Raw genomic sequence first — 69,391 nt, forward strand, 5'->3', positions numbered from 1 at the left:
AGTCTGTTGGTTCCATGTCCAGTTCTAACTGTTGCTTCCTGACCTGCATATAGGTTTCTCAAGAGGCAGGTCAGATGGTCTGGTATTCCCATCTCTTTCAGAATTTTCCACAGTTTATTGTGATCCACACAGTCAAAGGCTTTGGCATAGTCAATAAAGCAGAAATAGATGTTTTTCTGGAACTCTCTTGCTTTTTCGATGATCTAGCAGATGTTGGCAATTTGATCTCTAGAGAAACCCAAATCAAAACTACAATGAGGTACCATCTCATACTAGTCAGAATAACTATCATGGAAATGTCTACAAATAACAAATGATGAAAAGGGTGTGGGAACCCACCCACACTGTTTCTGGGAATGCACATTGGTGCAGCCACTGTGGAGAGCAGTATTGAAGTTTCTTAAAAAGAGAACTTCCCTGGCTGTCTAGTGGTTGGGAATCTACACACCAGTGCAGGGGACGCTGGTTCGATCCCTGGGAGGATCGAACATGCCAAGGGGCAGCTAAGCCCAAGCACCACAAGTACCGAGTTCAAGCTCGAGAGCCCATGCTCTACAACCAGAGAATCCACCACACCACAACCAGAGAGCAGCTCCCACTCCCACAACTAGAGAAAGCATGCACAGCCCAATACATAATTAATTAAAAAAAACTAAAACAAGAGCTGCCATTAGATCCACTGCTGGGCATACATCCAGACAAAACTCCAATTTGAAATGGTATATGTACCCCAATGATCATAGCAGCACTATATAATAGCCAAGCCATGGAAGCAACCTAAATATCCACTGAGAGAGCAACGGATAAATAAGATGTGGTACAACTGGCTATACCTGAATACAAAAAAAGTTTTTGGTGTTAAAAAAAATAAAGATGCTATAAAAATAAAGATATGGTACATACATATAGTGGAATACTACTCAGCCATAAAAAGGAATGAAATAATGCCATTTGCAGCAATATGGGTAGACCTAGAGATTATCATAATAATTGAAATAAGTCAGAGAAAGACAAATACCATAAGATATCACATATCTAAAATATGACACTGATGAACTTATGTATAAAACAGAAATAGACTCAGAAAACAAACTATGGTCATCAAAGGGCATGGAGACTGATGGAGAAATAAATTAGCAATTTAGGATTAACAGACACACAGTGGTATATATGAAACAGATAACAAGGACCTACAGTATAACACAGGCAACTATATTCAGTATCTTGTAATAAACTATAATGGAAAAGAATCTGAAAAAGAATACTCAGGTTTATATATATATATACATAGACACACATACATATAACTGAATCACTTTGCTGTACATCTGAAACTAACACTAAATCAACTATTCTTTAATAAAAATAAAACAACAAACCTCACATCTGAATCAAATAAATTTAAAACTAAGATAAAACACACAAAGGACAAGAAAGGACATATTCCTTTGAAGGAGACAGCGCCCACTCAACTCTCATTGGGAACGATGGAGCAGTATCTTCAAAACGCTGAGGCAACAAAGTCACACCCAAGCGACCTGCCGACCCAAAGTTCCATTCCCACCAAAAATACCTTCTGCTGATGCAGGTGAAATAAAGGTATTATCAGGCCACCAAAAAGTGGGAGAATTTGCTGCCAGTGAACTCACACCATGGGCGTTTTATAGGAAGCTCTTCAGGATCTCAGAGAGAACCTCTGATAGATCTGCAGGAAAACTGACCATGTGGGTAAACACACAAAACTCTTTAAAAAATGTGACTGAAAGACTTGACCATATAAAGCAAGTATGACAACAGGGGAATCATGGGCTTATATGTCAGAAGTACAGTAAATGGCAAACAGCACAAAGTGGGTGTAAGTGGGAATGGGCCAGCAGCATACAGGTGGTCCTCTGTTCTGTACTTGTTCCCTGTTTATAACAAAAATTGCCCTGTGAACCAATGCCTCTAGGGCTCCACCACCACAGGGCTGGGCTGGCCTCCTCTGCCTGCCCTCCCGACAGCACCATTTCCACTTCCCCATGACACAGATGGCCTCCATCACCCCACTCCCCCATGCCCAGTTGGGCAGAGCTGACCTTCTGAGGCCTCAGGGCTGAAGAGACACCTAGGACACATGTGGAAGCCTCGGCTCAGCGTTGTTTCACCAGCTTCCAAAAAGGCTGCAATGCCAGATCTTCCGGCCTGGACAATGCTACCACTTTGCCCTCAGGCATGACTAGTCGTCACCTTTAAAACCCAGCTGTCTTGCGAGGACATGTCTTGTGGGTGAGTGTCCTCTAACTCACCGTGGAGACTCCAGGCTCTATCTGGAAAAGTTCCCTTCAGCAGCAGTTTTTTAATTCATTTTTATTTTCGGCGGTCCTGGGTCTTCACTGCCTTGCGAGGGCTTTCTATAGCTGCGGTGCGTGGGTGCTTTGCACCGCAGTGCCTTCTCTTCTGTTGCGGAGCGTGAGCTCCAGGGCGCATAGGCTTCAGCAGTCCTGGCTCCTGGGCTCTAGAGCGCAGGCTTAGAAAGCAGGCTTAGTTTGCAGCACACAGGCTTAGTTGCTCCAGGGCATGTGGGATCTTCCTGGAGCAGGGATGGAACCAGAGTCCCCTGCATTGGCAGGCAGTTTCCTAACCTCTGGACAGCCAGGGAAGTGCCAGCAGCAGCTTTAAGTTCCTGCTCTGACATTTTTCCCACTGACTCTGGTCCAACACTGCCCCCACCACCATCTCCTGTGTCCGTCTCTGGCTGCTCACCACCAGCGTTGCCTCTTCACGCCCTTGTTCTCCTCCCCAAGCCTTTTCTCTGATCTTCCTTGGAGCCTCACGCATCTTAACAGTTTACTCTTCGTTTCTAAATAAAAATTTCACTTATTTTTACCTTTGCTTCCCAAATCTGACTGGCTGGTTCTGGGTCCGATTTTTGAGTCTGTCCTTCATGTTTGAATTTCTGATCCTAGGTGGTTTCACATCTTCCACTGCTGGGAGAGTCTTGTCTGTCTCAGGGCCCATGTTACATTCTGAGGAGCCTAGGGCTCCTCCTGGCTGTGAGGGTGGGGGACCTCTACCACTTTGGCTGGCTGCCCCCAAGGCTCAGCAGGGTGGGCAGGAGGCCAGGCTCCTGGAGGAGCTGGGCACATTATTTCATGGGCAGGACACTGCATGCTGCAGGCCTTCCTCTTGCTGTCAGTGACTTGGGGTCCCTGTGAAGCTGCTCCAGGAGCCACTACGATCTTGGTCAGGCCAGAGTCAGAGGGCAGCATGGCTGGATCCTAGTGAGGGCCAACCTCCTGGCCTGCAGACGGCCGCCTTCCTGTTGCATCCTGCAGAGCAGTGGTCACTCTTCCTCTCTGTATAGGGACCCTGGCCCCATCCTGGGGGGCCAATCTCCTAAGACCGACCCAACTGAGGCTTTGGCGCAAACTTTAGGCCCCCAAGAAGGCATTTCCTCAGCCATTCCAGGGCTCCTTGCTTTGCTGCGGGGTTCACTCGAGACCCAGCCATCCAGACACAGCTGAGGCCCTTCTGCTCCTGGAAGGGAATCCGTCTGAGTGGGGGTTTCAAGTGAACTTGTGTAAAGTGGGGCAAAGTTCCCCATCCTTGACGTTTGTATTTGTGGCTCTTCTGTTCTCACTGTGATGTAATTAACTGATTTTCCACTTGCCCCCAATAAACCAACCCGGTTATCTCACTGCAGTTCTCTTACCTTCTTTCCCACCTCCATTTCTCCTGAGCAGGGGGTTGCTACTCCCTAGCTCCCTCCCCAAAGCGTGTGCCTCCTTTCCAGACACCCAGTCGTTCGTGTCCCTTCCCAGACACACCCCTTTGACAGACTGGACACCACGCTGGGAATTGGTTTCATTTTCGTTTATTTTTTTTAAAAAAGCCCCTAAGTTCTATGGCTTCCAGGAAGCATCAGAGAAACGGAAGTGCCATTTCTGTACACTTTGTAAAGCCAGACCTAGACGCACGCACCGCGAAGACACCCCAGCTGCTCTGCCCGCAGCTCGCAGCCCCAGGGGACCACTGGGACCGCACTGACGGGGCTGCCCGCTCCACACACACCTGCGGGGCTCGGACGGGCTTTAAGGCGCTTGTCTCCAGGCTCGGCCGGCAGCGCGGAGCGACACAAAAAGCCCGCACACGCGCCGCCCACGGGCCTCGAGGTGGCTGCCCCCAGCCCAAGGTCAGGCCAGCGGCTCCACCGACAGGTGCCAGGACACCTGAGGGCCGCGCCTGCTGGCCCAGGCTTTGGTGCAGCATTTTGGTTGGGGGCCGCCCCCACCCCGCCTTCCCCTCCAGTCTGGGGAGGCCCAGGGTGGGTTCACCCCCGGCAGCAACGCCCCGCAGCGCCCCCTCGAGAAAACGGCCTTTGGATCGAGGGAGACAAGCTGGACTTTATCACACTAACGGGCGGGCGGTGGTGCCGGCGGCCGCTCTACTCACTCAGCAGACGCGGGCGGGGGCGCAGGGCAGGGCAGCCGCTGTGGTTTCTCTTTTCCTTGTTTTAAATAGTTAATGCTCTCGGAGGGGAGGACTAGACACAGGTGTAGAAATCTCGGCCCAAGTCTTATGTGAGGGTCGTGACCCTGCACGGGGGGCGGCAGCGCTGCCGGCCTGCAGTCTGCGTCCGGCTGTGGCCAATGCGGCCGTGGACAAGCTGGCCCCGGGAGGCTGCAGCGGGAGGATTCGGGGGTCACTGCCCTGGAGTCACTTGTGTCGCTGTAGCGATTTTCTCTTTCTCCTTTTGAAGAAACAGCAGCACCTAGAAGGGGGACGCAGGCTGAAAGGGGGCACAAGCTGTGGAAGGGGTGAGGGTGGAGGAGGAGGAGCAAGGGCGCGAGGGGGCGGACCCAGGACATCCCTGCTTCCCAACCCAGCTGCTGGCCTTACTTTGTGTCGTCAGCCACCTCCACCTCTGCAGGGGCTGTGATGGGGGCGTTGGAGTGCCCGGCGGTGGGGTCGTCGGCATTCAGTTCCCCGTTGGTGGAGTTAAGTGCCTGGGGGGGGGGCGGGGGTGGGGAGTCAGGTGGGCCCCGCCTGACCCCACCCCCACCCCCCCCACACACACTTTGGTGCGGTCCTTGGCCTGGCACTCACCTGGTTTTTGCTATAGAGCAAGGCTTTCTCTCGAACCTGAGGCTGCGCGGGCAGGTCAGAGTGAGCCGTGCCAATGGGCGTGGGCTGCAAGGGAGCGAGAGGAAGCTGAGGCTCAGCTGGGGGCCCCTGCCAGCAACCCTCACCTGCTAGGGGCCCCTCCCGTGCCAGTCCCCTCCCTCCACGTACCAGGGGCTTCCCGGCCCAGTCGTACTCGTAGTCAAACACGAAGCCGCTGCGGTCAAAGAGATCGGTGAAGAGCTTGCGCAGGTAGTCGTAGTCTGGCTTCTCGAAGAAGTCTAGGCGCCGCACGTAGCGCAGATAGGTGGCCATCTCCTCTGCAGACACCAAGAGGGCTAGTGGAGGCCTGGGGCGGGGGCACTGGGCAGGGGTATGCAGAGCAAGGGGGCGGGGGTACATGGGGAGACGACTCTCACCTGGGAAGCTCTCACAAAGCACCTCGATGGGCGTGGCCCGCTTGGTGTCCCCGATCTTCTGGTAGCGTTCCTTGAGTGTGTCGGCCTGCAGGGGAGTGCAGTCAGCACTTTGGCCGGCCCGTCCACCCGCGGGAGACCTCCGGCCTGCCCACTCGGCCTGGCCCACCCACCTTGAGCCCCTGCCAGGGCAGGCTGCCGCGCAGAAAGTACATGAACATGTGGCCCAGCGCCTCCAGGTCATCACGGCGACTCTGCTCTGCGGGGGACAGCAGGTCAGCGCGGCCCTCCCAACCACCATCCCCTGCCCGGCCCACACACCACTCACTCACCCTTGCCCAGGTGCGTGTTGATGCTCATGTAGCGTGCCGTGCCTGTCAGGCTCTTGTGCTCGCGGTACGGGATGTGCTTCTTGGTCTCGGGGTCGATGTATTCCTTGGCCAAGCCAAAGTCGATGATGTGGATGGCGTGCTGCCGCTTCGTGCCCGGCCGCCCCACCAGGAAGTTCTCCGGCTTCACATCGCGATAGATGAGGCTCTTGGTGTGCACATACTCCATGCGCGTGATCTGCCGGTGCGCAGGTGGTAGGTAGGCCTCAGCCTGCTCTCTGCGCCTCCCACTTCCGCCCCACCCCGCCCCTTCCGCCCCAGCCCGGCCCGCACCAGCTGGATGGCTATCATGAGCACCGTCTTGAGCGTGAACGTGCGGTCGCACAAGTCGAACAGGTCCTCTAAGCTAGGCCCGAGCAGCTCCAGCACCATGGCGTTGTACTTCCCACAGGGGCCGAAGTAGTAGACCTGAGGGACGCCCTCTGCAGATGGAGGACACACAGACTAGCGCGGCGCCCAGGCGGGCTCCCCCACCTCCCCCTCGCCCTGCCCTGGGGTACCTGCGGCGCTGAGCTGCTTGTAGAAGCGGTACTCCAGGTGCAGCTGCGGCGCCCGGGACTTGATGGGCTCCTGGGAGGGACGAGAGGACGCGTGGGCGGCACGCAGGGTGCAGTCCTGCCCTCCTCCCGCCCCGACCCTGGCCAGGCCCATCGGGACAGCTGCTGCTTGGGGCTAGGGACAGGTTTTGGACTCACCAATTTGATAGCTACGTATTCATTTGTATAGAGATTCTTTCCTGTGGGAGAAGAAGCACTTCAGGCCTGCGGGACTTCTAGCCCATGAGACCGCGCACCACCCACCCCTCCAAGGCGTATCTCCTATTCCCCTCACAGACCCCCTTGCGCTGGTCCCCTCCTTCCCAGTCTGGGATGGAAAAGGATGCCCGCAAGGGGCTCCCCCCGGCTGTAAGCACCCTCACCCATCCCTGCCTCCGCCCACTGGGGGCTGCTCCCTTGTCCTCAGCGGGATCCTTCCCGCCAGCACGCCCATGCACTCCAATTTCTCCCATCTAGAAGAGTGAACACAGAACAGAGTCCTGGTGACCCCAAGGCCCTTCTTCAGCTCCAGAGACCTGGAGGAGACATCCACACCACCCCACACCCCGTCTCTGTCCCCAGATGCTCTCTGAGCCCCCATCCACCAAGCCATTTGACCAGCACTCTCCCCTCTCAGTTCTAGGGACCCTCGAGGGAGTCCCCCAACCCGCGCCCTGCCTGTAAGTCCAGACAGTTAAGTTGTGAACGTCTGCTGGACAAGGCCCCCCACGCCAAGAGCCCCTTCCCCAGCCTGAGGCTTCCCGCTTAAGGCCCATCGGGAGGAAAGTAAACCTGCATCCTAGGCTTAGAAACTGACATGCCTGGGGCAAGAGGTCTCCCCTAGCCCCTCACCAGCCACCTGGACCTTCAGGTGTGCATTGAGAACCAGCTATTGTGCTCAACCTCATAAAACTGCAAACACAAAAGCTCTAGAACCCCTGCCCAGGCCAGCTTTTCACCTGCTACTTCCCACCCTTGGCTGAACCCCAGACAGCACCCAGGGGTGGTGGCCTGTGTGCATACCCAGCAAGCTGCTGCACCCTCTCTGCCCCTCCCAGCACCAGCCGGCCACCCTCTGGGGCCTGAGTGCCAGCAGGCCCCATGGAGTGCTGTGCTCCCAGGAGACTTCATGCTGAATCACCCCGCTGCTCCATCTTGCTTCTGAGAGGGTCCAGCATGGGAAGAGGCCTCAGCTAACCCTCTATCCCCCTGCAGTGGGACAGTATGAATGCCCAAGGTGCTGGGCCCACCTGCCCCACCCATGGGGTGGCTGAGACACCAGCGTGTAGGACCACACAGGCGGAGGCCAGGGCCCACATGCCTGTCAGTCAGCTCCCTCCTCCCCCAATCCTGGGTCTCTTATCACTGTGGCCCCCGCCTGGGGTCTTCAGCTCAGCCCCTGCTCCTCCAGGGCCTCGGTTTCCACTGTGGTGCACAGTCAGCTGGTCAATTTCCCCAGAGACCTGACAACATGGCCCCCAGTTCTGCAGAGGAATCGCGTCTTGGGAATTAACTTCACAATGCATTTAGTGCTCAGCGTAGTGCACATACCACCTTCATTAGGTTTAACCTGGAGGCACCTGGAGGGTAGATTTTTAAATGTTTCTTTTCCAACTGTTGCTCCAATGGAGAAATACAGCTGATTCATGCTGGCACACCCAGCAGCCTTACTAAACTCACTCCCTCCTGTTTACCGAGCGGCTACTCTGGCCTCCGCACATGGACAGTCAGGCTGTCTGGACGGGTCACGGAGTGTTTCTTCCTGTCCCATCTTTCCACATTTGGTCCGTTCACTGCCACTGTCAGGAAAGGGTACCCTCTGGGACCCCTCCTGCAGCCTCTATTCTTCCATTCCGATAAGTAAAAGACACCCGTGGGCAAGGAGAGAAAGCCTCCATCTAGTCCTGGTTGTCAGGTTTTGAGTAAAAAACAGGCATGCCTCATGTCCCCCAACATTTTATTATGAAAGCTTCAGATACAGCAAACGGGAGAGCTGGGTGCACAAACCCTGCGCCCTCGCGGCCAGCCGCGTCAGCTCGCGGTCTGCTCCGCTCTGCCACACAGATGCACGGTTGTCACCTGTTCTCTCAGATTCATCTCAAAGTTGTAGACCTCAGTCCCCTGTTCCCTAAGTACTCCAGCCTGCAGACCACCTTTAGTCTGTACTTAGTCCCTGTCTTTCCCTTGGGAAGCGATTCATCATTGAAGAGCCCTACATCTGATGAGCTCTGGGCCACCCCACCCCATCAGGACAGAGCACATCCCACTCACCTCCCAGAAGAGGCCTTCCTTCAGCAGTGCATCACTTCCTGGCCAGGTCTGCTGGCTTGCCCTGCCCTCCACACCCCCAGTCGCCTGGCCGCTGGCTCCTGCAAGGTGTCTGGATCTCTCGCCCGGTTTTAATTGTACCGCCTGTCTTCTGACTGAGCTATACCCTTTTCCTGTGCTGCGGACACTGGCATCTTGTCTAGGGGTGCTCTGCAAACATTACCTCCCAGTATGCAGCTCACCTGCTCCTGCTCTTAATAACACTTCTGGATGTTTAAACTTCGATGATGTCTAACTGGTCCCTTCCAGTAAATGGTGATCTTACTCTATGTCTTGTGGTAGAAACCTCATGTTTTGCCATTTGCGAGCTCTGGGGTTCAGCCGAGTTGAAGGTGAATATGTGGTCTGTGCACACGCACATGTGCATGCGGGCATCTGAAGTCCGTGGTTACAGTCTCCTCGTGGACCTCAGGTGTTCTGGGCTCGGCAGAGGGTGTGAAGAGCAACAGTCTGTGAGGCATGGTGAAGAACAACTCAGGGGGGACACTGTGAGCAGAAGGGAGATGCCAGGGGCTGCCCAGGGCAGGAACAGGGTGCAGGCACTGCATCCAGGGAATGGAGACTCCCCGAGCTCCCCTGCATTGGGCGGAAAACCCAGAGCGCCCATATTGGGAGGGGGTGACTCCAGTCCTTAAATAATATCTGCTCTTGGGCCAGCCTATCAAAGCTGCAAGGCAGCCCTCATGGGTTCAAGATGAGTCCCCAGGATGAAGCGTAATCCAGACCTCACAGGAGCTACCCACATTGCCCAACACATGATCAAACATCAGCACACATGTGAAAAACGGAACAGAACCGTAAGGAGGAGAAACAGAATCAAAGCGACCACAGACCCTGGCGTTTAAAACAGACACTGCAGACGGGAACCTCCTACACTGCTGGTGGAAATGGAAGGTCACACGGCTACTGTGGAGAGCAGTATGCAGGTTCTTCAGAAATCTAAAAACAGAGCTGCCATATGATCCTCCATTTGGGCATGTATCTGGTGAAAACTCTAAATTCAAAAAGACACATGCACCCCAATGTTCACAGTGGCACTGTTCACAGTAGCCGTGACAGGACATGGAAGCAACCTAAGTGTCCATAGACAGACGAGTGGACACAGAAGATGTGGTCCATGTATACAGAGGAATACTACTCAGCCACAGAAAAGAATGAAAGAATGCCATTTCCTGGTGGTACAGTCAATAACAATCCACCTGCCAAGGCAGGGAACACAAGGTCCATCCCTGAGCCACAGCTACTGAAACCATCTGCAACGAGACGCCACCACAATGAGAAGCTAGTGCACCGCAAAGAAGAGCCCCTGCTAGCCTCAACCAGAGACAGCCTGAGCATAGCAAGCAGACCCCACAGAGCCATAAATAAATTTTTTAAAAAGATGAAAAAAAAAAAGTCTATGTATGTGTAACTAAATCACTCTGCTGTATGGTAGAAATTAACACAACATTATAAATCAACTATACGCCAATTTAAAAATGGCTACTTTGAGTATATTCAAGAATTAAAGGAAAAGATGGGCAAAATTAACAAACAGATGGAAAAATCTCAACAGGAAAAATAAAAGGAATCAAATGGAAGTGAAAAATACCATGTATGAAATGAAAATTTCAGTGGATGTGCCCATTATAGATGCTGCAGAAGGGGAAAAAAGGGTGAACATACAATAAAGAAATCCAAGCTCTCCAGATTGAAGAGAGAAAACAGGCTGGGAGAAAACTCGAACTCGAGGGACCTGTGGGCTAGCATCAAACACTCCTGACAGGCTTCTCAGGTGGCTCAGTGGTAAAGAATCTGCCTGCCGATGCAGACCCCTGGTCCAGGAAGGTCCCACATGCCACAGAACAACTGAGCCCATGGGCCACAACTGCTGAAAAGCGCGCACCCTGGAGCCCGTGCTCTGCAATAGGAGAAGCCGCTCAAAGAGAAGCTCACACACCGCAACCAGAGTGTACGCGGAGACTAAACAAAGGTAGAAAAAATATTTGCGGAAATAATGGCAATCCTTTCTCAAATTTAATGAAGAAGTGTGCAGATCCTACAAACTCAATGAACCCCAAGCAGGATTAAACAGAAAACCATACCCAAACAAGGCAGAATCAAAACCTGAAGCCAAAGATAAAAAGAAATCTTTGGGGGCCTTCCCTGGTGGTCCACTGGTTTGGACTCCACTCTGCAATGCCAGGGATACCAGTTGATCCCTGGTCAGGGAAGATCCCACAGGCCATGGAGCGACTAAACCTATGTGCCACAACCACTGAACCCATGATCTCAAGCCTGAGAGTTGCAAATTCTGAACCCTGCACACCCTAGAGCTTGTGCTCTGCAGCAAGAAGTCACTGCAACGGGATGCCCATGCACTGCAACTAGAGTAGCCCCTGGTGCAAGAAGAGACAGCCTGTGTCCAGCTTTCTGAAGACCCAGCGCAGCCCCCCCAAAAAAGAAAAGAAATCTTTGAAAACAACCAGAAAACAAGACAAACGATACACAGAACAAGGCTCGACATTAGTCATTGGGGAAAAGCAAATGAATTCCATATTAGGCACCATTTCACACCCACCGACACGCTCAGAATGGAAAGCCGGCAACCCGAAGTGCAGAGGCGGCTGCAGGACATCCAGTGCCCTCCTGCGCAGCCTGCAGGGTTTAAAGAGGTTCCCTGGCTCCGGAAACCAGTCTGGTGGTCCCTCATAAGCACTTACACTCTAGAAGAGCGCCCCGGGGCAGTTTTAGTCACAATAGGAGGAAAGAAGAGAGGAACCCAGAGTCACTTAGGCAGGCGCATGCAACGGTGACTGAGCAGCAGGGGCAGGCGGGGGTGGGCCCGGGAGCAGCGTCGACAGGGGTGGTGCTCCAGTCCCAGGGGTGGTGCTCCAGTCCCGACCAACCTTTACACACGAAGGGCGCAGCACCCAACACAGCGGTGTTCTGTATCTGGGTTTCGGAGCAACAACCGAACCTGGATTCTTAAAAGGCATTTTCTGCTGAAATTACCCAGACCTGTGCAATTCAGGCGCCGCCTCAAATGCCAAGGGTAGGAGCCGGGGGTGGGGGTGGGGGTGCGAGTGCGTGCGCGTGTCCGTGAGAGCAGGAGCAGACACTTAACTGGGCAACAGGGCTGGGTTTCAGCCCCTGACGGGCAGTGGGTGGTGCAGGCCAGGCTGGAGGGAACCCATGGGAAGTGGGGGGGTCTGTGTCTCCCCCGCCCACACCCCTGCCATCAGCAGCCTGGCCCCGCCCCTGAACCTGGAGCCCTAGAGCCTGGTGGCAAGGCGCCGGCCCCACTCCAGCGCCCTCGAAATCTACCAAGGTGCAGACTCTGGCTGGGCCTCTCCACCCAGCCCCATGGGCCGTCGAACACATTTGACACTGGCAACAGCCACGAGCTGGGCAATGACCACCAGACAGGGACTCGGGATCGCCCAGAGCTCAACCACCAAGGGCTGTGTAGGATACGCCCCTTGTCCTCTGCTCTGCCCCGTCGGTACCATCGGCCAGGAGCCCCCAGCACAACTGCTCCTTCCCGGGGCGGGGCGCGGCGCGGGGGGGTGGGGGTGGGGTGGGCAGAAGCCCCACGCACTTACCTGTGTCCCGTCCCCACGACTCCCACCGCCCCCAGGGCCCCAGAAGTGATCACGCGGGGCTCACCTAGCCGGAGCTCCCCGAAGTTGCCACAGCCTATCTTCTTCCCGACCCGGAAGTTGGGGCCCACCATCAGGACCCCCGAGCTGGTCCCCGAGCTGCGGACGCTGTGGCTGGCCCGACCGGCGGCCTTGGACATTCTCCGGCCCTCCTCCGACTCCCCTTTCCCTCCTTTCTTGTCAAAATCCATAAGTTTGTGGTACCCTGGCCTCTCCACGGTGACTCAGCTGCCGTGCAAATCCGGCTCCACGGAGACCTGCGGTCGCGGTGGCTCTTCGGGGCTAACACCCCATGGCGCCCGGCGCGCTCCGGCTAGTGGGACGCGGGCGCGCGCGAGGGCCCGGCCGCAGCGCTCATCTCGGTGGCCTCCGGGTCGCACACGGGGGGAGGACTCATGCTGCTGACGGGTGCCGGGGGCTCAAATCTCGTGGCTCTCGGCTGGAGGAGAAACAGAGGCCCGGGTTAGGAGGACACGCGCCTCCCCGCCATGCGTCCCGAGGTCCAGAGCACAGCTTGGCCGGACCTGGGACTGGGTGTTCACTGCTGGTGGAACCTCCTTCTGGAAAGATCTCTGAGGCACTGGTGCAACCTGGAGCCTTCTGGGGGCTGAGGGGTGGGAGGTTCAGGCCTCTTGAGAAAACCACGTGTTGCCTGCTGCCTGCCCCCTCCCCCCCAAGGGCTGCAGGATGGCTGTACGGGCAGGGGAGATGCCCAATCTAGTGACCGAGGCACCGCCCCCCGCACGCGGCACTGAGCCCTAAGAAGAGGACAGACGCAGAGCAGTACATGCAGAGGCCTTGGAGACAGGCCCCACCACTGACATGGGGACTCTGGAGACACCCCTCCCTCCCCCACCCAATGTCCAGGGGACATCGAGGTCCCTGGGTCTCATTCCAGAAGCTCGTGACCCTGTGGTTAGGTGGGTGACCCACTGCTGCGGGACGGAAAGCAGGCAAGGAGGGGCTGCAGAAGCCAACACCAGCCTGGCTTCATTTGGCCCAGCAGCCCCCTGCCTTGACAAGGCTGGCTGGGCACAAAGCTGGGGTTGTGGACGGGATGGCAGGCACCCCCAAAGTCCCCCAGGTTGCAGGAGAAGCAGCCCAAGCCAGGGGGTGCGGACACACGGGGCAGGTGCCCTGAAGCAACCCAGGCTGTGTCTGTGGTGTGGGCTCCTCCCTCCCCCACCCCTCCCTACACCCTGTGCAGACCAGTCACCCTATGTCTCAAGAGAGAGGAGGGTCTCCCCTGCCAGCCATCCCCTTTTCTCAGCCACAGTCACTGCACCCTCCAATAGGCCCTCACTGCCTCCTGTTCTCTCACACCAAAGTCACAAGAATCTCTCCAGAAAGAAAACACTAGCATCCTCTTCTAATACCTCCCTAGCCCCCCGCGGGCCCAGACTGGCCACTGTGAGGCTCACACCTGTGCCCCTCCCTACCAGGCACTCAAGGGCTGGCACCTGGTGAAGGCCATGCCCACTTAACAGCCAAGGTGAGGGGAGGTGAGGCCAAAGCGTACCAACACCAGGGCCCTAAGGCTTCAGCAGGATCAGCTCTGTAGAGCCTGGTGCCCCAGCCCCTAAATGGGCGTTCACACAGCCTCCAGCACTGATGGACAGAAGGGCCAGGCAGCCCTCTTGTGTCACTGACGGCACAGGTGCCAAGAACATGCCCCAAAGAGGGACCCCCTGGCCATATGCCCAAAGGCAGGACCACAAGCTGGTAGGACTAAAGCTGGGGTGCTCACACACACGTGTACACGCCAGTCCCCACTCAGGCACAGCCCAGGAGAGTCCCAGACAGGCAGGAGCCCGGGCTTCAGGCCAAACCTCACTGCTTACAGACAGCAGCGCCCACGCTTCCCAAACACATGAACAGCGTGTACAGACAATCCGACCCCAGCCAAGACCCGCGTACCCAGCTCCACCGCTGCTGGGGTTCCTGGTGGCCACATCCACCCCCGTGCTAGGGCCCAGCCTGGGGCCATGTGAATGCGGCTCTTTCCACCAGCAGCAAGTGCCCCCGCCTGAGACCAGCGCCCTGGCACCTGTGGACGACACACCCATCACTGGGCTCAGGGGTGCTGGCTTGGCCGAGCAGCTGCTGCTCTGCCTTGACCTCCCATCTCCATTGGTTGCCCTTGTGGGAGACCGGCCGGAACCACTGCGAAGCCAAGGGGGCACCAGACAGCCCAGCAGGAGTGACCGGAGGAAGGGAGGAGCCTGACCGGGGAGTTGGGGGCTCAGGACAGAGCAGGCTGCCTACCCCCCTGCTCCATGGGCTGGCCTCCACCTCCAGGGGCCATGCTGAGCCCCATCTGCCCACAGTTCCCTGCCGGGGGAGGCTGTTCAACCTCAAGGATTTGGGAGTTAACTGTGAACAGCTGCTACAAATTTACAAGGAAATAACTATATTAAAAACATTAATATGTAGTAGAGAGCAAATGACTAATAGGGACCTACAGTAGAGCACAGAGAACTCTACTCAACACTCTTCAATGACCTATATGGGAAAAGAATCTAAAGAAAAGTGGATATGTGTAAACCTATAAGCGGTTCACTTTACCATATACCTAAAACTAACAACATTGTCAACCAACTCCAGTAAAACTTAACAGCAGACAAAAAGGCCAGCAAGCCTAGCGGGGTGGAGACTGCATGCTTGGTTCTGAGCCCCTGCAACATCTTTATTCACATCTGGAGACATGACCACAGGGCTCACAACCCCTTCCAGAGAGGAAGATCAAAAGCTCCTGCTAGACCTTGGTTTATGCTTGCAGAGTTGTGCTACAATCACCTCTGGTTCCAGAATGTTCCATCCCCCAAAAGCGAAGCCTGTTCCCATCAGCAGTCACCCGCCTCAGCCCGACAACCAGGAACCCACTCTCTGTGTCCGTGGATCAGCCTGTTCTGGACGTTTCCCACCAGTGGAATCACACCCCGCGTGTCCTTCTGTGTCTGCTTCTCTCCTGAGCATCGTGTTCTCAGGGTCTGGCCCCGTGGTAGCGAGTGTCAGGGCTTCTCTTCTTTCTGTGGCTGAGGGATGCTCCTGGGTGTGGAGGGACACACTCACCCACGGAAGGACACACAGCTGTGTCCACTCTTGGGCCCCGGTGAACAGAGTGGCTACAGTGCTTCTGCACTGTCCCCCTCCTGGGCACTACCCACGGCTAGAATGGCAGGGCTGGGGGAGGCTCTGGCTTAACTGCTGGAGGAACTGGAAGCTGCCTCCCGTCAACTGGCCCGCTCCTGGAGCCCTCCACTGCCTTGGGGTGGTTCTGACCTGCATTTCCCCAATGGTCTCGCTCCACCTCCAGACACACGCCTTCCCTAGCACTCCCTCCCTGCACCCAGGACCAGACACACTCCTGTGAATCACTCACTGCCCGTGGGAACAACCCACAGGGGATGCGCTGAAGGGCTGAGAGTCTTCACAGCGAGGCAGGACAAGGGCCTTCCCACCTTGGGAGGAGGTGAGCCTGGAGCCAGAGTGCAGCCTGGCTCAGAGCAGCTGGACACCTGACTTCATGGGAGTTTGTGCCCATGACTCAGTAACACGCCAGTGTGGGATTCCTGCAGAGCAAGCCCATGCCCTGCAAACACCTGGGTACCTCCTGCTCCCAGACAACACACCTGTACAGGTGACCCTCCTTTCTCTGAAATCCTGCCAGATTCTACAACAAGTGGATACCGAAAGCCCCTTACCCCCGGATGGACACTCATGGTTTCCTGCCAGATTTTCTTTCCTGTCAGAAATTAACTAAAACACAGGTCCGTGCATGCACTCCCACCCACAAAAGTGCACCAGAGGGGGCCGTAGAGCCCACGGGAAGCTCAAAGACAGCAAGGAGACACCGGCATTCTCCTGTCTCCTTGCCCGAGGGCACTGCCGCCAGGTGCCCCTGCCCACGAGCGGCAGAGGGAGAGCCGGGGAGCGTACGGCTGGGGCAGGACACTGCAGGGCCCTCACCCAGGGGACGGAGGAGCCATGCGTGGAGGTCTGGAGGGACAGCGGCCCAAGCAGGAAGACCAAACATGGGAACAAAGTAGGGAAAGGGACGGCTGGAGATTGGGCTTGACTTCCTGGCCAACAAGATGTGGGTGCGTCCGCGTCGATGGAGGAATGGTGGGCAGGGGCCTTGCAGTTCCCCATGCCGCTGCTGTGACCCACTCATCCCACACAGGCAGGGACTGAGGTCTGGGTCCCATTTTGTGCAGACAGCTTTTATGGGGCAGCATCACCAAACATCACTCTGCCCCAACAACACACACAAGGAACCCTCCAGGAGACCTCACTTCCCTGTACTCCAACCCCCAACTCTCCCAGAGGCCCTCCCCAGTCAGCAGCACAGGGCGCGCACCCCCGGAGTCCTGCCCTGACTCCATTCTGAGCCACGACTCCTGCTCTCAGCCCCACCCCGAGATCCACAGCGGCGTCGTCACCTCTGTCTGGCCTCCAGCTGCAAAACTTTCTGAGCCCGCAGAGCTGCCTTCTGAAAGCTGCAAAGCCAGGAGACTTGCGCCCTCGGGCTGGCTGGGAGGTTGCCAGGTGCAGGACGTGAGGCCCAGGGTGGGGACTCTGCCCCCGCAGCCCCTCCTCCAGCGCTGCCTCTGGGTAATGCCCAGTGCCTACTGTAAGTGAGCCTTTGCACCAGGAGCGCCGTGCTGGCCCCCATGCCGTGTCCCTGGGGTCCTGGTGTGCAGCACAGGGACAGCAACCAGGCCTGAATCAGAAGCTGTGGCGGGTGTGCTGCCCCTGCCCCTGCCCCACCCCCTAGCCCACGTGGCCCTGACGAAACACCAGAGGCCCGCCCCATCCGTCAGCCCCTGGACAACAAGGCAAGCGTGTGGCCACCATGAGGTCACCGCCTACAGGGGACAGTGGACACCAGGAGACAGGTGAGGAGTCCAGACCCTGACCCTCCAGCGATAGGACACCAGTGCCTACTCACCCCACGAATAGCAGCTACCACCCGCCATGCCATAGGGGTCTTCCTGGGTCCTCTCTTGGGACCTCAGGGGGGGCGGCCAGAGCGAGTCACCCACTGGCCTGAGGGGCGCAGGAACAAGAGAGTGGACACAAGACTAAAAGCAGAGCAAACGCTGCCAGGAGCTGGAAGCCGGCAGGTGCCCCGGCCCACCTGGTGAACCAGGGAGCGGGTATGTGTGATGTCAGCACAGGTGCTAAAACTCATGGGGGATGGAAGGACCCAGCGCTACACCTGACCCGAAAGCAAGCCAGTCTCACCCCACCAGCATGGCTCCCAGTTCCTCCCAAGGGTACCCGGACTCACTCCTCACTCAGGGAAGGCCCCCCAGGGACACCTGATTGCTCAGGCCTTCGTGGTCAACTTAAGCCCCAGGCAGGCAGGGCTCCCAGCCCACCCCCAACCCCCCGAGTGACCCCTGACCTGCCTTCCAGCTCAGGGGGCTTACCTGCTGCGTTCTCCTGGGGGTCCTCCATCTTGTCAGGGCCAGGGCCAGGCCCCCTGCCAGGGGCCCCAGGAATCCCCTTCTCTGACCGTCTCCACCCAGTGATGTCACAGTCCCCGCTGACATCATGGGCACAGCCCTGGGTCAGAGTCAGGATGCATCTGGAGCAGTGGCAGCAGCTTCCCTCCTGGGGGTGGCCCCACCACACACTGCAGGCTCTGCCGTGGAAGCCACCTGGGAAGCGTAGGGCTCCAGGGCAATCCTGGCCACAGCCCCCCTCAGGCACCTCCAGACACACACGTCCCCCTCCTCAGGCTGAGTCTACTGACTTGTGTAGGCAGGGCCGCCCTCCAGGAGTCACCCAGGTCCTAGGCCCCAGCAGCCACGGGCACCCCAAGTGCCAGGTCGTGGCATCTACACACCACTCCCTGAAAGGGACCCAGGCTCTGGAGATGCGCCAGCCCAGGGGGCCGCAGCCTGGAAGCCTGAGGTCACTGACAGGTAGTGTTACAGCAGAGAGAGGGGAGTGGGCCGAGAACAGGAACCAGACCCCAGGACGAGGCCAGCGTCCAAACGATATCAAGCAGAAACAGTTCATGACACAGGGATTTACAGACAGCGGAACACAGCCCTGGATAAATGGGAAAGGAGGGGGCATGGCTGGGCAGGGGATGCAGCAACCTTGAGGGAAAGGCCCTGTGTGAGGACATGCAGGGTTCATTGAGAAAGGCAAGGAAGACGGTCAGAGCTCACACTCGGGGTCATGAAGAGCAGGTGTGGGCAGATGCGCAGGTTCAGCCAAGTTACAGATGAGCCCAGAAGGATGCGGGATTCAGCACTTTCCCTGCAGCTTTCCATGAACTTAAACATATGCATGACAAACCCCTCGGCCCCAGCCCAGCATGCAGCAGGCGCTTCCATGGGGGGTGGTTTGCTGGATATCAGGAATGGGTGGGGCCAGGCCATGGGCTTGCTGGAGTGACCACCAGCTCACTCCCTGGGCACACTTGAAAACCCCCACGACTGAGAGCTAAGAGAGATGCAGAGAAGAGGGATCGGGGAGGGATACAAAAGGTGCTCAAACCCCACATGACACCTGGTGAGAAGGGACAACTGAAAGCACGGAGCCGGGGCTAGGCGGCCACACTGGCCACAGGTGAGAAGAAAGGTACACATACAGAAATGGCTGTACCCCCACAGGAGAGCCGGGACTGGCAGAGCCCGGGGGCCTGGGGCAAAGAGGATGGGGGAAGCGCGGGCCCTGGCTGAGGACGATGCACCAGCACTGGCCCATCAGCTGCGACACAAGCAACACTCAACTGAGGTGTGACCCACGGGGACCCCAAACTGATCCACAGACTTGCTATAAACCTAACATTGCTCTGAAACAAGAGTCTATTTTAAAAAAAAAAACCTCCACCACCTCTGGCAGCACCCCCCCAGACCCCCTCTCCCTCTACATGGTGCCAGGTGGGCACACTCCTTCCCAGGACCTTTGCACCTGCAGCCCAGCACCCGCCCAGCCCCTCGGCCTCCAACCACAGTGCTCGCCATGCCGCCAGTCCAGCAAGCACCAGTCCCAGGGACACAGTGGGCGCCAGGCAGGAGCACGGCTGCTCCTTGGGGTTCACAATCCCCAGAGCAGAGCAGAGAGGCCAGGCAAGGCCCTGGCCAGTCAGAGAGAAAGATGGAGCCCCAGCTGAGCACGGGGCAGGGGCATGAGCCCTGAAAATGATGGAAACGTGGGCTCTGGGGCCAGATGAGGGGGAGAAGCCTGATGACCTGCAGGGCAGCCTCCACGGTACCCTGTGCCTGCCCCATGCCCACTGCAATCCTGGCTGGCCTCTGCTAGCAGGCGCAAACTCTCCTGAGCTCAGAACAGTGCGGAGGGGGATGGGCTGCACCACCCTCCAGAGTGTGTAGCCTCAGCCCAGGGCAAGGGGCTGTGCGGGCAGACACGTGAAAGACATTAACGGGCCAGAGCACCTGCGGACCCACCAGAAAACCACATGCCCTGCCTCCCTGTCTTACTGGAGCTGGCCAAGCATCACTCACCCACTAGCTCCCCTGTTGGGGGAGATGGCTCCTTTAGTCTGGGCAGGTCCTCAGAGATTGGCACATCCTAGACAAGGACCCAGGCCCTCTGCTCGAGACTGGCGGAGGGGGGAGGACCAGCACCCGCCCACCACGTGGGATCCCGTGTCCCAACTGGAGCCTCCCCGGACCTGGTGCAGCAGCGGGAGGGCCAGGCCAAGGCACAGGAGCACACGCCCCCGGGAGGACGGCTTCACTCCTGTGGGTGCAGCTGGAATGGTCTCTCTCCCCAAGAAAGAGGAAACCCACGGCCACTCCCAAGGGGGAGCGGAACACAGCGAGCAGCCAGACCCGTATGTAACACACCCATGGTGTGTGGAGGTTTGGAAGTACGTCACTGATGTGAACAGTGCCCACCGCCTAGATTCTGAGTGAGTTCTCAAAACTTTCCCACGCTTGGCCAAAACACCCATTTTCCTCAATGTGTACATGTCTTTTGCCGCTGAAAAACACCGATGACAGGATGGGATCTACGGTAACACGCGGCCAAGGCACCTGGCCTGTGGGGCTGCAGTCCCTCCCGGCACCCAACACACCTGCTCAGAGGCACCAGGATGGAAGACCACGGGCCGGCCTGAGGGTCTGAGACATCAAGGGGCAGGGCTGCCCTGGCCCATGTCCTCTGAAGGGCTGGTGCTCCAGAAAGTGCAGGGCAGCGGGAAGACGGTCTTCCAGAAAACGGCCAGGGTTCCCAGGCTCGGAGGAGGCAGAGACGCCACGACCAAGGGTCAGACCCTAACCCAGGACAGGACACCACGACCCAGGGTCAGACCCTGACCCAGGACAGGACACAGAACCTGGAGAGGGAGCCTGCGAGGACAGGGATAAACAGGACCCTCCTCCACAGGGCACAGAAGATGAAGCAACCACCATGGAAAACGGCAATTCCTCACAAGAGTCACCACTCCATCTACTCAGTATACACCTGGGAGAACCGAGAACACATCCACACAGACCCGTATGCCCAGCACACAGGCATCTACAGCCACTAGACTCATGATGGCTACGAGGCCCACACAACCCAGGGAACACACGTGTCCCTCCACACGGGAGTGTCCTTCAACCAACAAAAGGGGTGAAGCCCTGACACTCATTACCATGTGGAGGGACCCTGAGAACACGATGCTCAGTGAGAGCGGCAGACACAGAAGGACCCACAGGGTGTGATTCCACTAACGGGAAACATCCAGAACAGGCCAATCCACAGACAGCACTGTGGGGGCGGTTCTCAGGGGCTGCAGTTCTTGAATTGATTTTGGTGATAGTTGCACGATTTGTGAATATACTAAAACCACCAAGGTCTCCTCTCCAGTGAACTTTATGGTCGGTGAGGTGTATCTTAATTAAAGCCAGTGTAGTGTGTGGCATCACAATAAAGCTGTCAGGAAGGGCGTGGGGCTGGGCGGGCAGCCCAGAGCAGGGCTCCTCTGTCCAGTGTGGGTCAAAGTCCGACCCCCAGGCCAGAGCCACACCTACCACTCCTGTGACAGATGCGGTAACCATTTCAGACAGGAATGAAGAGGTGTACACCCACAGGAAGAGAAGCCAGGGAGAAGGCGGGGAGGGGAGGAAGGAGAGCTTGGTCTTCCCCAGCAGCGCTGGTCCAGGCTGAGGGGACAAAGAACTCACCCACTGCTCGCCCCGCGCTCTTCAAACCAGCCAGGGCAGCCACCCGGCTCATGCTTACCCGCACCACCCTGGGCTGCCCTCCCCACCCGAGCCACCCTGCTGGCCTCTGGCCTGTCTCTATCCATGAGCTGGCGGCACTCCAACCTTGGTCCCCCAGATTGGCCATGAGCTGGGGAAAAACCTCTGGCCGAGAGGCTGCATCACAATCACCAGGTGCCCCACCTGCCCCCAGATGCTGGCTGGAAGGACCACCACCTGACTGCAGAGGTTCCACTCCAGCCCGCCAGTGCCAGTGCGGCCCTGAGCCCCAGACGGACGGGAGGAGGACGCCAGCCCGCAGTGGCCAGATGCAGATTAAACACCAGACGCCCAGCAGACAACAGAAGGTCAGATAAGCAACGAGTTAACCTTTACTGCAAGTGTGTCACACACACCACCCGAGGTACGTTTATGCCAGGCAACTGCCGACCGTTTGTAGGAACTACAATTGCGCCTGGCGCCCTACGCTTTATCAGCAATATCTGGCCACGCCTGACAGCAGCGCCGACCTCCCGGCAGGACTCAGTCCCCAGGGCCCTGATGTTTTTCTACTCAAGCTCTGTATTTGTTAAAATAGAGTGTTTCCAATGAAAACTTAAGCTTCCAAATGGTGATAAACCACACACCCCCAAATATGAAGGATGTAAACTATCTCAACAGTAACCTCTCACACCAACTATGTGTTTGGCCATATCTCAGATACCCCAAACTAAAGGAGATAAACCTGTTTCTTTCTGCTCTCTAACCAGCACACTGTCCACCATCCACGTAGCTCTCATCCTGTCCGTATCGGGGGCAGGGTCTTGACAGATATGTGTGCCTCCAAAAGACTCGGGAACACTTGCCCCCAGGGCACCAGCATGACCATTTCTGACTGGGAAGTTGGGGCCAGGGCGTGAGGCGCCAGGCATGCCCTACAGCCTGCCTGGGTTGGGGACACAAGTTGGGAGCACAAGCCAGGGACATGTGGGGACTAGCCAGGCTGGAGCTTTTGGGCCAAGGGTCTCATCATAGACTCTCCCTGGGCTGGCCACAAAGGAAGCCCCAAAAGCCCAGCCACAGCCTGGAGACCAGAAATAAACCAGGAGGGATCCTGCGGGTCACCCCTGGGCCAGCCAGAGAGCGGCCCGAGGCAAGAGCGGGGGACACTGCCCTGTGGGGGGACCTCAGCCAGCCACCACTTCCGGTCCACAGGAGCAGTATCCCTTCTGACCTGCTTCCACAGACTTCCTGCTCCCGAGGGCAAAGGCAGGGGTCTTGTGGAAGCCCAGAGACAGGCTCAGGGAGGCCCTGAAATGGGTACCTGCAAGCCCCTCAGCTGCAGCTCACTGTGCACAGCAGGCTGGTGGGAAACCCCGAGGTGGGCGCTCACTGGACCCGACTGCCTTGACACCGGGCAATGCCTGGACATTGTCCCGATGTGGCTGCCCTAAAGAATGACCCGCTCCAGTGCCCACAGGGTGGAGGGGACAGACAGGGCCTAGAGAGCATGTCCCTGCCTATAGCTTCAGGAAACAAGCCCATGTCCCGGGGCCGGCAGGTGGAGGGAGGACTAGGCCTGGGCAAAGAGCCCCACAACTGCTCCCTGCTGGTGTGAGAGCAGAGGCCAAGGCAGCGCACTGATGGAGGGCACAAGGGGTCCTGGAATCTGCCAGTGCCGCAGGTGAAGCCAAACAAGCAAAGGGCTGCCAGGCCAGTGGGTCTCTGTGGGCGACTCCTGGGAAGGTGTGGCCTAGTACACGGTGTGATCTGGTTCCTATAAGATGCCAGGCTCCCACTGTGGGCCCTGGAATAACCCCCAAGCCCATTCTAGAACCCACAAGGAAGGGAGTCCTCAGGGCTCTGCACTCTAGGCACCAAGCCCATCCCTCTGTTGCACCCCTCTTCTCTCTCAAAGCCCTGGGTCTTCCCAGCATTATCTCCCTTGGATTCTTCATCTCAGCCTACGCCCCATCCAGCTGCCCCACACGCAGCCCCGCTAGGTCACCCACCAGGCTCCCAGAGAGCCCTGCCACGTGCCCATCAGCTGGGCCCTGGGACTGCAGCGAGCACGAGGGTTACTGCAAACACTCATCAAGGTCCCATGGAGGCTGCAGGTCCCAAAGTGAGCGACGCTGCCCTGCAACCTGGGGTGGGGACGGCCGGACCTCCAAAATGGGGGTCATGCTGGAGCACGCCGGGGGTGATGTTTAAGTACAACTTTTTAACACTCTGAGGTGTGTCATGAACCAACATGAAGTCGTGACGCATGAGGTGTATCTGTTTCTACCTATGAACAGTGATGCCGTGACCCAGGATGACACAGAACACGGTCTATACCCGGGCGCCCCCGCCCGCCACCTGCAAGAGAGACTTCTGTTGCCTTTCCGCTCCTGCAGAGGCACTGCGGGCGGGGGCGCTGGTGAGAGCAGCCCTGCTTGTGGCTCAGGCGCAAGGACACCTGGCTGGCGCCCCGACGCATGCACTCACGCACACATGTGTGCATGTGTTCTGCAGGCTGGATCTGTGCAGCGAGGGGAAGGGCTCACCCTCCTTAAACTACCTGGCTTTTGCCGCTCACTGAAAGGGACTCACAGGAAAGCTCCAGACAGCTGGGCAAGCCAGATCAGTGGACCATCCTGGGTGCTGAGGGGACATGTAGGGTTCTGAGAAGGAAACACCACCATTACCCCCTGAGAGTCCCACCGGCCATCTGTATGGACCCCCATATCACAAGGGGATGTAGTTTTTGCCAGGAGCTTGGCGGGAAATGGGCAGGACTGAGGGGCCGAGGCCAGAGGAGCCGGTCTTCCCACCCCCGGCCTCCTGCTCAGGCTGCATCCAGTGGGCAGAGATGGTCCTGAGGAGCACCTTAGCAGAGTGAAGGTCCTCCTCCTGGAGGTCATTTGGGCCTCGCTTACTCATATGTAGAAAGGGAGCTTGGGGACTTGCCCAGCAAGCCCCCGAAGTGCCCAAACAGGGTGGGGCAGGTGCAGAACTGCTCAAGGTGGGACTTTCTGCACCACCAGGCCTCGTTCCCTGACCAGGCAACAGAAAGAATCCCGACTCGTGGCTAGAGCACACCGGCTGCCTAGATCACAACAGCAAGGGCCCCATTCAGGTATGACAACCCCAGAAAACACCAGACACTGACGATGACCACGACCCAACCCACATACGCGTCTCCTTTACAAAAGCCCTTTCCAGGGAAACCAAAAGTGCCCACCACCACACTGACCTGCCCAACGCCCCCCAGCCCTGCTGCCAGCTCCCTCCCCAGACTAAAGCCTTGTAAAGCCTCCCTCTAAGGCCTCTGTGGTCCTGGGGAGGTGAAGGGGGGAGGTCTAGAAATTTTTCAAGACAGAGATCAAGCCCCACAACAGCCCTGAAGAGAAACACTGCACCTCTGAGGCAGCCATGGCAAGTCCATCCGACGAGGCTTTCCTGGTGTCCCAGGCTGTCCAGGGGACATGCCCTGTCCCCAGGCACTGCCTTGTGGGGGCTGGGCCCTTCCTGAGCGCTACCCACCAGTAAATCCCCAAGGCTCAGGTGGCCCCTCGGCTGTCCGGAACACCTCTCAGCTGGCTGGCTTCCCCAGAGCTGGGATGAGCAGATAGGACGCTTTCAGTTTATTTAAAAAAAAAAAAAAAACACCTCACCTACTTCCTCTTGCAACCCAGAGGTAATTACTAGGTAGTCAGGAGGAGGAGGAGGTTCAGATGGAATCAGAAGCCACAGTTCAGAGAAGTCTGTGCTCATAGGACCTGCTGTCACAGTTCAGAGCCAGGTGACTAGATGTCTGTCCCCAACCCACCTCAGAGAAATGAGAGGGACCCAGAATCAGATGAGAAGGCCAAAACCAGAGCCCTGCCCAACACCCGCTGCAAACTTTGGGGTCTTGCCTATAGCTGGGGTGGAGGTCCAGCCAGCTCCTTCCAGATCTCCTTCCCTCTTTCCACTGCCAAATGCAGCAGACACAACTGGCCCCCAAATCTGGGAGCTGCCCCCACCAACTAGATTCCCAGCCCACACTCACCACCCCCATTCCATTCCTCAGAGGCTGGGCCACAGATACCACCGCAAGGGTTGAACTAAACATCTGGGGCTCCAGAGACAATAAGATGGGCCAGTAAAGTCTTGTCTAGCTCTGTGTGTGCTGCTGAGGGTGCTACGGTCTGCCCGCCCTCCGACCCAACCCCCCACCCCAACCTCTGCCTGCAGAGCCCAGAGCAGGCCACAGTTCCGTTGAAACACAGCAGACAAAAACAAACTCCTGGCAACAACCACAAACTTCCCCCAGCAGCTCAGTCTGTTCCTTCGGGGGCCACATCCAGCACCCCAGCGGCTACCCCCTTCCCTATCAGAGCCATCCTCCCCTTCAGATTCGTGTTTCCCCACTCATCCCTCACACCCTGAGCCAAAGGAGCCCCTGGGGGGTCAAGAAACGCCTATGTCCCTCAGGGCAGGGACGAAGGTGCCCAGAAGCCCCTCAGGATGGATGTGTGGACACCCCGGGAGCTCCAGACACTGGCCCAGCCTGGGGCCCCCTATGGAGGGGGCTGGGGAGAGAATGCTGGACTCCACCTCCGTGCACGGAACCCTCCAAGCCGTTTCCTGCAAACAATGCCATCCGGAGGCCAAGGGAATAACCCAGCTGCCCAAAGCCGGCCCAGGACGACGCCCCGGACGTCAGGGCAGGGCTTTCTCTCAGGCCCCCAGCCCGGTCCTGAACGCCTCCCCTGAGAAAACTGGGGCAGAGGGAGCAGGGGAAGCGCAGGACAGGGAGGGGGTGGTGTGGCTGCCGGGCACGCAGACGTCGGCCCCCCTCCTTCATCTGAAGTGTTTCCGGAAAACAAAGCCGGTGGCGAGGGCGGAAGGGGGAGGCGCAGCCCGGCGAGCGCCGGGAGTTCCTGAGCGTCCCACAACAGGTCCCCCAGCCCAGACCCCTCCTGCTGTTCCCCTTTCCTGCCCCCAGCTCCCCCCACAAATCTGCAGGGCTACAAAGGGGCGAGTGTGCGCGCCAGCGTGGGGAGGAGCGACGGGCCTAGCGGAGAGGGCTGGAGGGGTAGGAGGCCAGGGGGAGTGGGCAATGGGCTTGAGCACTGGGGAGGGGGGGGGGGGTTGGGGGGCGGGGGGGGGGGGGTTGGGGGTGGGGCCGGGGGGGGGGGGGGGGCGGTGCAGTGAAGGAGGGAGGTGGGGTGGGGCTGAGGGACGGACAGGCCAGTAGTCAGGAGTGACGAATCCATGGAGAACACTGAGGTCTGGAGTGAGGGAACAGTAGGGTCTGGAGTGAGAAATGGAGGAGGAGGGGAATAGTGAGGTCAGTAGTATGAGGATCTGTAGGCAGTGAGAACTGGCAGGACCTGAGTTTGGGAGTCACTGGCAACGACAAGGTCTGGAGTGCAAGGGGGTGGGAATGAGGAGTTGGGTCGACAGTGTGGGGGTCACTGGGTTGTAGGGGCAGTTGGGGTCGCCGTGGGGGGTGCAGTCGGGAGTGCAGGGCTTCACAGGAACAGGTCCACATTGTGGGCGTCTGCGAGGTCCATGGGTCCGAACTGCGGGGTGTAGGAGGTGCGGGATCTGAGGAGTCTTCGAGATATATGAGTAGAGGGGCTGGGGGTTCGTGGAGGTGGGGCAGCAGGGCCAGGACGCGTGTCCGCCGCCGCGAGCGAGGGCGCGCGCGTCGTTACCTGACAGCCTCCGCCGCGGCCGTGGCCCCGCGGCCGGACTGGGCGGCCCGGGCTCCCTCAGCAGCGCTGCGCGGACCCCCGCTCCGGACCCTGTTCGCGCTCCGGCTCTGGCTCCGGCGCCCGCTTGGGTCCCCGCTCCCGCTCCCGCGCCGCCGCCGCCGCCGGCCTCCGCATGTTGGGCGCGGGCCGTCCCCGCCGCGCGGGCGCCCGGCTCGCCCCGGTCTCTCAGCGTCGCCCGCGGCCCGCGCTTACGCCGCCAGCGTCGCGGGGGAGGGCCCGGCGCCCACTGCGCAGCCGCGGGCGGCCTTGGGGCGCGCACGAGACGTCACCGAGGGCGGGGCCGGGGCGGAGCGCCCGCCGCTTTGCGGTAGCGGGTGACGCCGCGCGACAACCACCGCGCTTTGCGGCCGCTCCAGGGTGGCCGGGCCACAGCCCGCGGGACTACCGGAGGCCCGCGGCCGTGAGGACACCCAGGGGCTGGGAATGAACCTGGCCCGAGAAAGACCCGAGCCGAGTCCACCCTCCCGGGGGGCGGGGCTCCCACCGCCGACCCTGGCCCACCCCGCTGTTGCCATGGCGACGCGTGGCCAGTCGCCCCGACACCGCCCCACCGCGCTTCTGTGACGTCAAGGTCTCGCCACTTGACGTCACGGCCGGGCGGCTCCGCGGGGCGTGGTCAGCGCAGGGACCCGCCGACTTCCGGGGCGGGCGGCTGGATTCGGGTTGGGTGGGGCTGGGAGCGGCGAGGGCTGTAGGTGATGGGAGGGCGGCGGGGCGGCGCTTCTCTGCGTCGTAAGAAGCGGTGACGTCAATGAGGAGCCAAGGAGGGGGTCACCGAAGGTAGGGCCCTGGCACGCAAGCTGGCACTCAACAAGTGTGGTCTGCAGAGTGCTGGCTCATGCACCATGTCAGTCGGGGGCGACTGGCAAGGGGCCCGCAGTGAGACCCTGCTCCACCTGGAGCCTCTTCCTGCGGGGAATTTTTACGGTGGAGGGAGACTCATCCACTCTCGTCTTTATTAAGTGCCTGCTAGCGGCTCTGAGAATAGAATGGTGAACTAGACTGTTGGCTTGGCTTCCCAGCGAGAACTCAGTCCTGAGCCCGGGGGATAGACAGGACAGAGACTAAATAGACATGACAGTTTCAGGTGGTGTTATAAGGTGGCTTGGAGCAGAATGACCAAAGGGCAGACCCTAAAGCCAAAACCTAGATGTGGCACATGGAAGGAAGATTTCCGTGGTCTCTAATTATCGTCCTGCTGTCCAGCAGCCAAAAACGAGGAAGGAGAAGTAAACCTGAGGGGAAAGGCGGAATGGCAGAGCTTTAGAGCTGGTTCTGCCGCACTTCTCTTCAGCCCCCTTGTAATGTCGGCACCTCCAGGAAGCCCAAGGCACATCCCCGTGTTGTCCTTTCTCAATTGCTCCTCACCCTCTCCAACCTAAACCTTACCTTCGTTTCAAATCCACCTCCTCCACCAGCCATGCCAGACCAGGGACCAGAATTCTTGCTCACTGCTGTGCCCACACATAGTATAAACTCAGTCTGTGTGGTCACCATGTGTAGTTCATTTGTTATGAACGAAACAACCGACGACTCTAAGGTCCTTCCAGATTCTGGAGAGCCGGGAATTCTATTTCCTCAGACTTCCTGGCCCCATCTGTCCTCTTCACACTTGACGTTCAAAAAAAAAAAAAAAAAATCTGCTCTCCAGTGCTCAACTCCCAGAAAAGCAGGGGGCATGGTAGCCTCTCCTCCAGAGGTGTTTGAGCCTTAAACTTGAGCGCCAGCCTTGCCTCTGTAAAATACAGGGTGGCTGGTGCAGATGAAAGACTGCAGAAAAAGCCACGACTGGGGTTGGGCCAGCCACAGGCTGTCTATGGGTAGGTAACTGACCCCTTCTGGTCCTCTGCATCTTCCTTTGTAAATTGTAACTAATGATACCCCATGCCGGTACATCATGGGAATCCATGGGTTAGTGAATAAAGAACTGCCAGCACAGGACCTTCTGCCTCACATGGACATATTTCTAATCACCTAGGATCTGTGAAAAAGCAAACAGGTTTCAAAGCTTCCTCTTTTTTTAACCTGCTTCAAATGCGGCCCACATGTTCCTGCTTCGTTTCAGCTTTGATCATGGACACCATTTGGGAAAGTTGGGATAGAGAAAAAAAAATACCCTTTGAGGCTCTGACAAAATAACATTGTAAAGAGGATGAGCTTGTCTCCCCATTGCCCCCATCCCTCAAGGGTAAGTCAAACAACATCCCAGCTTTCTAACAAATCCCAAACAGCTGTTGATTTCAGCAAGAAACAAACAGGAAGTGCTCTCTTCTGTTCCTTTTACCCATGAAAGAGGCAGGTCCATGGAAACATCCCAGGACAGGTTCAGGGCTGCATCCTGGTTGTCCAGCTCCAGCACACAAACACAAGTTGGGGGGCCATGTGCTTTTGTTGAACTGAATGGAAATACCTCTCCCTATGGCCAGGTTTTTCCCCCAGTGGGGCAGGGACTTGGACACAGATATTCTCATTTTTGAAATGTGGAAAGTGAGGCTTACAGAGCCCAAGTAAAGTGCCCAGTGTCTCCCAGAACTTACCTCCAATTCAGCTGCCCTCCAGCAGAGGGTAGAGGGTGGGCCCAGCACCCCCACCCCAATCCCAGTGGCTGGAGGCAATGTCTGTCAATATAAGCTAACAAGTGATTGGTATTGTGAGCTATGTAGCGTAAAGCAAGGTCAGAAGACAAGAGGCTGTGCAGAGCAGCCATGAAAACTGCACTTCCACTGCAAGGGGCACTGTTCTGCCCCTGGTCAGGGAATGCTGCATGGTGCAGCCAAAAAAAGAAAAACCAAGGCCTCAAGGATACAGAAGCTCCTGGGGCACTTTACTCCAGGGGTCTACCCATCATCCTCTGAGAACAGCCCCAAGCAATCAGGTCTGTACCATGTGACTGCCCCACCATATCTGATTGGCTCATGAACCAGTCAGCGTCTCCTCTAGGGACTGGTCAGGAAATGGAGGCCAACAGATATGATTTGTGTGAAATATGTCCCAGACAATGGCCTTTTGCCACTGCAGGGTCGCCATTGTTGAGATACAGTGTAAGCTGACCAAGCATCTCAACTTCCCTGGGTCTCCTGGGACCCTGACTTCTCATTGCTAAGACGTGAAATCCCACCAAACTAGAACTGTTTAGTCCCCTGAGCACAGGACATACAGTGTCCTACTTGTCCCCAAGGGGTCCCCACAGGAACTCCTTTGCACCACTCTTAGGAGCCAAGGTCTGGGCAGATAAAGGCTTGGATTTATTGTTTAGTCACTAAGTCATGCCCGACCCATTTTAGCACCCCCAAAATTCGTATTCCACCTGAAACCTCAGAAGGTGACTTTGCTTGGAAATAGTGTTTGCTGATGTCATCAGTTAAGATGAGGTCATGTTGGATCATGTCTCTTGATGAGGGTCAAAGAGAAAAGTGAAAAAGCTGACTTAAAACTCATTCAAAAAACTAAGGTCATGGTATCCAATCCCATCACTTAATGGCAAATAGATGAAGAAAAAGTGGAAACAGTCACAGATTTTATTTTCTTGGGCTCTGAAATCACTGCAGATGGTGACTGGAGCCATGAAATTAAAAGACGCTTGCTCCTTGGAAGAAAATCTGACAAACCTGATAGCATATTAAAAAGCAGAGACGTTACTTTGCTGACAAAGGTTGGTCTAATAAAAACTATGGTTTTTCCAGTAGTCCTGTACGGATTTGAGAGTTGGACCATAAAGAAGGCTGAGCCCCAAAGAACTGATGCTTTCAAATTGTGGTGCTGGAGAAGGCTGTTGAGAGTCCCTTGGACAGCAAGATGAAATAGTCAGTCCTAAAGGAAATCAACCCTGAATATTCATTGGAAGAACTCATGCTGAAGCTTCAATACTTTGGCCACCTGATGTGAAGAACTGACTCACTGGAAAAGACTGATGTTGGGAAAGATTGAGGGCAGGAGAAGGGGGCGCCAGAGAATAGCATCATTGACTCAATGGACAGGAGTTTGAGCAAACTCAGAGATCATGAAGGACAGAGAAGCCTGGCATGCTGCAGTCCATGGGGTCACAAAGACACCTGAGGCCAGCTCACTCAGGGGCCAGGCCTGGCCTCTCACCATGCAGGATGCTTCAGAAGATGGTGTCCTGTTAGCATCTCTTCGTCCTTACAGCAACCTTCACTCACACCTGAACAGGGTCTGACTCATGGTCCCCAGTCACCCACCAATGCCACGGGCGCCGGCCAAGTTTCCGTAAATCAATTTACTCTGAAGAATCAACTCCACTGACTTTCTGGCTGCCTCAAGAGAGGCGCCCAGCTGACCCATTGGGTGAGCAGAAGCCATGAGGCAGTGGGGAAGACATTTTGGGTCTGGTTGGCGATAGCTTAGGTCATAGGAACAGAGATGAAGACTGACCAGGCGAGCAGGCGTGTCTAGGGGTGGCCAGGGCAACAAAGCACCCTGAATGGACGGCTTCAACAACAGAGATTTACTCTCCCCTAGTTCTGGAAGCCAGAAGTTCAAGGTTGAGGCGTCTCAGTGGTGTTCCCTCTGAAGGGGGGAATGAAGGCCCTTTGAGCATCTGGTAGTTCTCTGACCCTGGCTGCATCAACCCCTCTCCAGCGGCGTTCTCCCAGCCTCGGTGTCTGGGTTCACATTTCCCCTTGGATAAGAACACCAGCCATCCATCCTGTGTTGGGGCCATCCCACCCCAGTCCCATCTGAACTAACCCCATGTGCACTCAAGGTGACCTGTCCACATCCTGGTCAAGGGCAGCCCCTCCCCTCAGGGGTCCTATGCTCTCAGCACAGCTTCCCCTGTGGGAAGCCCTTCCTCCCCAATGGTGTCGACTACCATCATGAACATGGCTCTCATCTATTCCAGGGCCCTGTCCCCCATGGCCAGACCCCTCACTGCAGCCTCAGCTCTTCCTGCTCTGAAAGTCGGGGTTTTCCTGGACAGGCTGAGCAGTGGCCCCACATCCTAAAACCTGGGACCTTCCCTGGAATCAGGGTCTTTTCAGACATATTAAAGCTGATGCAGCTGAGGTCGTGCTGCTGTGGGGTGCACCTCAAATCCAAGAATGGTTACAAGGTAAATAAAAACCACTTTTATTTTTTTTTGGCCACGCTAATCTTAGTTCCCTAACTACAGATCAAACCTGCGTTCCCTGCACCCCTGCAATGGACGTGTGAAGTCTTAAACCACTGGAGCACCAGGGAAGTCCCCAGGGATAGTGTCCTTGTAAGAGACAGAAGTTTGTGAGGACAGGCAAAGCCTGGAGCCACTGGGGGCTGGGAAAGGCTGGAAGGCTGCTGCCCTGGGGCGCAAAACGCAGTCTAGCCACACCAGGATCCAGAACCAGGAGGGATCAATCCTTCATTTAGGCCCCAGGTCAGTGGTCCCACCCCAGCAGACAAGCTACCTTCTCAACCTGGCCTCCATCCCCTCACCTCTACGCCATCCTGTGGGTCCTGTATCACCTGAGTCCAGGCTGCAGATCCCCTCCCCCGGCCCACCTGGGCCACTCATCCTATCTCCAGCAGACACTGTTCATCCTCCAGGTGCTCCTGCCCACCAACCTGTGTCCCCCACAGCCTCCTTGTCTCACTTGTGGATACTCAGAGCAGCTGTGACGGAGCATGGCGGACTACACCCACCCGTGTATCCCCTCCAGTTTGGGAGGGCAGAGGCCGAGATCTCGTGTCCCAGGCTGGCTCTTGCCAAGGGACCACCTGCCGACCCCCAGCTTTCGGAGATCGCAGCCAACCTGGGCTTATAGAGGCCCCACCCCAACTCTTCCTCCACTTTCATGCAGCCCCTACCCACGTCTGTGTCCAAACATCCCCCGCTGTGAGGCCCAGTCCTGCTGCGTCAGGATCACCTGCTCCCGCACGACGCTCCCTTAACTAACTATGCAAGTCCTGCTCTGACATGTAGGGTCAGAACCTCACATGAACTTGGGGTTTCAGCATGCAAAAGCCCCTATCACTTACTTTGGGTCCTGTCTTTCTGGGCATCCGCTGCGTCCCCCAGTGTTTGTGGAGTGACAGACGCACTGCCTCCGTCTTGCGTCTACATGGGGTGTCCACTCTGCCACCAGGGCCCCCTGAGAGTCAGGTGAGGGCCCCTGCAGACCAAGCTGCTCCTACTCCAGCCCCTTCTGTCCTTGTGTCTTCTTCACAGCAAGTGGTGCTGGTATTTCATTTTCTGCAAATTTCCTTTTTCAAGTGAAAGCTCTTGAGCGTGAAGAGAACATGACTGAAAGCAAACAAGGGAATGACCCCAAGGTGCAAGGATATGGTCGCTGGCTCCTCTGTGGTGGGTCAGGGCAGGGTCCCCAGGCAGGGCAGCGTGGACGGGACTCAGCCCAGGCGCACAGCATGGTCCTGGTTTATCCCTCTCGAGGCCACAGGCACCAGGATCCATGGGAGGAAGGCCCTCAGAAAGCTCTCTTGGAGGCTCACCTGATGCACAAAGCATGTCTTTATTTCCTGGATATTTTCACGTAACAAAAACCACAATGCACAGTGAGAGCGGGGGTGGGGTGGGTGCTGTGGGTGCAACCTACTACCTGCTCAGCGCCCATCAAGAGCAGCGCCCCAGACACAGGAGGCTTGGCCCCACCGGGAGCGCGACGCTCGCATCACAGGAAGTGGCCTTGGGGACGTGAGGGGACCTGGTTTCCCATCTGGGCCCCAGACCCTGGTGCTCTCGCAGCCGTGGCCACTTTCAGGCACCACAGGGCATTCAGCGGGAGTAGCCAAGCAAGCAGGCATAGCGGGCGACCTCGGGGAGAGACCCGGCGGCCAGTGGGACAGGAAGTACAGCTTGTCCTGAGCGGCCGGGCTGCTGGGAGCCAAGGGGCAGTGTCAGGGCACCCGAGGCCTAGCCCACGAGGGCTGAGAGGACACTGGGAGGCGTCTCTGGCCCTTCCCCTCACAGAAGTGCTGGCTGCATAGGTGGGAAGGAGAGGGCAGGGATTCAGATTCCTAATAAGGCACAGACTTATTGAGTCTCCCTCGTTCTTGTCCTTCAGGTTGGCGACTCCAGCTCCTACCCCGCAGCAGGGGAAGGGCTCCACTCTCAAGATGCACCTGTGTGCCATCTGTTTCCAGCGAGGCAGGCTGGCGGCTCCCTCCCCCTCCACCGCAGGCTCTAATGAGGCTCTGCCTGGAGGTCCCAGTTCTGAGACCCCTCCACGGGACAAGCGTGGCCCCAGACAGGGAGGCTGGAGGCAAGCTGCCAATGGACAACAGACAGACAGAAGGGGAGCAGTAGTTCCTATCATGAGACGGAGGAGGTGAATCAGCCTCTGGGCCTCCCCGTGGGCTCGCCCACTAGAGGACCAGCCACCACCCAGGCCCTCAGCCTCCCACCAGACACAGAACCCTGGTGCCTGGACAGCCTCCCTCTTCAAGTCACTGGGCCAGGAGCGACTGCCTGGAAGGAGGCTGTGGGGGTGGACCTGGGCTGGGCCCTTCTCCATGTCATCAGTTCTGAGAGGGGCGGCCCAGTCAGCCCCCCATGACCCCGAGGGAGAGGGTGCAGCTGCAGCACAGTGGACGTCGCCATGACAAATGGCACTCCAGACTATGGGGGGCATCCTGCCGGATGGCAGTGGCCAGACAGCTTCTGGGCAGAGCTGCCAAGGAGCCCTGCCTCAAGAGTGAGATGAATGTGGGCTCGGGCTGCCGAGAGCCCCTGAGCTGCCCTCTCAGCTGCGGGGGGGGGCTCACCAAACCCAAGGTGGTGGGAGTGGACGGTGAGGGCCAGGTGGGCCAGCAGCGGGTGGGCAGCAGGGCTGCTGGCTCCCCCTAAGGCCACTGGCCACCACTGGCTGGGTAACTGGGCACGGTAGGGTACTCGGGCAGGCTGTTCCCTGAGAAGTTGTTGAACTGGGCCTCCCTGGACGGTGGGTTCTTCCAGGTGCCCGTGCTCCACTCCGTCTGCGCCTTCTGGAAGCTCCCACCAGCCCCTCGATAGATGCTGTGCACCTGCAGGGGTGAGGATGATGGTGGGGAGGCCACTCAGCTTGCATGCAAGGAGGGGCTTTTCTTAACCGATCGTGACTAACAAGACAACACTTGCAAGAACTTTAGAAAACGTGCAGAAGCTGAGGCGGTGGGGCTCTGAGGGCCATGCCTACACTGACTGCTGCTGGCTTGTCCCCAAGGGTCTCTACTGTCCCAGCCAAGCCCAAAACTCGGCACAAGTGCTGCTTCCAGGGGAGGGGCTCTTCTGGGGCAGGTCTGAGGCCTGGCACCACCTGGTGACTCCTCCCTCAGCCACGTCAGACCCGGGACCCCCAGGTCACCAAGGGGGTGACATCATTCTCTTCAATGATGTCCTCAGTAGAGGCCTAGGTGGATAGGCCACTGCCTCTGTACCGTCCGGGAAGGCCAGGCTCCTCAGATGTGGGGCTGGGCTGTTTCTGGAAGTCTGGCAAGTCCCGTAACTGAATTCATTTAACTTGAGGCTCCTGACCAGCAAAGCTGACGGTACTGTCCTTTCCCACCAGAATGTCTTTCTTTCTTCCCAGTGAACTCCCAAACCTAGGGTGGTGCAGGGGACCCCAATGGGGTGACCCTACTCTGGAGGGCTTGCTTGGCTCGGAAGCCCCTCCGTTCTGCCATGACATGTCCCTGCCGGAATCACAGCCACCTTGTGTGGCCTTCATCCTGGCCTCTGGCCAAGTCTTTCAGGGTCTGTTCTGCACTGGTTATCCCCCAACCCCCTTCACATCGTCCACACAGTCAGGGGGCTTTGGAGGCAAACATAGGGGGAGCAAGTACCCCTCTGTCCTCCCAGACAGTCCCAGGACCAGCTGAACAGCCCAGGCCTAGAAACCTGAGAAACAGCTGGAACCCTGCAACAAGGAGGCTGGAGGAACCCGAAACCCAGGCTTCAGGAGTTGCTGGCCAGGCTGCAGCACAGGGCAGGTCCAGCCTCAACAAGCAGGCTACCAGGCACATGGCCAAGAAGGTCACCCCAGGAAGGCCGGGTAGGTGCACTGTCAGCCATCAGTCTGTATGTGGTCCCAGGACAACCCTCGTGTGGCCAATGCCCCAGACGACAGTGCACATGTTCCCACTGGTGCCTCAAGGCACCTGGAGCAGGGCCAGGGAGTGGCCATGATGGTGGAGACAGTTGGGGCCAGCCTTTCAAAGCCTGAGCACTCAGTATGAGGGCAGTGCGATGGATGTGAATTTTCAGTTTTAGGTAATTTCACTTAATTCGGGTTTAACTGTAACCAGCAGCACATGCCAGTGGTGGCTGAATCAGCAGTGTGGACAACCCTCCGGGACACACATGCCGGGGACTCCAGCAGACACCCAACTGCCCCAGTGTGGAAGTGGTCACCCTTGGCCACATGGTGCTGTCTGCCCTCCTCCCTGGAAGGCTACGTGGGCAGGAAGGAAGGCAGTCAAAGGCCCAGATCGCAGAGAGTCTGTCCTGCTGTCAGCACTCACTTCACTTGCCAGCGCTTGGCCTCTTGCTCCTAAGATAAGCCAGGACGAGTCCCAGGGCTGGGAGATCAGAGAACAGGATGTGAGGGAGGAAGTGGAACATCCTGGGAGCTGGAGGACTCACCTTCATGATCATGATGGCCATCATGGCAGCCGACATGGAGAACATGATGGCCGGGAGAAGCATGACCACAGCGGCCCCGACGCTGGTCTGGAAGAAGCCAATGGCTGCCAGCCAACCACTGCAAGAGGTGAGAACATGTGTGGGAGCCAGCAGGACCGTCAGATGGCCCCACTACCTCTCATATGTAAAGAGCTCCAACAAATCAACAAGAAAAAGGTAACCTGCAAGCAGAGACATGGGATTTCCATGAGGACTACCATGGGGCCAGTATACTTAGGGAGTGATGCTCAAACCCACCCACGAAGATGTGCAAGTCAGACAGAGTTGTCGTTCTCACACCACTGTCCTGACACATGTCATGCAGAGGACAGAGAAACGAACCCTACTCTGTTAGTTTGGGCTGTGCCCTTTCTGGAGCACAATGGGGCCTGACCCATAACAAGGCTTAAACATTCATTTCCTTCTCCCCCAACTGTTTCACTCATCCAGTGTCTGTAACGAGGACAATCTGAGGATGATCTAAACATCCACTGGTTGGGCAAAGCGTGAATGTCAGTTACACTAAGGAAATGTGAAAACAAGAAAAAGTTGAAGGTCTGGGATAGATCCTGAGCCTGCACGTGGAAGAACATGAATCTGGTGTCCAGGCAGGCCAGGGGTGGGGTGGGGGTGGGGGCAGGAAATAGAGTACTTTTGAGAATGTTTTTTCTTAGTGAGTAACAAAACCACATAGTTCAGGAAGCTTAGAAAAACACATAATAGACGCCTCTCTCCTGTCAATGCCACTCCCCAGCCCAGAGGGAACTGGCATCCCTCATCTGCTAGTTCACTTCCAGAGAGAGTTTATAGAAACGTGTACAGGGGATTCCCTGGGATCGAGGGGTTAGGACTCTGTGCTCTCACTGCCAGGACCCAGGTTCAATCCCCTGTTGAGGAACTAAGATCACACAAGTCACACAGCAAAAAAAAGATAAAGTGTGTGTGTGTGTGCATGTCCAGCAGGTTGTATACCTGCTGGTGTATACACACACACACACGTGGACAGGCCTCGCTCCTCTGTGAAGCCAGGACGGACGTCCTCGCATACAAATGCACACTGCTCTGCACTTTGAGGGAGTGTAAGCCCACCTGGGGGTCTGGGAAGATGACAGACCTGGAGATAAGGGGGATGGGATGTGGGTATAAGGTGTTCCCCCAGGGCCACTCAGCCAGGAGCTCAAGGGGCCAGAGCCAGGGAGATGGGGATGCAGCCTGCAAAGGCCAGGGGAGGGTCTGGCAGCTCTGATGAAGGTTCAAGAGTTACCATGTGGCCCAGAAATTCCACAGCCAGGCATCCACCAGAGAGAACTGAGAAGACCTGTCCGTTTGGACATGTGTACACAATGCACAGAAGAACTACCAGCAACAGCAGAAGAGCAGAGAACCCAAGAGTGCACCCACAACAAATGACACACACACCGCATCCCACCAACTTGGCCACCAGAAGGGGCAAAGCTCTGACACTCACTACCATGTGGACAGACCCTGACAATCCACTTGCTCAGTGAGAGAAGCAGACACAGAAGGACACACAGGCTGTGATTCCACTGATGGCAAACGTCCAGAACAGGCCGATCCACACACACAGAGAGTGGGTTCCTGGTTGTTAGTGGATGAGCAAGGGACTGCTCACGGGGATGGGGCTTCACTTTGGGGTGGTGGAATGTTCTGAAACTGGAGAGAGTGATGAACCTCCACCCTTGTAAACACACAGAACCACTGAGTCATGCACCTAAGTGGCTGCCTTTCTGGGCTGGAAAGGCACCTCAAGGAAGCCCCAACTGTGGAAAGGACAGGCGGTGGGGGGCCCAGTCACGGAGGGTGCACACCCCACCGCACCTGGAGTCCAATGTGGACCAACCACAAAGGCCAACTGTTAACAAGCCGCAGGGACCCCAAGGGGAAGGCGTGACATGGTAGTGCTGTGGGTGAGGGCATTGTGCCCACCACATCCGGTGGAGGAAGGGCGTCAGACGGGTGGGAAGGCAGCTCAGGGTGGACACTCTACTCCAGATCCGCAAACTGCGAAGAAGACCCATGTGAAAAGGTCACAAGCTGGCAGGGCGGGCAGGTCTGAGCCTCCGCGGCCACTGCTGCTTCCTAGTGTGAAGCAGCACCGTGGTCTTTTACACATAAGACGTCTCACAGGGTTTAAAAGGCCTTCTGAATGGACTGACAGGGAAGCGTTCACCCAGCGGATGGTGCAAGTCTGGGGCCAGCGGGGAGGGATGGATACCCAGGGCCCAGGACTGGCCAGGTGTCCCTGTAGCTCCACAGCAACCGTGGACCCCCATGCTGTCCACTGCCCCCTGGAGGGGACTTGCGGGACTGCGGCCAGCCAGACTGGAGCAGGTGGCTCTCTGGAAGGACCAGCCCTGCCAACCTGTGGGTTACATGAATTCTGACCCCCGGGACTTAAAATGAAAAGTTTGTTTCAAATCACTGAACATTTAATAATTCACTATAGCAACGGCAGACACCTCATGTGTTAACAAGTGCTAAGTCATTTCAGTCATGTCTGACTCTTTGTGACCCTATGGACTGTAGCCACGAGGCTCCTCCGTCCATGGTATTCTCCAGGCAAGGATACTGGAGTGGGTTTCCATGTCTTCCTCCAGGGGATCTTCCCAACCTGGGGTTCGAATCCACCTCTTTTATGCCTCCTGCATGGGCAGACAGGTTCTTTACCACTAGCTCCACCTGGGAAGCAATGGAAAATGCCTCTCCCAGATGGTGGGGCATGGCCCTCCCAGTTGTTCTCTGACCCTGGGGACACACAGCTGGACATGCCTGCCAGGTTCTCCGGGGGGCCAGGTGACTGGCAGGAGAACCACTGTGCACAGGCTGCCAACCCGGCACCTCCCAGGGTAGGGGGTTTACAAGAGCGAGAAGCAGACTTCGCTCTCGTCCAGCCACTGGCATTTTGGTGTCCTGGCCAGTGTTCAGCCTGAGCTCATGTCTGTCCTGCACGTGACACATGTCCCCATGGCTGACCCCGCAAGCTTACCACGCACCCCATCCCGAGAACCCGACGGCCTGGATGACGGTCAAGATGAACTGGGCTCCAAAGATGAAGAAAAACGCCATGAAGTTGAAGGAGCTGTCGGATCTGGAGGGAAGCCAACAGCTTTGTTACCAGTGCTGGAGGAGAGGGCGGGGTGGAGGCAGTGAAGAGGCGGGGCCGAGGAAGGGCCTGGGCCAACTGGGCAGGATAGCCCTGACCCACCGCACCTCCAGTTCCTGCCCCAGGAGGAGGACAACCCTGACACGCTCCCCACTGGGAAGGGGATTTAGGAGGCCCCGCTACACCCAAGGACCCGCCGGTACCCTAAGGTCAATCTGATAGGTTCCTGGTGGGTTTGCGATGCCCGGCTACCCTGGACAAGAGGCTGCAAGGGGCTCACATAGGGAGGGCAAGCAAGGGGAGACCCAGGATGGAGGAGGGGCAGGGACCTCGCGGCACAGGGCTGCTCCCAGGCTGCCCCCGAAGCTCTTGGGGGACGGGTCCCCATTCTTGCACATAGTTGCTGGAATCAGCTTGGGACCTGAAGCCACAGCGCCCCTTTTGCTTCAGCACAAGTGGACAGGTTTCTGGTTCTTGTCTCCAAAGGGCCCCAGGGGCCCCACCTGACTCCCACTGAGGGTCTGGGATTAGGGGCCACATGGAGCAGACATAGCACCCGCCTCAGTGCAGAGGGCAGGTTTGGGGTGAAAGCCACAGAGCAAGATTCACAGTAGCCAGAAGGGGGCAGCAACACCAACGCCATCCACAGATGATGGAGAAATACCACTTGGTTCCTGCACACATGGGAGCATCACTCAGACACCCAAAGGGATGAAGCCCTGACACTCACTACCACGTGGGTAGGCCCTGAGAACATGATGCTCAGTGAGAGAAGCAGACACAGAAGGACATGCAGGGTGTGATCCCACTGATGGAAAACGTCCAGAACAGGCAGATCCACAGACACAGAGTGGGTTCCTGGTTGTCAGAGGCTGAGGGGGCAGGATGGTGCTAATGGGGATGGGGTTTCTTGTTGGTTTGTTCTGGAACTAGACATGCTGGCTGTCCAGCCTTGTATAACACTAGAAACACCGAGCTGTTAAACAGGTGAGCTGAGTGGTATGTACAGTATATCAACAAAGTCATTAACAAAACAGGGAGAGATGGATGTGGCTTGTGGACTCCAGTACACAGTGTCATCCAAACACGAGAGAGAGGCAGGCTCACACCTGGGCCAGGCAGCAGCTGCAGATCAGGGTGCACCCCTCTCAAGACTTGGCCCGGAAGGGGGCATGCACCTGCTCTTGTTTCTGAGCCGACCATCAACCCCAGACACTTCCCAAGGGCCCCTGGAGGATGGGGGCCACCCCAACTCACCGGAAAGCCTTGTAGGCGGGCCGGAACCAGCACACGTAGCTGCAGGGCGAGAAGAGGAGCAGCCAGAGCAGGGCCAGGCCAAAGTTAGCGCCTGAGCCACCCGCAATCCACCAGGCCAGGCAGGCAATGAGGTTGATGCCCAGGGTGGCACAGTAAACTAGGGGAGGGGAGAAGAAAGAGGGTGCTGAGTGGGACACCCCCTACTGCTGGGGTGTGGCTCCCATGAGCACAGGGACCTTGGGGCCAGAGAAGGGCCTGGGCGGCCCAGCTCTGTGCAGCTGCCCACCTGCTCCTTCCACTCCGGACAGGAGCTCATCAGTGTGTATACTCAGTTACGTCTGACTCTTTGCAACTCTATGGACTATAGTCCGCCAGGCTCCTCTGTCCATTGGATTCTCCAGGCAAGGATACTAGAGTGGGTTGACATGCCCTCCTCCAGGGGCTCTTCCCAGCCCAGGACTGAACCTACATCTCCTGTGGCTTCCGCACTGGCAGGCGGGTTCTTTACCACTGAGCCACGAGAGAAGTTCGTCGGAATGCTTTATTACTAAACCCTCAGGCTCCCACCCACCAAGCCCAAGACAAGTCCTGGCCGGACCTGGGTGGTGCACCCCTCCCCCTGACTCACACAGCCACAGGCGGTAGATCCTCTTCACCAGGACCTGGTGCTCAATAGGGATTTCGTCAGAGAAGTTCTGGTAGAAGCAGGGCTTCAGGGGGATGAACTTGGGCAACGGGGGGAAGTTGTTCTCCTTTCCTGCAGGGACGGGGGTGTGGAAAAAGACTCACATTGCAGTAAGCTTGTAGTGGCCCTAGGGCTGAGCCCATCTGCTCCTGGGACCTGTGGATGCATCACCTCATGGGGCAGAGGGGACTTTGCCAGAGGGATTAAGCTAAGGCCCCTGAGACGGGATGATCCTGGATTCCCTAGGGAGCCCAGTGCCATCACAGGGTCGTTATGAAAGGGAAGGGGTAGGGTCAGAGGCAGAAAGACGGGAGACGCTGAGCCGTTGGCTGTGAGGAGGGAGGGGCTGTGAGTCAGGGATGCGGCTCCTCTAGAAGCTGGAAAAGGGGGAGCCGGTACTCCCTGGGAGCCTCCAGAGGGACCAGCCCTGCCCACCCCTGGAGTTAGCCCTGTGGTACCCACGTGGGGCTCCGGACCTCAGGGGTCCTGAAACTGTCAGAGAACAAATTCTATTTACTTATTTATGGACTTAGTTTCTGACCACGCCACCAGCATGCAGGATCTTAGTTCCTCCACCTGGGATTGAACTCGCACCCTCAGCACTGAAAGCATGGAGTCCTAACCACTGGACCTCCAGGGAAGCCCCAGAACAAATTTCATTCAAGTATCTGAGTCTGTGGCGATTTCTTACGACAGTCACAGGGATACGTGAAGATTCAACAGCAGGGTCCACACATTCCACACTGTTGACTTCAGGGCAGGTTGTGGCACTTGGGACATGGGAGCACGCTGGGGTTGCCATTACAAAGGACCACAGGCTGGGCGGCCTGATTGGACAGACGTCTGTCCTGGCTCCGTTCTAGAGCCTGGACGATCAGATCCAGTGTCACAGGGCCACGCTTCCCCCAGATGCTCTGGGCACCCCAGGGTTGTGAACCCGTCCCTCCAGCCTCTGCCCCATCCTCCCTGCTTCCCTGTGTCTGTGCCCATGTCTCCTCCATCTTAGGATGTCAGTCTCACTGTTATCTCAGGGCCACCCTGCTCCAACATGACTTCATCTCACAGCCACACCTGCCATTTGGTCCTCTTCCTGGAGTCTGGACTCCATGGGGGTTTTGTTTTTGTTTTCTTGGCCTCACTGCGAGGCTTGTAAGATCTTAGTTCCCTAACCAGGGATGAACCCAGGCCCCCAGCAGTGAAAGCTGAGTCTTAACCACTGGACCACCAGGGAAGTCCTGGGACTTCCTGTTTTCCAACATGGAACACTTCTGTCTTACATGTCTCCAAGGCCCAGGGGCCGAGCTCATCTCTGTATGGTCCCTCTTTAGCAACTGTGCCACCTTGGTGGGCGGTGGACAGACCTCATAGCACAGTAACAAAGTGCCCGGAGCCGCCCACTTCAGCTCCATGTCTGAGCAATTCCATGGGTGCCCCCTGGGCTCTGCTGGCTGGGCCAGATGCTCACTGCGCAGGCTCGTCACCCTGTTGTCCAGTCCAGTGGCCAGAGCAACCCCGACTCCCATTCCAGGAGGAGAGAGAGGATGTGCCCCTCCTGGGGTCACAGTGTGCCCAGCCACCTGGGGAACTTTCCAGACGGCCAGAGAAGCCAGGACCCCCCCACTTAGGGGCACGGGTGGGACTCACCTGACATTTCCACTGTGAAGACAGGGTGGGAGTTGAAGGCTGCAGCCACCTGGAGGGGAGACAGGCACAGTCAGGGGGTCCCTACGGCTGCAGGGCGACCCCAACACCACCTGTGGATCCAGGGGCCACTGCAGTTACTGCCCTAACCACCAGAGCACCCACAGGGGTCTCTGGGCTCTTGGCTCAAGGCCAACTGAGCCCCACGTGTGTGGCCCCAGTCACCATCTCATGTCAGAGTCCCCCCACCCCCACCCCGGGCAGCTTGCTACTGATGTGCAGGAGGCATCTGAGAGGAGGGTCCCAGTGACCCACCACTACTGCCCTCCTGCCTCTTCCTCTCCCAACTCCCCCACAAAAGTGAAAGTGTTAGTCACCCAGCCCCCAAACTTTCCCTTTATCCATGGATGGCTCTGCACACTTCCTATGGCCACAAAGTCTCCGAGTCACCGAAAACTGAGTCCACGGTCATTGCTGTGTGACCTCAGGCAAGTTACACAACCTCTCTGGTTTTTGCCCCATGAGCTTTCCAAGGCCAAGGATCCCACTGCAACCCAACTGAAATGCCTGGGGACAGGCCAGGCACCCAGAGGCCCTGCCCAGGAGCCTGTTATGGAGCAGGCCCTCAGAGGAGGCACCAGAGAGGCACCAACTGCACAAGGACCTAAGAGACAGACATTACCTTCTCCAGGAAGTGGGCCAGGCAACATGGCCACACCTGGTACCCAACCAGCACAGCTGAGCCTGAACGGCCCCCAGCGCTGGGCACTGGAGCAGGTGCAGAGCCCCACATGGAGGGGGTCCAAGGGAAGGATCCAATGACCGAGAGTCCCCGCGTCCACCCCCAGCCCCCAGCTCAGAGAGGGCCTCCCCCGGAAACTGGCCCAGCCCAGCCCTCCTGCCGCAGGCCCCACTGGCCATCCACTGCTCTGGCTCCAGCAGACCCTCCACCTGCCCAGCCCCCATGGGCAAGGAGTAGCCCTGGGACAGGGGCTCAAGGCATGTCTCAGGGGCCTGCAGCACACACGTTTGCTGCTCAAAGTCCTGCACACATGGGTTCCAGGGCTAACCACTCCAGGGCAGGCAGACCCCCACCGGCCCCTGGGAAGGACGGGAAACTGATGCAGTCAGCAACATCCAGGCTAGTGGGCCGTCTCCTTCGGCTCTAGCCATACCCATCCAGACTCTGAGGCCCCTCCCTGCCTACACTCCACTCAGCAGCTCACTTCCCGGTGCAAATCCAGGTGTCAGAGAAAATGGCCACCCTGACCCAGGGACTCTCGGCTACCAGGGCCTCACGCCGTTGTTAACAGACACCAACCTGGTTTAAGGTGTTTATTTTCACATGTCAAAGCTGTTCCCTGACACCTGAGAAAAGGGGACACAACGCTGGTGACCCCAGGGGCCCACCTGGGTCTGAAGGTGCCCAGCTACTCGGTCAGCTGGACCCCCACTCCGCCCAACTCTGAGGAAGACCTTGTCCAGAAAGGGACGCCCCTCATGAGCCAGCAGAAACAGCATGAGTGTCCATGAGCTGAGACAAGGCAAAACCCCTGGCGATGTGAGGAAAGCCAAGGAGGGTCCAGGCCAGCGCCTATGCCTCAGCATCCAGCCCATCGGGGTCCAGTCGGCGACACTGGGCCTCCAGGACACCGCGGAAGGCCTGGAAGCGGTGATTGAGGTCAGGCCGGGCGTGCAGGCGGAGGCGGGTGCCCAGCGCACCGTCAGGCGAGGGCGCCCCATAAAAAACACGCCGCACTCGAGAGTGGACCAGGGCCATGGCGCACATGGCGCAGGGCTCGCGGGTGATGTACAGGTCGTAGCCGGTGCACACGTAGGGCAGCCCGTCCTCGTCCTCGTCCAGCTTGCGCACAGAGCCGGCGCGGACAGCCGGCGTGAAGGAGCAGGCAGGGTGGGGCGCCAGGTTGTAGGCACCGCAGCCCTGGCCTTGCGCCACCAGGTCAATGCACACCATGGCAGCGTGCAGCAGGGGGCTGGCGGCACTGCTGCAGTCGTGGCCCGTGGCCAGCACGCGGCCTGAGGCCGGATCCACCACCACCGCGCCCACGGCCCTCAAGCCCCTCGAGGCTGCCTGCTGCGCGGCCCACACGGCCCGCTCCATGTGGGCCTGCATTGCAGCCCGCTCCTGTGCCGAGAAGAGGCATCCAGCCAGGGCTCGGGTCACCTGCCTGTCCTCGTGAAAAGTCGTGGGCCAGTGAGTGCGTGCCTCCTCGAACTGGCTCCTGGTCAGGGGCGGCCGCACAGGCACAGGCACCAGGAAGGGCTGCCCCAAGCCATGGGTGTCCACATCCTGCCGCGGGAGGAGCTCAGCCAGTGATCGCGAGTCCCGGGCCGGCCCCGCCAAGCACAGCAGTATTTCCAGCGAGTGCGGGCATCCGGGGTCAGGGCTGGGCCGCACCCTCTTGAGGTGAGGCTGCGCAGGCAGCGGGTGGACTGCGGACACCTCCTTGAGGAGGCGTGAGGTCTGGCTCTTGTCCAGGATGGGCGCAGCATAGGCCAGCACCAGCTCCACAGCCCCAGACTGCTGCTCTGACAGAACCGGGAGGGCTTGCCACGGCGGTTCTTGTTCAGGACTCCCGGCCTTTGCATCTCTGCGCAGCTCCATGACGCTCGGGGCGGGGTCCATCCTCAGTGGGGCTCTGACTGTGGGAGACAGAGACCGGAGCAGGGCATCATCCTGGGCCATGGGGGGGCCTGGCGAGCTGGAGGGGTCGTCCCAGGAGCGTGCCAAGTCTGCAGGCTCGTCCCACCGAGCAAAAGGCACCAGCAGTCGTGCTCTCACTCACATCTTACTAACGCCGTGTCTGCACAGTGTTTAAACCGCCCTTGTCTGGGTGTCTTTTCTCTCCCCCCTTTTTTTACTGAGAAGTGCCAGAGCAAAAATGCACACTGGGTCCCAGAGACTTAATACAAAAGAGAAAACGTAACTGTCTCATTGAGTCTCTTTCTGTATTCCATGGACACAGAAGACCGACTCACTACACCACTTTATTCAAAGGCCTTGAGATCCTTGGATCGTCTTATCCTTAAAGGCCCTGGACCCAGTTCCCCATGGATGCCAAGGGATGGCTGTGTTGACTACATGGCTGAAGCGGGAATACTCTACGTGTTTCAGGTTAAATAAACGTATGATTAAGGTTAAGTTCAACCGTTTCTTTGTAGTTTCCCAAAACATGGCTTCTATACACTTCATGTCATGTACACATCTCGCGTTATATTCCTACTGGTCAGGGCTGCCCTAGATGAGAGCAGAAATGGGCCACAGATGACCTTCACGTGGCTCCAGGGGAGCTCTGTGCCATGGCAGTATCTGGGATTGGACCAACCCCTCCCACCTCTTTCCCATGGACGAGGTGTGCTGAGACCGTGTCACAGCCTGGCCCTTACTGCTTCAACACAGCCTACTCATCACTCCTCAGCCCATAGGCCCTGCAGCGGGCACGGGAGGTCCTCACCAACCACTCCAGCAAACACAGCGTGGCTGGGGGGCCCTGGGGTACCCAGGACACCAGGGCCAGGTCAGGCCCTGAGGAGGGTCCTGGGCGTGCTGGCTGTAAATCTGCTCCCAGCACACACCGTGCCCAAGGCAACACGGCCCCCACAGCCTGCTCCAGGCCACAAAAGGCCCCACTGTGTCCTGGGCAAGACAGACACAGTCCTGTTTGTCCCTCCAAGACTGCAACCTCTGTCTGACCGAAACAAAACAAGTGACAGAGACAGGAGGCCGGCCTCGGACTGCTGCTGCTGGGGCTGCCATCCTCCAGGGAGGAAATAAAAACCACCAGGAGGCCACCATCTGGCCCAGTGACCCCACTCCCAGGTGCAGGCCCAGGAGAACTGAAACACATATCCACACAGCCATCTACGCACACGCGTTCACAGCAGCACAACTCACAACAGCAAAAGGTGGCTGCAAGCCCATGTGTTCACTGAAAGATAAACACATAGACACCAGGTGGTTCCTCCGCACACGGGAGCATCCCTCAGACATGGAGAAGAGAAAAGCCCTGACACTGCCACATGAACAGAACACGATGCTCAGTGAGAGAAGCAGACACAGGACACACAGGGTGTGATTCCACTGGTGGGAAACGTCCAGAATAGGAAGACCCATAGACTCAGAGAGTGGGTTCCTGGTTGTCAGAGGCTGGGAGGTGGGGAGATGGGGGGTCTGCTCCTGGGGACAGGATTCCTATTGGAAGACAAAATGTTCTGGAACTAGACAAAGATAATGGTCATATAATAAACTAAATATACACTGAAAAACACTAAAAAGTATGCTTTATGTGGGTGATCCCAACACTACATGAACCGTATCTCAGTAAAGGTGCTGCTCTTTGTGGCGGCGGTGGGGAAATTTGGCGGTCACTAGGGTGTGCATGCTTGCTTAGTTAACCAGTCATGTTGGACTTTTTGTGACCCCAAGGAATGTAGCCCACCAGACTCCCCTGTCCAGGGGATTTCCCAGACAAGAATACTAGAGTGGCTTGCCATGTCCTTCTCCAGGGGATCTTCCCGACCCAGGGATCGAATGGGCATCTCCTGCATTGGCAGGTGGATTCTTTACCAGAGCGACCAGGGTCACAGCACACCTCGAACAAGGCCCAGACCTCGTAACTGCTGCCAGTGCTGAAACTGCTGCCTGTTTCCACTCCTGCAAATTGGCTCCCCAACTCCCCTCATGACCGGGACGGAGGCTGCGGGGCTGGTCCTTTTCCAGAGGTGAAGGGACTTGCCCAGGGTCATATGCCTGGGAGGGCAGAGCTGCGGCCGGTGGCCAATAGCTCCCAACTCTTGCCTTCTGAGCCCCGTGGTAGGGGAGGGGCTTTACAGATGGGTCACAGGTTCCTCCAGGGTGACACACCCAGACTGGGAGCTGCAGCCCACCTAGGAATGGCCCCCACGCCCAGCGATTTGCTTAAATGAACCCCAGGGACCTCAGCAGGCTGGGTGGCTGATCTGTTCCTCTTTTCCTCCTCAAAACCACGTCCACCCCAGCTGTGGGCACCCCCTCACCCATCCCAGCTCTGGGCACCCCACTGTCCCACCCTGGCCAAGTGCCTGCATGCGCACCCCTACACACACACTGCTCCACACCCTCCCTGCTGTGCACTTGGCTGCTCCACCCAGCTCAGGCCCTTCCCTGGCTGTGTCTACCTCCCGCTGTCCACAGCTAGGGTACCTCCTAAAGGTTCCTGTGCTCCAGTGGGGTGGAGGCCAACCCCCTTCACAATTGTTTATATTTATGGTTGGAGCCTCTGTGGCTGGCACCCACTCTCAGGGCCGTGGAAGGCTCAATGGTGTGGGGAAGGTCCAGGAGGGTTCAGGAGACCAGGGAGCTGGGAATCCCCCAACAGCCAGTCCCCTCACTGGGTGCCGGGGCCTGAAGCCCAGAAGGCATCAAGAACATGGGGCTTATTCAGTGAGCTGAGGCAGCCTCTGCAACCAGAGGTAGGGGCCTTATCTCACCCCTGGGTGTGTCCGGGCCCTGCCCCGGATCTCCTGGCAAGAGGCTAGGCCTTAGGCCCAGGACAAGCTTCCCCCTCTGTAAAATGGGATCCATCACCACGCTGGCTGGGACAAAAAGTGAGAAAATCCATGAGGCTGGGCCTGCCCCAGGGCACAGCTCTTCTCAGGAGCCAGTGCCCTGCGAAGGGCAGATTCCAGGAAGGCTCCTCAGAGGCCGTGACCCACAGCTGGACCTGGAAAGCAGGTGAAGCAGGGTGGGGCGCCCTGAGCAGAAGGAACACCCAGTGTTGAGTCTTGGACTCTTGAACAGTCAAGGTGGCGATGGCTCCAAATATGGTATCCAGAATTTGGCCCCGTGGAAGGGGGAAAGTGCATTAATGTCCACATCCGACAAGCTCCCCAACAAAGCAGGGTCCCCAGATAACATGCAGCACACCCTGCTAAGTGTGAACCCACATGAGCAGATGATTTAACATAAATGTGTCCCATGGAACCTTTGCAATACTCTTATACTAATATATATATATATGTGCATATATTTGTTGTTTACACAAAATTCTAATTTAATGGGGCAACCTGCCTGGTTATTTGCAAAACCTAGCCACCCTACCAGCAGGCCTTTTTGCATGAAAAATCGAGAACCATGCGCATGTGGGGTATGGCAGACCCAAGGCCAGAATTTTAAAAGACCTTAAAAACTCACACTTCCCTTAAGTATCAGCTGCTGCTGCTGCTAAGTCGCTTCAGTCGTGTCCGACTCTGTGCGACCCCATAGACGGCAGCCCACCAGGCTCCTCCGTCCCTGGGATTCTCCAGACAAGAACACTGGAGTGGGTTGCCATTTCCTTCTCCAATGCATGAGTGAAAAGTGAAAGTGAAGTTGCTCAGTCGTGTCCGACTCTTAGCGATCCCATGGACTGCAGCCTACCAGGCTCCTGCGTCCATGGGGTTTTCCAGGCAAGAGTACTGGAGTGGGGTGCCATTGCCTTCTCTGAAGTATCAGCAAAGGTTATCAATTTTTAGGGCTTCCCAAGTGGTTCAGTGGTAAACAATCCGCCTATCAATGCAGGAGACGCAGGAGATGCGGGTTTGATCCCTGCGTCGGGAAACTCTCTTAGAGAAGGAAATGGCAACCCATTCAAGTATCCTAGCCTGGGAAATCCCATGGAGAGAGGAACCTGAGGGCCACAATCCATGGGGTCGAAGAGTGGGACACAATTGAGAGACTGAGCGCGCGCACAAACAAGACGTACAGAAAGATTGGGCGTTTTCGCCCCAAGCGGGCGGAAAGCTTGTAAACGGACAGCACAGAGCTGGAAGGCCGACCAAGACGACCCGAGGGCTGAGCACAGCGGAAGCAGTTAGGGCACGGGGTCTCCACACCGGACGGCAGGGGCGAGCGCACGCGCAGAAGGACGACGGGCGCCGAAAGAGGGGTCCCGAAACCTGGCCGCCCCGCGCGCAAGCGCACATGCGCCCCTCCCCCCGTTCACCCGATGCGCGCGCACGAGCCCGGTACAGTTGGCGCCCCCTCGCTCCCTGCGCGGCCGGCGCCCCTCCGCAGGCGAGCCCCCTGCCCTCGCCCTCCTCGCCTTCCGCGAGAGGCTGGGTCGTAAAAGCCCGAGACCCCGGGGCCGTGTGCTTACCTGAGGAGAAGGGCGGAAGCGCTGCGCTTCACCAAGTCTTAGCAACCAGCCCGCCTGCTCCGCCTCCGCCACCGCCTGGAACCTCGGGGCACGACGGGAGCGTAGTTCCAGGGGCGGAGTCGGCGCGAGGCGGAGGCGAGGCTGGGACTACAATCCCCACAAGGCCGCGTGCACCACCGACTCATTCCGCTCCTTTCTTCAGCTCGGCTACTGTGACCCGCAGGAGAGTGAGGCGAACTCTGAGTTAAGTGTTCGAGACCCAGCAGGGCGGCAGGAAAAGCTGGACCCTGGGAGTCTTTTGGGAAATCAGCAGAATGAAGAAACTGAGGCAGAGGGGTTCAGGCCACGTGCTTCAGTCACTCTCAGAGTGCAGTTTGCTGCTGCCACGTGGCTCCAGAGATCCTGACCCCACAGACATGGTTAAGGTCGGCTTCCAGTTCTGGTCTGGGGTCCCAGCCGACCCTGGCCTTATTTTCTCGTCTCTGCGGTAGACGAAGAGGATCTGTTGACGCTCCCAGGCAAAACTTGCTAATTCTATAAGCAAATCCAGTTATTCATTCTAATTAGAGATTAAAACGAGAGCGTCTCAACCAGGGACAGTTTGTCCCTCCACTCCCAGGGGTGATTACCTGGTGGCTACGCCGGGGGTGAGGGTGGGGGTCCTCCTCGCATCAAAACCTGGGATGTCGCTGAACAAGTGAAAGTGGCTCAGTCGTGTCCAAGTCTTTGTGACCGCATAGACGGCAGCCCATCAGGCTCCCCCGTCCCTGGGATTCTCCAGGCAAGAATACTGGAGTGGGTTGCTATTTCCTTCTCCAGGATGCCCCCAAATCATCTTCCCCAATTGTCCACAATGCAGGCTTTGGAAGACCTTGGTTTAACCCCACTGCTAAACAAGGAGAAAGATTTGGGTCTAAAAGAAAGGATCCTGAAAAGGGGAATTTTCAATCTATTTTTTTCCTCTGCCCCCCTCCTTCAAAAACCAAGGAATCAAAAAACAAGGCATCCTCTGGCAAGATACGTCCAATGTCTGGAAGCTGGTGGCTGGAGGAGAGAACCCTCCTCCTGGAGTCCCCACCGCACCCCAGCTCCACAACCCTACAGGGCCCTGAGAGTCCATCCTCTGTGTTTCTCCTCTTAATTTGCAAAGCATCGCCTGGTGTCCCGCTCTATTCCTGCGTGAAACAGCATCGGGGGAAACCATTCTACTTGAAGCTAGTCACTCTCTCGTTTTCTTTTCTCAATTAAAACTTAGATTGATGTGTGCTTTTAACTTAAAAACAAACAAACAAAAAAAGACGTCGTTCCATCCCTGGATGGCCCACTCAAGCTAGCCAAAAGTTCCTGTCTAGCTTTTTTTTTCCTTTTGGCCACAACAGGCAGCTTGTGGGATCTCTTAGTTCTCCAACCAGGGATTGAACCTGGACCATTGGCAGTAAAAGTTGGAGTCCTAACCAGTGAACCTAGGGAATTCTCTGCTGATTTTTTAAAATTGCTCTTTAATTAGTATTTCGTTAAAAGCAATGCCTAGTTTTTGCATCTAAAAAGTGGATCTCTTCAACCTATTTTTCTGCTTGTTTTAAATTTCTCAAAATGCAAAAACACACAAATAGGGATGTAAAATGGTGCAGCTGCTATGCAAAACATTGTGACAGCTCTTCAAAAAGTTAAACATGGACTTACCCCAAAATACAGCAATTCCATGTCTGAGTATAGACAGAAAAGAGTGGAAAGCAGGGACTTGAATGGGTACTTGCACCGCCATGTTCATAGTAGCATTATCCACAATAGACCAAGGATGGAAACAGCTCAAATGTCCATCACCAGATGAATAGAGGAACGCAGTATGGTTCATCTAATGGAATATTATTCAGCCACGAAAAGGATGGCGATTCTGACACCTGCTACAACGTGGCTGAACCTTGAGGACATGAGGCTCAGTGAGAGAAGCAGACACAGAAGGACACACACTGTCTAATTCCACTCACAGGAAGTCCCTGGAGGAGTCAAATGCACAGAGACAGGAAGCAGATGGTGGGGCCAGGGTCTGGGACAGGGGATGAGAAGTGCCTGCTAGTGGGTATGGGGTTTCCTTTTGGGGTGATAAAGATGTTCCATAATGAGAGACTTCCCTGGTGGTCCAGTGGTTAAGACGCTGCACTTGCAGTGCCAAGGGCCAGCAGTTTGATTCCTGGTTGGGGAACTGGGTAGTATGACCAAGAAAATTTTTTAAAATAAAGATGTTCCACAATTAGATAGAGTTGACAGTTATACACATTGTGGATGTACCTTCTCTACCACCAAATTGTACCAAATTGGTGAAATTTTTGTTGTGTGAAATTCTCCTAAAAACGAGAACAACATAAAAGAGAGGAAAAGAAATGGTCCTTGACTTCCTACCTCCTCCTGCCTTCTTTTCCTTGCAGGACAAAGACAGGCAAGATTTCTGCAGTCCTCTCTTCACAGCCTGACAGCTGCTGACTGGCCCCCACCCACTTGTCTGCCTGCAGGGTCCCCCTGTCCACAGTGATTGGTTTGGGGAATGATCTTATGACTCAAGTTGGACCAATGAGAGTCAGCCTGGTGACTGTCAGAAATATTAATATAAGCAGAGTCACTCATGGTTCCTTAGGGTGAAAGCCTGGAGCTGCCAGGAGTTATCTTTTGCCACCCCACAGTTGATCTTGTCTAGGATGAAGCCACAACAGAGGAGGGCAGATCCTAGAAAGAGAAGTGCATGCCTTAACATTGTTTAAGCACCTTGATCCAGCCATACCTAATCAGGACACCCTTGGTCTTTCCTGTGGACTTGGTTTGGGTTTGTGTGCGAGGCACTTTTTAATTTATTTTTATTAATTCTTATTGGAATATAGTTGCTTTACAATGTTGTGCTAATTTCTACCGTACAGCAAAGTGAATCAACTGTACACATACATATACCCCCGCTTTTTTATATTTCCTTCCCTTTTAGGTCACCATAGAGCATTCAGAAAGCGAAGATCATGGCATCCGGCCCCATCACTTCATGGGAAATAGATGGGGAAACAGTGGAAACAGTGTCAGACTTTATTTTTTGAGGCTCCAAAATCACTGCAGATGGTGATGGCAGCCATGAAATTAAAAGATGCTTACTCCTTGGAAGAAAAGTTATGACCAACCTAGATAGCATATTCAAAAGCAGAGACATTACTTTGCCAACAAAGGTCTGTCTAGTCAAGGCTATGGTTTTTCCTGTGGTCATGTATGGATGTGAGAGTTGGACTGTGAAGAAGACTGAGCGCCGAAGAATTGATGCTTTTGAACTGTGGTGCTGGAGAAGACTCTTGAGAGTCCCTTGGACTGCAAGGAGATCCAATCAGTCCATTCTGGAGATCAACCCTGGGTGTTCTTTGGAAGGAATGATGCTAAAGCTGAAACTCCAGTACTTTGGCCACCTCATGCAAAGAGTTGACTCATTGGAAAAGACTGTGATGCTGGGAGGGATTGGGGGCAGGAGGAGAAGGGGATGACAGAGGATGAGATGGCTGAATGGCATCACGGACTCGATGGACGTGAGTCTGAGTGAACTCCGGGAGTTGGTGATGGACAGGGAGGCCTGGCGTGCTGCGATTCGTGGGGTTGCAAAGAGTCGGACACGACTGAGCGACTGAACTGAACTGAACTGAGAGCATCAAGTTGCTTGTGCTATACAACAGGTTCTCATTAGTTATGTATTTTATACATAGTATGGATAATGTATATATGTCAATCTCAACCTCCCAATTCATCCCACTCCCCACTTCCCCCTTGGTATCCATACATTTCCTTCCTTTCTTTCTTTTTTTGTTTTTGAGTCATACTTCAGGCTTTTGAAAATCAAGAGTTTCAGCTCCTAGTGTTCCTTTGGTTCTGACATGGTCCTTCATCCAGCACATCTGACAAGTAATGTGACCCTCAAAACACAATAGCAGATTAGTGTCCAGCACTGAAAGGTAGTGAAACCATGGAATCGGTTCCCAAATTGTAAGCTTAACAGCAGCGGATTGCACCCTGGAGTTAGTCAGAAGCCTGGGTCAGCTGCCAGTCATTAGCCTTTCTCCTCTGCAGGGCAGGCAGTCGACAAATGTGTCCTGGGGGAAGAGAGGCTTCCCTCCAAGCCACCCTATCTCTGTGGGGCTGGGGCCAAAGTCAACATTTCTTTTGCCAAGTTGTGTGGCTTGTGTGTATCTGGCTCTTCATCCTGTTGACTTTCTGAGATTGCTCTGGGCATCTGTATGGGACCCAGGTGCTTCCCGCTTCTGTGGGGATCTTCCTGGAGATGGGTTGAGGGGGCTGCCTTCAGCTCCCCAGGGAAGGCAGATTAAAGCTGCGAGAGCCTGGAGGAAAGTTGCCAGCCCCTGCTTCCCAGGGGTTACAGGACACTCAGCAAGTGAATCCTTACCTCGTTACCCAGGTTCTAAGAGGGCTCCGTGACTCTATCACACACACACAAGATCAGCCACCACCATCTGTTGTTGTTTAATAGCTAAGTCATGTCCAGCTCTTTGTGACCCCCATGAACTGCAGCACACCAGGTTTCCCTCTCCTTCACTATCTCCCAGAGTTTGCTCAAAGTCATGTCCATTGAATCAGTGATGCCCTCCAACCTTCTCATTCTTTGTCTCCCCTTTCTCCTCCTGCCCTCAATCTTTCCCAGCATCAGGGTCTTTTCCAGTGAGTTGGCTCTTCACATCAGGTGGCCAAAGTATTGCAGCTTCAGCTTCAGCAACAATCCTTCCAATGAATATTCAGGGTTGATTTCCCTTAGGATTGATTGGTTTGATCTCCTTGCGGTCCAAGGGACTTTCAAGAGGCTTCTCTGGCACCACAACTCAAAAGCAACAGTTCTTCACCACTCTGTCTCCTTTATGGTCCGACTCTCACAGCCGTACATGACTACCAGAAAAACCATGGCTTTGACGCCAGCCATCTGTCATCTGGCAATTTCCCAAGCCGGAAAACATTAGTTTCCTTTGCAAACTCAAGTATTGCAAAATTCTGAAATGCAACCTCTTTTCTCACAGCCCTTTAACCCTTAGTTTACACACAATGATAACCTACCTTGTTCTCTAAATTGCCAGGTCTCAGATGCTGAAATTAATGAGGATAATTAACAGTGATTAATATTTACTAAGTGCTTGTTTGTTACAAGACACCATTCTAAACACTTTACATCATCTCATTTAGTCTTTTCAACAACTCTGGAAGACAGCACTGCTAGCTGTTTTAAAGATGAGCAAGCTGATGCGATCTCCTAACCACTCAGCTCTCTTTCACTGCATCTGTGTCCTGATTATTTTATATTTATCCTTAGGTTTTTGTGTGCACCGCCTGACCCACCTCCCCCACCCCCCGCCACTAACATCCCCAGGTCTGCCTAGCTTAGCCAAAAACAGGCCCTGGCACAGCTAGGAAGACCACAAACCTTTGTTCCTGAGTTGCAGCCATAGAATGACCTCTTCTTTTGTCAGGGGGGCTGGAAACGCACCCCACCAGGCACCCATTCCAACTGATCCTCCCCAAATCCCTGGCCACCTGGGAGTGGAGAGTCAAAAAGGAAAACCATCTCCAGGTCTTCCTGTTCTTTCCTGGCCCGTTCTTTATTTTATTGTCTTTCCAGCATTTATATTAGCTGGCCATTTCTTTCTCTTTTTTTTTTTTTCTTTCATTTATTTGGCTGCACCAGGTCTTAGTTGCAGCACCCATCATCTTTAGTTACGACATATCCGATCTTAGTTTCCCAGTCAGGGATGGAACATAGACCCCCTGCATTGGAAGCGTGGAGTCATAGCCACTGGACAATCAGGGAAGTCCCTAGCTGGTGATATCTTATTTACCCAGAATGTCTGCTCCAAGATGGCTGGAAATTTTGTCTACTCCGGTATCCCCATGGCCCAGAGAGCACATGCATGTGAACAGGGGATGTTTTTCTTGTTATGCAAGCAAGTCCTTCCCTCCCGCATCTCCCCCCCCCCCCCCCGCCCCCGCCCCCGCCCCCGCCCCTACTCCGACCCGCCAGGATCAAGCGGGCACTTTCGCCACCTACCGGCCAAAGGCAGCATGACCCGAATCCTGGGCTTCATCTTCAGGGTCTGGGAATGCAGTTATTGGATCATTTCTCCAAAACCCTCCGCGGCCATGGCCCCTGGCGCCTCCCAGGCAGAAAGCAGCAGCATCTGACTCAAGGTTGCTCTCACCAAGGCAGGGGCTGCATGGCAGAAGTGGATCTCAGGGCGCGGTCCCCATCACCACCACTACAGAAGGTCCTTTAGAAATGCAGGCACATGGGGCTTCCCTGGTTGTCCAGTGGTTAAGACTCCGAGCTTCCAACTCAAGGGGCCCCAGTACAATCCCAGGTATCGGAACTAAGGCCTGCCGTTTCTGGGCCAAAAAAAAAAAAAAGGAAGAAATAAAGATTCTTGGGCTCATCCTCAGACCTGCAGAATCAGAAACTTGGGGCGAGGCCGGGCCTTCTGTGTTTCAGTGTTTCAGTGAGCCCCCATGGGGGCAACCCTCCAGGCCCTGAACAGCAATCCTCAGCCGCCTTTGCTCCCCAGCATTTGCCACAATTGGAGAGTGCACCTGGCCCGGTGCAGCTGGGGACCAGGGATGCTGCTCACTACTCTGCAGTGCCCAGAAGGGCCCCAACTCAGGACTGTTTGGCCCCAGTAGCAGCAGTGCCCAGGTTAAAAAGCCCCTACTATTTGGGAGGAAAAATGGAATCTGATTCAACTGAGGCCATGCTCACACTACACACCAAGGTAAATGCCAAATGGTCAGACAGCATTAATCAGGGCGGCCCCAGTGTCTGCTTCTCCTCCTCTTCCTCCCAGTTTCATGTGTATTTAGATGTATGCAGCATCCCAAAATCACTGCAGACACTGACTGGAGCCATTAAAGTAGAAGACACTTGCTCCTTGGAAGGAAAACATTGACAAACTTAGACCGCGTATTAAAAAGCAGACATCACTTTGCCGACAAAGGTCTGTATAGTCAAAGCCATGGCTTATCCAGTAGTCATGTATGGATGTGAGACTTGGACCAAAAAGAAGGCTGAGTGCCAAAGAATTGATTCTCTGGGACTGTGGTACTGGAGAAGACAATTGAGAGTCCTTTGGACTGCAAGGAGATCAAAGCAATCAATCCTAAAGGAAATCAACCATGATTATTCACTGGAAGGACTGATGCTGAAACTGAAGCTCCAATACTTTGGCCACCTTATGCAAAGAAGTGACTCATTGGAAAAGACCCTGATGCTAGAAAAGATTGAGGGCAGGAGGAGAAGGGGGTGACAGAGGATGAGATGATTAGATGGCATCACTGACTCAGTAGAAACAAATTTGAGCAAACTCTGGGAGATAGTGAAGGACAGGGTAGCCTGGTGTGCTGCAGTCCGTGGAATTGCAGAGAGTGGGACTCAACTGAGTGACTGAACAACAACAAAAACAATTTGCTAATCGCAAACCCCTAATTTATCCTTCCCCCACACCGTTTTCCACTTGGTAACCGTAAGTTTGTTTTCTGCATTAATTTTGACTTTTGTAATGTTTCTTGTTGCTCGACTACATTGCTAACCATGGTACTTTTTTTTTTGGCCATGCCACAAGGCATGCAGGATCTTAGTTCCCCAACCAAAAACTGAACACTTGGCCCTTGCATTGGAAGCTCGGAGTCTTAACCACTGGACCACCATGGGAGTCCCTTATTTTGATTTTTAAATATATTGAAATAAAATTGTATTTACCTCTACAATGGAGTTTTTGTGACGTGACTCAAGTCCACCTCTGCAGAGAAGGATCCAGGCAAGTGAGCCCAGGGAATGTGCTGTGGTTCTTGGGCCTCCACCTGCTGGGGTCATGACTGCCAGATCTGACCTCCTGGGGCAGACAGAGAGGGGCCCTGGCTCCTTTGGCCTTACAGTTAAAAAACTGAAAAATTACTTAGGTACAATGATTAAGTTTTGTAACATGTGTATTGAGATATAATCTCAGGGCCAATACTTCACTCATTTAAATCGTACAGATCAGTGGTTTTCACAAGCTTGTGCAACCGGCATCACAATCTATTTCAGAGATTTTTATCTCCCAGAAAGGAAACGCCCCCCTCTTCATTAGTTATCACTCTTTCCTGGACCCTGGACACAGAGCATGGAGTGGACCACAGACTAGGTCCCTGCTCCAGGAGCACTCATGAGCAGTGGAAGGAGACAAGTAATAACCAAGTCAGATAAAATAAAGATGAGGTTGGGACTTACCTGCTGGCCCAACATTAAGGGAAACCTGGATTTGATCCCTGGTCAGAGAACTAGATCCCACATGCTGCAACTCAGTATCTGGCATGCCACATCAGAGAGGCCAAGTGCCACAGTGAACACTCAGGGCAGCTAAATACATAAATAAGTTCGGTCATTTCCAAGACTCACAGGAAGTGCTCTACAGAAAACAGAAGGTAGGTGCTGCTCTTACCAAAGGCTCAGCCTCTGTACACCGGTGCCCAGTCAAACCCTGGAGACAGAGCCCGGGTGGAGTAGAGCTGCTCCATCAGCGTCTGACTCTGTAACGCCATGGACTAAAGCCCGCCAGGCTCCTCTAGCCATGGGATTCTCCAGGCAAGAATACTGGTGGCGGTTGCCATGCCCTCCTCCAAGGGATCCTCTCAACACAGAGATGGAGTCCACATCTCCTCCAACAGCAGGCGGGTTCTTTACCAGTAGCTCCACCTGAGTCAGGAGATCCCCTGGAAAAGGAAACAAATGGCATTCCACTCTAGTATCCTTGCCTGGGAAATCCCATGAACAGAGGAGACTGGCAGACTACAGTCCATGGGGCCACAAAGAGTCAGACATGACTTAGTGACTGAGCACTTGGCTCTGCACATTGAAACCTGGAAGATTTCCTGGTGTTTGAGTTTGGGGAAAATCAGGGCAGGGGGAGGAGATAAGTCAGGGAGCCAGACAGCTCAGCTACTTTGGACAACCATTTGGCAGTGTGGATCAGACCTATACTCATGGGGCTTCCCCAGTGGCTCAGTTGGTAAAGAATCCACAATCCCTGGTCTGGGAAGATTCCACATGCTGTGGAGCAACTAAGCCCGTCCATCACAACTACTGAGACCACATGCTATGACTGCTGAAGCCCACTTGCCCTGGAACCTGGGCTCCACAACCAGAGAAGCCATTACAGTGAGACGCCCGCACACTGCAACTAGAGTAGCTCCCGCTCACTGCAGCTAGAGAAAGACCAAACATAGCAACGAAGACCCAGCACAGCCAAAAATTAGTTAACTAATTAATTTAATTAAATTAAAGAATACGAGTGCTTATATACAGGAAAAGACTCATAGGAACTGTGCTCATAATAGCTCCAAAGTGGAAACAACCCAAGTGTCCATTTTTGAGAGCTGGGTCAATAAATGGTGGTATGTGGGACTTCCCTGGTGGTCCAGCACTTAAGGCTCTTCACACGAAATTCAGGGACCTAAGTTCAATCCCTGGTTAGGGAACTACGATCCTGGATGCACCAACTAAAAAAGATTCTGCATGCCACAGCAAAGATTCTGAGAGCCACAATTAAGACCTGGTCAGCCAAAAAAAAAAGAAGTGGTAATGTAATAAACAAGGTCCTACTATATAGCACAGAGAACTATATTCAATATCCTATGATAAACTACAATGGAAAAGAATATATATATATATATATATGCATGCATATGTATATTAAAAAGAGTGTAGGGACATTCAAGGAGGTCCAGTGGTTAAGACTGTGTGCTTCCACTGCAGGGGGCACAGGTCTGATCCCTGTTGGGAAAACTAAGATTCCACATGCCACACAGTGACCAAAAAAAGGAAAAGGGAAAAAATGTATATGTAGGCATAACTGAATCACTTTGTTGTACAGCAGTAATTAATACAACATTGCAAATCAAGTATATTTCAAACAATCACAATTCTCAGGTCATTGTATCAGAAGAACAAGAATGCATGTTAATTCTTGTAATCTATATTTTGACTTAGGCTCATACAGTGCATTGAGAAAGACTTCTTTAGATAATTTGTGAACTTAATACACGTAAATTAGTAAAACTGAATGGTTTTTAACATGTTAAAAAAAACAAACAGTGGTATGTTTGCTGCTGCTGCTGCTGCTGCTAAGTTGCTTCAGTCGTGTCCGACTCTGTGTGACCCCATAGACGGCAGCCCACCAGGCTCCACTGTCCCTGGGATTCTCCAGGCAAGAATACTGGAGTGGGTTGCCATTTCCTTCTCCAATAGTGGTATGTTTACACAATGGAATATTATGCAGCAAGGAAAAAGTTACCTGCCTGCTGCATGCAACCTGTTCTGCATCCCAGGGACACAGCATGGAATGGATGAATCTGGCTGGGAGAGAACAAACTGTAGGACTTCACTTAGGGAGAGTACAAAATTGTACCAAACTCATCAGTGGTGATGAAAGTCAACCACTGGTGACCTCTAGGAGGGGAGAAACTGGGACAGGGCAAGAGGGAGCTCCTGGGGAGAGGAGGGCGAGGATGAGGCTGGCAGTGGGTCACAGTGAGCTTGTATATATTTGTGTGCTATTTTTAAGGACTATTTCTTTCCTTTTTTTTTTTTTTTTTTGGCCATGCAGCGTGCTGGTTAGTTCCCCAACCAGGGATCAAACCTGTGTCCTCTGCAGTGGAATCTTGGAGTCCTAACCACTGGACCTCCAGAGAATTCCCAGTATATCTTTAAAAAAAACAAAAACAAAAACATGATTTCTGGGTGTGTCCGTGCAGGGGTTCCCGGATGAGGCAGTCCTTTGAATTGATGAGCTCCCTAAAGCAGATGGCCTTAAGTGGGCATCAATCCACATGTTGTTGACCTGAATGCAAAGCGAAGGAAAGTGGAATCTGTCCCCTCTGCCGGATGGCTGGCAGGACCACCCATCACTTCCTGTCCTTGGTCTTACAGCATCAGCTCCCCTGGGTGTCCAGTTCGCAGGTCCAGATGGAGGGAATTCTCAGTATCCATCATCCTGATTATACATCTCTTTCTGGGCAGCAGTGTACCTACATTTCTATCCTCATCTATCCTATTGGCTCTGTTTCTCTGGAGAACCCTCATCCCAGCTCCCAGGCTGGTTCTCCTGCACCGTTTTGCTCTGAAACCCAACTGCTGAGACAGGGCAGCCAAGCAGTGGATGCTGGGTCTGGCTGTGTCCAAGGAGAGAGTGGGGCTGGGTTCCGGGGAGGGGTCTTCCTCAGAAAAGTCCCATGCATGCTCCCCACCCCGCCCCCTAACCACAGTCAGCTGGGTAAGCAGCGCTATTTTCAGATGCACCCCCCCACTTCCTTCCTTGACTCTCAGAAGCCCACTTCCTGACTGGGTCTCATTCTCCCCCACTTGGAGTGGTGCACCAAAAAACGTGTCCATGAGGGTGTTTCTCCACCAACTCCCAGACCCTGACCATGCGTGGGTCCCTTCCCCAAACCACGATGGGCCACACAACATAGAGATCCCAGCACAGAATGTAAGTGCAGATGCCCTTGGTCAAATCCTAAGAATTTCAAGACACAAGCAAATCCCTCCTGAGCTGGGGACACCAGATAACTGCAGGAGTCTCAGGCCAGGATGCTGGCACTGCCCTAACCACCTGCAGACCTCTCCCTACCTCTTGGTTTCATCAAGTTGTATTTAATTGTGGTAAAATACACATTCATAAATTTGCCATCTTAACCATATTTTAAGTGCATAGCTCAATGGCGCTAAGTACATTCATATTGTCCTGCAACCATCCCCATTATCATCTCCAGAACTTTCTTATCTTCCCAAACTGAAGCTCTGCCCACATGAAACACTGACTCCCCCTCCCCTCCCCCAGCCTCTGGCCCCACCATCCACTTCCTGCCTCTGTGGATCTGATTCCCCCAGGGACCTCCTGTGAGTGGAATCAGACAGTGTATGTCCTTCCATGTCTGGCTTCTCCCACTGAGCATCACATCCTCAAGGTTCAGCCAAGGTGTAGACATCAGAGTCTCCTACCACATTCCACTGTGTGTATGGACCACATTTTTTCATCCATCAAGCCACTCGTGCAGCTCCTATCTTTGGCTGTTAAAAATCATGCTGCTGTGAACACTCTTCTACAGTATCTGAATCTTGGCTTTCAATTCTTTCAGGTCTGAACTTGAGAAACACAAGCATGAATTATTTTTTGGCCTCACTGCATGTCATGTAGGATCTTAGTTTCCCAACCAGGGATTGAAACCGTGTTCACTGCATTGGGCATATAGTTTTTATTTTAGCTTCTCACCAGTCCTAACAGTGAAACACTCCCTTGGCCGAGCAAAACCAATGCAAACTCAGAAGACACATCAAAGCATGAGGAAGAGAAACAAAAAAAATCTCCTATAACCTCCTCTGCCAGCATCTTCCTCGTTCCCAGGGTGGCGTGTTTTTCTCCAAGTGGCACCTGGGTTGCGTTGTTTCTTGGAGGAAGCAGCGTGAATCTTCTCCTTAGAATCCTCTGCTTCCAGGAAACCTCCCTGCAATCCCCACCTACCAGTGGGAAATGCCCCAGGTACTGTTTTAGTCCTGTCCATAGAGGACAATCCTAAAGGGTTGATATCCTTCCAACCCTGAAAATTCATTGGAAGGACTGATGCTGAAGCTGAAGCTCCAATACTTTGGCCACCTGATGTGAGGTGCCGACTCATTGGAAAAGACGCTGGGGAAAGATTGAAGGCAGGAGGAGAAGGGGGCGACAGAGGATGAGATGGTTGGATGGCATTATCGGCTCAATGGACATGAGTTTGAGCAAACTCTGGGAGATAGTGAAAGACAGGGGAGACTGGCATGCTGAAGTCCATGGGGTTTCGGGCATGATTTAGCAACTGAATAACAACACAACGAAAACAACCTACTTGTCCAGCAGGAGGGGACTGAATACACAGCAGGGGGGCCAGCCCTGGGGTTGCATGATAGGATTGCAAGATGGGCCCAGGGGGAAGAAGTGACCATCTGGGCAGTATTGCTAAAAGCTGCTGTGTGTGTCACTAATAATAATAGGGAATAATGACTTAAAAAAAAAATAGGGACTTCCTTGGGGGGTCCAGTAGTTAGGACTCTACGCTTGCCTGCAGGGGAGAGATGGGTTTGATTTCTGGTTGAGGAACTAAGATCCTGCATGCTGAGGGAAGCAGCCGAAACATAAAAAAATAAAATAATAAATGGGACAGTCTCTTTACACCTGCTCATAGGTGGACACAGATGCCAGGGTTTCTCAACCCTGAATCAGTTCTAGCTTAGAATAGTGGCTGCCTTGAGAGATGGGGTCATGTTTCCTGGGGAATGAAATGGGGGCAGAGATGTTTTCTGCACAACCGTATTGACCCTTTGAATTTTGAACCATATAAATATTATTTCCCATAAAATATAAATCAAAGTAAAGCTGTTAAAAGCAAAAAAAAAAAAAAAAAACAGCGATTTTGCAATGGTTGGCATACCTCAGTGTGCTTAGTTGTTCCATCGTGTCTGGCTCTTTATCACCTCATGGACTGTAGCCCTCCAGGCTCCTTGGTCCATGGGGATACTCCATGCAAGAATAGTTTTTTTCATCAAGCATCAACCATAATCATTTTTTTAAGAAAATCTTTTGGCTGAACCACATAGCATGTAGGATCTTAGTTCCCAGACCTGGATTTGAACCTGTGTCCCCTGCATTGGAAGCATAGAGTCTTAACCACTGGATGAACAGGGAAGTCCCCAAACATAATCTTTTTATTTAATTTCCTCTCTTTACTTTGAGGATAGTTTTCTGTTTTCACTGTTGTAAATAATGCAAGGATGAATATCTGTGGACAGAACTTGCAGTGTTCATCGGATGATTAACTTTGCTTCTTAGAAGAACTCCTTTCCTCCCTCCCACCTCCCCTCTCTAAGCATTTATTGAGCACCAACTGAATGCTGAGCCCCAAACTGGGCACCAGAGATACACAAGAGACCAAAAAGACACCAGTGCAGATGCTTTTTGTCTTGGAGTTCAGTGGCTAGACTGAAAGTTCTAGAACTTTCCAAGTGACAGACTTGTTCTCCACCTATGCCTTCCACAATGGAAGCCCCCAGCGCCACATGGCTCTTGAGCACTTGAAAGGAGCCCATTGCAACTGAAGAAGTCCAATTTAAATTGTATTTACTTTTCATCCATTTATTTAAGTTTAAATAGCAGCTCAGAGCTGATGGCTTCCATACTGGATAGTGTGTGTGCTGTTGCTTCAGTCATGTCTGACTCCTTGAGACCCTAAAGACTATAGACCTCCAGGCTCTTCTGTCCATGGGATTCTCCAGGCAAGAATACTGGAGTGGGTTGCCATTTCCTTCTTCAGTGGATCTTTCCAACCCAGGGATTGAACCTGTGGTTCTTATGTCTCCTACATTGGCAGGCAGATTCTCTACCCCTATCGCCACCTGGGAAGCTCCTATTGAATAGCACCTGACTGGAGCATGGATCGATCGCAGAGACAGACGTCAGTGAGCACTGGCTTGAAGCAAGGTCTTAGTTCCCTGCCCAGGAACTGAATCTGGGCAGCCTGAATGAAAATCAGAAATCCTGACCAATACTAGTCCACCAGGGGCCTCAGGCTTAAACCAGAGTTCCTCCTGGCTGTTTATCCCATTGAAAAATGCATTTCTCAAGGAGGCGAAAATCTGTAGAAACACTACAAAGCTTATTATTAGAGACACAACACAATAAGCTGGAGAACACACAGAGAAACAATTTGTTTAGGTAAAGGACTTCCCTGTAGTTCAGTGGCTAAGCCTCTGGGCTCCCAATGCAAGGGGCCTGGGTGCAATCCCTGGTTGGGGAACTGGATCCCACATGCTGCAACTAAGATTCTGGCACAGCGAAATAAATGATTAAATATTTTTAAAGAGCTTCCAAACATTAAAAAAAAAAAAAAAAGACTGAAGCAAGGTAGAGATCCCCCTACACCCGGAAAAGGGTGCGAGCATCTTCCCTAGTAAGGCAGAGTGCAGGGAAGAGACGATTAAGTCATTTACATACTGTAGTTCTTCAGGGTCTTTGTTTACCTTTGACCAATTACCTGGTTTATTTTTCCACACCTCATCCACCCTAGGACCCTCCCCAACATGGCACAATTTTTTTCCAAGATGGATTCCAGCCTAGAGGCCTACGGGGAGGCTTGAGATCCCCTATTATGGGGTGGCAGCCCTTCCTCTTTGACACCCAAGGAGCTTTTCTGTACATGTGCAGTGTCTCCTTTGTCCCCAGGATGGGAAACATGTAACATCTTGATCTTTTACTCAAACAGGATTGCTTTTAAGACCACTGATTCCTGAGACTTCCCTGGTGGTCCAATGGTTAAGATTCTACACTCCCAATGCAGGGGGCCTGGGTTCAATCCCTGGTCCAGGAACTTGATCCAACATGCCACAACTAAGAGATCCCACGTGCTGCAACTAAGACCCGGAGTAACCAAATAAATAAATAAATATTTAAGAGATAAAAAAAGACAACACTGGACAGCCACATCTAAGATAATGAAATAAGGTTACTCTTCAATTCCATACACAAAAATAAGCTCAAAATAAATTGAAGACCTACATGTGAGACCAGACATTTCAAAACTCCTAGAGGAAAACAGGCAGAACACTTTCTGACATAAACCACAACATCTTTTTTGATCCATCTCTCAGAACAATGGAAATAAAACCAAAAATAAACAAATGGGACCTACGTAAACTCAAAAGCTTTTGCACAGCCAAGGAAACAATAAACAAAATGAAAAGACAACCCACAGATTGGGAGAAAATATTTGCAAATGATGTGACCAATAAGGAATTAGTCTCCAAAATTTACAAACAGCTTATGACACTTAACAGCATCAAAACAAACAACCCACTCAAAAAATGGGCAGAGGACCTGAATACACATTTCTCCAAAGAGAATATACAAATGGCAAACAGGCACATGAAAAGATGGTCAACATTGCTATTTATTAGAGAAAGCAAATCAAAACTCCAATGGGATATCATTTTACACTGGTTAGAATGGCTAGCATTGCGGGTGTGGCTCCCCTCCCTTCCTCCCAGTCCCATGGTTTTCATTTCAGGATCTCAGGGACAACCTTGGAGCCTCTTGTTCTGAATCACTAGGAAATTCATGCAGAGTCTGTAGGGAGTTCATAAATAAGCACCCCCCCCAAAAAAAAACCAGAATGGCTAGCATAAAAGAAAACACACACAAACACAAATACTGGAGAGGATGTGGAGAGAAAGGAGCCCTCCTACACTGTTGGTGAGAATGTAATCTGATAGAGCCACTATGGAGAACAGTGTGGATAGTCCTTAAAAAGCTAAAAATAGAGCTATCACATGACCCTGAAATCCCACTCCTAGGCCTATATCTGGACAAAAACATGATCTGAAAGGATACATGTACCCCTATGTTCACTGCAATACTGTTTGGAGCAACCTAAATGTCCATCAACAGAGGAATGGATAAAGATGTGGTACATATATACAATGGAATATTACTCAACCATTAAAAAGAATGAAATAATGTCATTTGCAGCAACAAAGATGGACTTAGTGTCATATGAGTGAAGTAAGACAGAGAAGGAGAAACATTGTATGACATCTCTTATATGCAGGATCTCAAAATCAATGGTACAAATGAACTCACAAAACAGAAAGAGACTCCCACACTTAGAAAAGGCACTTATGGTTGCCTGGTGGAGGCGGGTGCATACGTGCTTAGTTGTGTCTGGCTCTTTGTGACCCTATGGACTATAGCCTACCAGGCTCCTTTGTGCGTGGGATTCTCCGGGCAAGAATACTGGAATGGTTTGCCATGCCCTTCTCCAGTGGATCTTCCTGACCCAGGGATTAAACCCACATCTCTTAGGTCTCCTGCATTGACAGATGGGTTCTTTACCACTGGTACCACCTGGGGGAGAATGGATACATAACTGTGTATGGCTGAGTCTCTTCACTGTTCACCTGAAACTAACATGACATTGTTAACTGACTACACTCCAATACAAAATAATATTTTAAAGTTTTTGGGAAAAAAAGACAAGACCATTAATTCCTGTGGTCACATTATTTTCCTGACAGGCTGAGGTCTGTGCCAGTGGCAACCAAAAGTTTCCAGAGCCTCCCTCCATCCTCCTGAAAGCCTTTCTCCTGGCTGGGAGTTATCCTCCTCCCATGTATCTGTTGACTCCTCAGAAAGCATGGGGGACAGCTGGGGACATAGTGGACAAGAGTCTGGCTCCCTGCCCTGGGGGGTAGCTTGGAGCTCATGGAATATGGGGAGGATAGATGACAAACAAACAAACAACTCAGTAAAACGATGGCGTTTTATATTGGAAAAATAAATAGGGTGTGGTAGGGACTTTGGCCCAGGGAGGTCAGCGAGGGCTTCCTAAGGAGGTGATATTTGTGCAGGTGCCTGAGGAGGAGGATGAGCCAGTCATGTGTCTATCTGGAGGCATTCTAGGCAGGAGACATTGCTTGTCCAAAAGCCCTGAGGTAGGGACAAATTTGGATCATAGAAAAAGCAAAATAATTCCAGAAAAAAATCTACTTCTGCTTCATTGACTATGCTATAGCTTTTGACTGTGTGGATCAAAAAAACTGTGGAAAATTCTTAAAGAGATGGGAATAGCAGATCACCTTACCTGCCTCCTGAGAAACTTGTATGCCAGTCACGAAGCAACAGTTAGAATTGGACATGGAACAATGGACTTGTTCCAAATTAGGTAAGGACTACATCAAGGCTGTATATTGTCATCCTGCTTATTTAACTTATATGCAGAGTACATCATTCAAGATGCTGGGCTGGATGAAGCACAGCTGGAATCAAGGGACAGTACCCTAGAGCACACAGCTGAGGGAGGGAGCAGCTAGGTCCCAGGCAGGGGATCAGAGAGAACCAGCTGGAACCCACCTCTGGATAGTGTCCAGTCCTGATCCTGAGTTCTCCCAGTAGCTGACCCCGGGGAATGGGGCCTTGGGGGAGGACTCTCCTCTTTTATCTTCATTAAGAGGCTCTTTAGTTCCTCTTCACTTTCTGCCATAAGGGTGGTGTTATCTGCATATCTGAGGTTATCAATATTTCTCCTGGCAATCTTGATTCCAGCTTGTGCTTCATCCAGTTTTAAGAAAAGACTAACTTAAGACCAACTTTCAAAAAACTGAGATCATGGCATCCGGTCCCATCATTTCATGGCAAATAGATGGGGGAAATCATGGAAACAGTGACAGATTTTATTTTCTTGGGCTCCAAAATCACTGTGGACAGTGACTGCAGCCATGAAATTAAAAGACGCTTGTTTCTTGGAAGAAAAGCTATGACAAACCTAGACAGCATATTAAAAAGCAGAGACATCATTTTGCCAAAAAAGGTCTGTGTAGTGAAAGCTATGGTTTTTCCAGTGGTTGTGTATGGATGTGAGAGCTGGCCGTAAAGAAGGCTGAGCACCGAAGAACTGACGCTTTCAAACTGCAGTGTTGGAGAAGACTCTTCAGTGTTCCTTGGACTGAAAGAAGATCAAACCAGTCAATCCTAAAGGAAATC

The 69,391-nt window shown here is 54.6% G+C and overlaps 3 protein-coding genes across 6 annotated transcripts; all 3 read right to left on the reverse strand.

The window, feature by feature from the left end:
* Positions 1–3,840: 3,840 nt before the first annotated feature.
* CSNK1G2 (casein kinase 1 gamma 2) lies at positions 3,841–27,514 on the reverse strand. 4 transcript variants are annotated; one of them, XM_040240130.1, is made up of 12 exons: positions 27,277–27,514; positions 12,421–12,852; positions 6,604–6,644; positions 6,409–6,478; positions 6,182–6,330; positions 5,852–6,086; positions 5,693–5,778; positions 5,523–5,607; positions 5,275–5,423; positions 5,089–5,172; positions 4,882–4,988; positions 3,841–4,753 (listed from the first exon to the last, which is right to left on the reverse strand). In XM_040240130.1, the coding sequence occupies exons 2-12, from the start codon at positions 12,602–12,604 to the stop codon at positions 4,699–4,701; spliced, it is 1,245 nt and encodes a 414-aa protein (XP_040096064.1). In that variant the 5' UTR covers positions 12,605–12,852; positions 27,277–27,514; the 3' UTR covers positions 3,841–4,698. The 4 variants fall into 4 exon arrangements, with proteins under 4 accessions (XP_040096064.1, XP_040096063.1, XP_040096062.1 ...); XM_040240129.1 differs by having other exon boundaries at positions 5,275–5,441; XM_040240128.1 differs by having other exon boundaries at positions 5,275–5,607.
* A 6,267-nt stretch (positions 27,515–33,781) lies between these two features.
* On the reverse strand, positions 33,782–50,875 carry SCAMP4 (secretory carrier membrane protein 4). Its single transcript, XM_040240134.1, has 7 exons — positions 50,790–50,875; positions 43,657–43,705; positions 41,956–42,084; positions 41,328–41,484; positions 39,954–40,055; positions 36,908–37,025; positions 33,782–35,310 (listed from the first exon to the last, which is right to left on the reverse strand). Exons 2-7 carry the CDS (start codon positions 43,661–43,663, stop codon positions 35,131–35,133), a joined length of 693 nt encoding a protein of 230 aa, XP_040096068.1. The 5' UTR covers positions 43,664–43,705; positions 50,790–50,875; the 3' UTR covers positions 33,782–35,130.
* Positions 44,974–50,873, reverse strand: ADAT3 (adenosine deaminase tRNA specific 3). Its single transcript, XM_040240132.1, has 2 exons — positions 50,790–50,873; positions 44,974–46,317 (listed from the first exon to the last, which is right to left on the reverse strand). The coding sequence occupies exon 2, from the start codon at positions 46,298–46,300 to the stop codon at positions 45,248–45,250; it is 1,053 nt and encodes a 350-aa protein (XP_040096066.1). The 5' UTR covers positions 46,301–46,317; positions 50,790–50,873; the 3' UTR covers positions 44,974–45,247.
* Positions 50,876–69,391: the final 18,516 nt, after the last annotated feature.

The sequence above is a fragment of the Oryx dammah genome, unplaced genomic scaffold, assembly GCF_014754425.2.
Source record: "Oryx dammah isolate SB20612 unplaced genomic scaffold, SCBI_Odam_1.1 HiC_scaffold_5, whole genome shotgun sequence".
Taxonomy (NCBI): domain Eukaryota; kingdom Metazoa; phylum Chordata; class Mammalia; order Artiodactyla; family Bovidae; genus Oryx; species Oryx dammah.

What these genes read in the sequence shown, in the direction of transcription:
- CSNK1G2 (XM_040240128.1), bottom strand. Translation starts at nt 12,604, where the DNA reads ATGGATTTTGACAAGAAAGGAGGGAAAGGGGAGTCGGAGGAGGGCCGG. An exon ending in CAACACGCACCTGGGCAAGG is followed by an intron (nt 5,779 to 5,851) that starts GTGAGTGAGTGG and finishes TGTCCCCCGCAG; the next exon opens with AGCAGAGTCGCCGTGATGAC. An exon ending in ACTGGGCCGGGAAGCCCCTG is followed by an intron (nt 5,173 to 5,274) that starts GTACGTGGAGGG and finishes GCTCCCTTGCAG; the next exon opens with CCCACGCCCATTGGCACGGC.
- SCAMP4 (XM_040240134.1), bottom strand. An exon ending in GATCTACCGCCTGTGGCTGT is followed by an intron (nt 41,485 to 41,955) that starts GTGAGTCAGGGG and finishes CCCCTCCCCTAG; the next exon opens with TTTACTGTGCCACCCTGGGC. An exon ending in CCCGCCTACAAGGCTTTCCG is followed by an intron (nt 40,056 to 41,327) that starts GTGAGTTGGGGT and finishes GCTTCCCTCCAG; the next exon opens with ATCCGACAGCTCCTTCAACT.
- ADAT3 (XM_040240132.1), bottom strand. Translation starts at nt 46,300, where the DNA reads ATGGACCCCGCCCCGAGCGTCATGGAGCTGCGCAGAGATGCAAAGGCC.